This window comes from Macaca mulatta, chromosome 9 (genome assembly GCF_049350105.2).
Source record: "Macaca mulatta isolate MMU2019108-1 chromosome 9, T2T-MMU8v2.0, whole genome shotgun sequence".
Classification (NCBI taxonomy): Eukaryota; Metazoa; Chordata; class Mammalia; order Primates; family Cercopithecidae; genus Macaca; species Macaca mulatta.
Window position 1 is genome coordinate 3,654,088 of NC_133414.1, and position 72,089 is coordinate 3,726,176.

General features: G+C 44.4%; 1 long non-coding RNA gene across 1 annotated transcript; it reads right to left on the reverse strand.

Moving 5' to 3' along the window:
- Positions 1-45,837: 45,837 nt before the first annotated feature.
- LOC144331380 (uncharacterized) lies at positions 45,838-58,945 on the reverse strand. The gene is made up of 4 exons (XR_013398477.1): positions 58,887-58,945; positions 58,289-58,450; positions 49,839-49,914; positions 45,838-45,968 (listed from the first exon to the last, which is right to left on the reverse strand). It is a non-coding gene; the product is annotated as an uncharacterized LOC144331380 (long non-coding RNA).
- Between the last annotated feature and the right edge of the window lie 13,144 nt (positions 58,946-72,089).

The following is a 72,089-nucleotide window of genomic DNA, read 5'->3' on the forward strand; positions in this document are numbered from 1 at the left end:
CAGCCTGGGGGACAGAGCGAGACTCCATCTCAAAAAAAAAAAAAAAAATGCACATACTTAATATTCTGTCTCTAAATTTCATTTCACTCAGGGTATGTACGGATATCACAATTCAAGGAATGGCCTTCTCTCAAGTGTATTTGCCTGTGTCCACCTTGTTTATACTAACACATCTTCCCCAGTTTATGTTCCTGAGCTTCTCTGACGATACTGAAACAGGTGAGAGCATGGGCGCCTTCCTCAGTGGATGTTTCATCAGCATTACCTGGGAAACTGTTTACATCCATCTGGCTCCCATCTCCAACATCCAACAGGATGTTTCCCTGAGCCCCTCAACTAGAGAAGCCCGAAGCTCCTCATCACCTTCCCATTGACCCACCAATGCCCGGGCTTTGTCTTGATCATGGACTTTATCTTATTCTCAATCACTTTCACTTGAAAACGTCATGAGTTGAAGAAGCCTCTAGAAACTCACTCCCTTGTGCAGCCTCTGCCAAGAGCAGGCAGCAGAAGGGATGGTAGATCATTTCCCATACTAGGTTGGAGGCAGCATTCTCATTCATGTCCTCTCTCTCATCACTCACTGTAGGGGAAGTCATCCTCGGGGCAGCCCTATGGAGAGGCCACATGTGGAGGGAGGGAGGTCCCCTGCCCACATCCCACAAAGGAACTTGGAAGGGAATCCCCAGTCCCAGTCAAGCCTTCAGATGATGCAGCCCCGGCCAGCAGCTCGCCTCCAACCTCATGAATGATCCCGAGCCAAAACCACTGCTGACTGCCTTGCAGATCCCTGACCCTGAAGCTGTGTGAGGTTATGAATGTTTGCTGTGCTGGGCCACTAAATGCAGGGGTCATTGTAAAGCAGCAACCAACAGCTCACAGAGTGAGCAGGACGCAAGCCCTCAATGGTTTTTAGATGTCTCACGTGCTCTTGCTCTCCTCACACCACCACCTCCTGCTGGAGCTCGTTCACCACCTCAGCAGCTCTCCAGGGAGCCTCTGGATTCCACCTCCTTCCATTCAATCCTGGATCCCTGGGCCAGATGAAGATCCTTCACACAGACTTTCAAATTTTCTATCTTTCTCTCCAAAAACCTTACTTATTCCTTGCCAAATGAAATCTAAATCTATCTGCCCAGCTTTTTCACCAATTATTTTTCTGCTCTCCCTGCAAAACAAAGGCCTGGTTTTTCATTAATAACAATTACCCATCATAAGAAAAGTAATAACAACTAGTAACATTTGTCACTTACAAAACTGGTTTCGTATAGGCTAATTCTATTTGCTTTTTCCTTCAACTTGGGATCAAAGATGTTGTTTGCAATGTCAAGGCTTGTCAGGTAGAGGCCGCTGTGTTAGACAGAACCGTCTCCACTGGCAGGGACACAGCACATCTCCATCCGGCGTCAAGGGGAAGGCAGGAGCACATCTGAGTATCTGTGTCTCTGTTGCTGTCTCTCCATCTTTTGCCCCATTGCCCTAGATAGGTTTCTATGTGTGTTGCTGTATTTGTGTATCAGCATTTGTATTACTCTCTATCCATCTTTTTCCCCTTTTGCCCTATACATATTGCCAAATATATATGTCTAATTGCCAAATAGATATGCCCCAAAAGCTGGGAAAGAAGGTTGCAAGAAGCCCCAAGTCTACACTTTAGAGGCTTTGGTCAAACGGAGGTGAGTGCTGCTTCCTCCCAGCACCTAAGTAGGAAATTTCTGTTCAAATTCCAGTCACCATTGCTAATGGAGAATACCTGTGCCGAAGGCCATGGAAAGTCTGGACTGCCCAGCTGGGACTGTGAGCTCACCTCTGCACTAAGGAGTGGTCAATGACCACGAGGGAGAGACTGACCAGTACCAAAGAAGAAGAGAAGTTGCTCTTCAGGGTCAGGACGAGAGGCTGAGCAGGACTGACAGCTGAGAATGCCATCAGATGTGAGGGCAGGCATTCAACTCCAGGGAGGAGGCTCCTCTCTGGCAGGTGCAGTCCGCATGTTATCTCATCCATCCCCTTCCTGTGGACAGTTTGGTGTCCTCATTCCATGTGTCCCTCATGAGTGGAATTTCCTCACGTCATCTCCCTGGTTCTCGAGTCCCATCCTTCTTCCCAGCTGGCCTCCTTGGCCATCCGTTCTCCCCCTGCCTCAATGTTCCGTGATCGTGGGTTCCTTGTATTCTGCACTGCTACTGAGTTTTTTTTGTTAATACATAATTGGACACTGGGAACAGTGAAAGGCAGAACTACAGCTAATTTGTGCTGTTGCTGTTGTCGTCTTAACTCCATCTTCTGTCCTGTAGAGAGTAGAGTCTAAATCACTACGGCACATTGGCGGTGGTGTTGAGCTCCTGGATCTGATGAGGAAGAAGCTGAGACATGGAGGTTTGGGAGGAGCAGGTTGGTTGAGCTAGGCCAACAATGTTGTTTTCAGAGGCAGAGATAAAACTGTGCATCCATATTTACTAAAGCAAGTGCTAAGGCTGGGTGCTGTAGCTCATGCCTGTAATCCCAGCACTTTGAGAGGCTGAGGTGGGTGGATTACCTGAGGTTGGGAATTTGAGACCAGCCTGACCAACATGTAGAAACCCTGTCTCTACGAAAAATACAAAATTAGCCGGGAGTGGTGGTGCATGCCTGTAATCCCAGCTACTCAGGAGGCTAAGACAGGAGAATTGCTTGAACCCTGGTGGCGGAGGTTGCAGTGAGCCGATATCACGCCATTGCACTCCAGCTGGACAAGAGCAAAACTCCGTCTCAAAAAAAAAGTGCTGGAAAATTCCCTGGGTGCATGTGTGCTCCGCTCCTTTGCTCTTCTGAGCAAAGCAACCCACCAGAGGCTGCCCAGCACTGTTTCTGGTGACAGCATCTCCAGGGCCTCTGTGGGCCAGGACTTTGGTCAGATGACACAAATTAAATGAACATCTCCTATGCACCAGACTCTGGTTCACAGGCAGGACACAGAGCAGAGAGGGCAGGGCACCTGCCTTAGAGAGGGTCGCATTTCATGGGCTCACAGGAATATAGACCATAAGCCCTTTGACATGTTTTGGCTGTGTCCCCACCCAAATCTCATCTTCAATTGTAGTAATCACCATGTGTCATGGGAGGGACCTGATGGGAGGTACTTGAATCATGAGGGAGGATTTTCCTGTGCTGTTCTCGTGATAGTGAATAAGTCTCATGAGATCTGATGGTTTTATAAAGGGCAGTTCCCCTGCACACACTCTCTTGCCCGCCGCCATGTAAGATGTGCCTTTGCTCCTCCTTCACCTTCCACCATGATTGTGAGGCCTCCCCAGCCATGTGGAATGTGAGTCCGTTAAACCTCTTTTTCTTTATAAATTACCCAGTCTCAGGTATTTCTTCACAGTCATATGAAAATGGACTAAGACACACCTATGTCAATGATTAGGAGGACTGCAGGTGCTGAAAGGGGTAACATTTAAGAGTTAGCACTTACATTCTTTACCAAACATTTTTACTATTTAATTATGCTGCTTGTGGAATCGGTTGCTGTTATGTCACTGAGAAAAAGCATGATGGCCCTGCTTGATCCTCAGCTGCTAGTTCAGTGGGGCCTATGGGACCCAGAAAAGCACAGTCTCTTCTAGGGGGGTAGTAAATTGAGATGCCAGGGAACAAGGTTGGGAGATGAAATATCAGTAACAATAGTTTCCTAAATCTGTGACCAGTAAGAAGAATCCTTTGGTCTTAACATTACTAACCATGTTGTTTTCACTATTGGTACTGCCTAGATACATCAGTTAGCTTAAGCAAACAACCTCACAATCTCAGTGGCTCATCAGACACGTTCATTTCTTGCTCTTGGTCCTTGGTGCTGAGGACTGGCTTCAGCACTACTCCTCAGATTCTCTAATCAGGGTCTGGCTGAAGGACCAGCCCCTAGGTCAGCAGGACCACTCTCATGGCAGACAGAAGAATCAAGGCAAGGGCTTCAAACCTTCTGCTGGGAAGTGGCACAGGGCACGTCCACTAGGTTCTACTAGCCAAAGATGTCATGTGGCTGCAGGGATGAGAATCAATGGGTGGGAATGTAGATACACGTCAACGGGATGGGGACTAGGGATTCCCCTTGTGAGAAGCCATTGGAAGTCACATGGCACCCGGCAGGAATGTGTGATCCTCCAGAAGGAGGCCATCACCTAACTGGGAACAGGAGACGATTTGTCTCGTGAAGCTTATCGGCGTGCTTTCTGTCTAGAATCACAGATTACCACAGGAGAGATGCTGAGTCTACCAAATGGTTGAGACTGTGTCATTTATACATCTTAGCGTGCTCTGCAAAGGCATTCCAAACATCCATTAACTCGGGAGGAGTGAACTCTTTGTGTCCGTTTCTAAATCAGTGATACAGAAGTAGCCTCCACTATCGTCCTCAAAAACATTATTGCAAATTTTACCTCCCTTAAAACTGATCGCAAATGGTAAATATTTTAACAGCATGATCACCAAACAGAAAATGTTCCTTCCCAGAAAATGCATATTTTATTTTTGTTTTTCTTTTCATTTATCACAGTATCTTATAGACATAAAGATCAATGTACACATAATTCTTTTTTTCTGTATGAAATTTCTACTTGCTATTTTTACATTAAAAGAAAATATGTGACTCTTGTCTAAGGGTATCACACAGCTCTTGGTCAGCAGGATAAAACAGAAACAGCAAGCAGCCAAACAAGGGATATAGCCAAGCCCGCTGAATCCTCGGGCCTCTGCAATGTTTTGTATCATTAATTGGCACCGACCTTCCGAGCCGACTTCCTGCCCTGACCAGCTTTGGCCTCCGGGCCAGCACACCCCATGCGTGAGACATTAGCTGATGTCCAGGACAAGCCGGCTGGCCAAACTGCTAACAGCGCGTTCAGAGCTCCTGAGTGCCGAAGCCTTGTGCTCCATCCCAGGAACGCTTCCCAGACCAGGTCCATTGGCAAAGACCAGGTTTCCATGGAAATTCAGTGGACTCCTTCCAAACACGCGGGAGCCTGACGGTCAGTGCAGGCAGCGAAGCGTCAGCACACTGGGGAAAGGACAAGCTGATAAGAGACTCTGAGTTACATGGTTGAATAAGAAAATGAAGAACATAAATAAAAAGATAAAATAAAGGTAAATAAAAATAAAAAGATAAAAGAACATAAAGAATAATGAAATAAAGAAAATAAAAAAAAAACTCTGAGACTGCGGGAATGCACGTGAAATTTTTTTTTTTTTTTTTGCAGGAAAATTCTGGGGAAAGGATCCTAAAGTAAACAAAAAAGAAGACAATTATGAGTCACTTTTTTTTTTTTTTTTGACAGTCTCACTCTGTCGCCCAGGCTGGAGTGCAGTGGCGCGATCTCAACTCACTGCCAGCTCTGCCTCCCGGGTTCCCGCCATTCTCCTGCCTCAGCCTCCCGAGTAGCTGGGACTTCAGGCGCCGCCACCTCGCCCGGCTAGTTTTTTGTATTTTTAGTAAAGATGGGGGTTTCACCGTGTTAGCCAGGATGGTCTCAATCTCCTGACCTCGTGATCCACCCGCCTCGGCCTCCCAAAGTGCTGGGATTACCGGCGTGAGCCACCGTGCCTGGCCTACGCTGAGTGACATTTGTAAATTGACCACAGTAACAAAAGAAGATGGGGAGAAAAGCAAGCCCAAAATCAAGTGTGATCCAAGATACACGGGAATTCACCAGCGACAGGAGAGGGAATGCCACAGGACTTTGAAATACAAAACCAAAGAAAAAAACATTAGAAATGAAGAGAAGATTCTTCTCAAATCCATTCAGAGGAAATGAGATGGAAGAAAATGAATGAAAATCTTAAGCAAATTTCCAAAGTGTAACTGACAGAAAGAAACCCAGGTTTCAGATGCCATAGGAAGTTTTAGAGACAAAGAAAATAGATTAAACCCTTAAGAAAAGTTAAGTGTTCCTGAGACGGAAGGACCAGCCACCTGCTCCAAGCACTCTAGGAAGTTCCAGTCCCTGAAGTGTATCAGAGCAGGGCTTCCTCAGTTTAGGGAAAGAGGAAGCATGATCCCAACCAGGGCCACCATGCACTCATTTAAGAAAAGAGAAAAGACAGCTGGACAGCAGGATTTCCCCTGGACACTGTTAAATTTGGTTTATGGAATGCTCACAGGTGTTTTATTGAAGAGACTAATGGGGATAACAGAGAAGATGACATACTTTCCTGAAAAACTGCAGTGGAAGCAAAAAGAGATGAAAGGACATTAATCAGTTTTAGAGAAACGGGCCCCACACTGCCAGGACACAGAAGGGCAGCCCCGGTCCCCACAGGATCGTGACAGGCAACCACAGCTCCTGCGACTACAGGAATTCTACAAACAGATTTTCACACTTAGAAGAAAATGCCACCCAGGAGTACCCACCCCAATTAATTTTCTCAAAAGTGGTTTTGCAGAGGCTCAGAAGAAAAGTCAGGACACAGGGTGCCAGCCAGCCCCACCTTCCCAAAATCACCTGCCCCGGGGCCACCCACCTGCAATCACACTGTTAGAGATGGGTTTTTATTCTCAGCCGTTTCCAGAGCAAATATTCCTGGAGAAGCAGGCATTAGAGCAGGGTGCCTCTTTACAGAGGTCCTGGAGAGCGAGGCTTCAGCAAGTGACTGGCCAGGGACCCCGAGAACTTCACGGTTGCGGGGCTGGAGTGTAGAGGGGGCAGAACCCTAACGGCGGGTGAGTTGAAAATAGAAGAGTGTTCTTCACCTCAGAGTCTCCTGGAGCCTTTCCCTTCAGGAACTGAAGCGGTGAGAAGGGCTGTGCAGCCTAAGATGGGTGCTACCTGGGCTTCGAGAGCTGACGCATCTGTCCCCAGAGATGGGCAGCCCCCAGCCCAACCCACCCTGTAATAACTGAAGTCCTTTGTCCCCACTCAGCGCCAGTCCGGGGGTCTGGTGCACACTGTGTACTTGACCAACCTATGCCATACATGAAGTGATGATGTCACTTTCCTACTTCAACTGCCCCCCCCACCGAAGTATACCTTCTGGACATTGGAAAAAAGACACCCCTTAATGTAGCCTCAAGGCCTCTGCTCTCCATGAACCTCCTTAGGGCGACTGCAGCGTGGCGAGCAGGGAGCCGTGGGCATCTTGATAAAAGTGTAAAATGAAGCTCTGTCTGAAAGGCCCCCCATCTGTTAGATTTGGAAAACATCTAAAGGCCATTTGCTTTTCACAATGAGTAGACTTTTAGGAATGTATTCTAAGGAAAGGAAGAAGATATGGAGAACCAAATTCAACAAGAATATTCTTTGCAGCAATAGCAAGGGAACAAGGGAAGAGGAGAGAGAGAAGAGAGAGAGGAAAAGGGGAACAGAGAGACAGGGAGAAGAGACAGAGATAGACACAGAGAGACAAGAGAAAGAGAAACAGAGACAGAAAGAAGAGCGACAGAGACAGAGAGAGGCAGAGAGAGCACCTAGCTCGTTTTCAACTTGACCTCCTGGGAGAATCTAGCAGGATAGTAGAATCCTCAGCACACTCTTGTACTGGGGCAGCCAAGTTTCAAGGCAAAGTCCCCCAAACTAAAAGGTAACAAATACTAAGACTGGAAAAGCTGTGCATGTTCTTTTCCAGCTCCGTTTTGCAGCATCAGCAGAAAGGGGCGGGTTGCTACGTTCACTCAAAAAATCAACACTGCGGGAGGACCCAGCTGCAGAGATGGGGGTGAGAGGGCAGATGTTCTCTTGATTGCTGAGCTCACACCCCAGAGAGGGCCAGCGCCTAACGCCGCCTCCACAGGTTCCACGGAGGACACAGGAGAGTCTGCGGCCATGTGAAGAGCAGACCCACATTTCTATGGCTCCCTCCCGGGGGAGCTCAGAGCTGCATCTCATGAGTCCTGCTCACTCCCCTCTGTCCCGATGCCCTCGCCATCAGCATCCTGCCAATCTTCATGAAAGAGCCTGTTGCACCGCAGCCCAGCAGGGCCACAATATTCAAAATGAAAATTGTAATGATCACTCTTCTAATTGCAAAATCCCAAGAGTCAGAGAACTTCTCTCACTAAAGAAGAGGAGCGGGGTGGGGCGGGGGGCGCCGGACAGAGAGAAGCCGCCCTGGCTGTCACTCTGGGGTGCTAAAAACTGTGACACCACCTGGCACCAGCGATGAGGGACTCAAGCTCGACCCCAGAGGAGGCTTGTCCAGGAAGAATAACAAGGGGCCACCGTGGGTCTCCCTCAAGCTTCCAGCTGTCGGGAAACCTTGTCCAATCACCCACCTCGCCACACCACCTGCTCACCTGCATTCTGTAGAAGTAACGCATCATTCACGTCCCAGCAGGCCAAGTGGGCAGGAAAATGGGGCCAAAAAGTAGAAAACCATGACCGTAGAAGGCAACGGCACGTGACTGAGCTTTCTGGGTCGTGCATCCTTGTGGTGATAAAAACAGTCCTAACTGAGCTGAACACCAGAATGAAAACGAACCGTCCTCCGTGCTGAAGTCGGAAGAGGTGTGCTTGGCTATCCGCAGTGCCTGCCTGTTTGGGCGGCGATTACTGCAGGTCACACGTGCTGTACAGGAGGAGGGCAGTGAACTCTGGAGCCAGGCCGGCCCAGTGCAAGTCCCAGCTCCATGGCCAGCTCTGTGATCTGGGACAATTCACCTATGTCCTCTGCCTCTCGGTTTCCTCCTCTGTAAAATGGGGGTAATAGTTGCATCTATCTGAAAGAGCTATGTGAGAATTAAACGACCTTGTACATGTAAGGGGCTGAGAACAGTATCTGCTCTTGGTGAGCAGAAAGATGACCAGGAGGTGACCAGCAAAACACCCCGTTCAAAGCCTCAATACTGTTCCGTAGTGAGCAAAGACACAGCTCCCCTACGGACGAGGCCATTCATATTCGACACTGGCAGGCAGAACGCAGATTCCTTCGAATCAGAAATTTGAACTCTGGCCAACGTCTGCTGTACTGGTTGAATAAATCTTGGATTTGTTGTTAATGGTAAATTAGTCTACAAAAATAGAAACAGTCAGAAGGATTTTGAGAGGGTGTGGGCTCAGCTGCAACTTCTCCTCCCAAGGCCGTTGGTCAACATCTCCAGCCCTGTGGAAAGACAGAAGCAGTGAAGAAAATGTCAGACAAACATTTGGTGTGTTTGTACACTTCTCCCAGAAATCCTAAATGCTTTGCATGTTTCAGCTAATAATTCATTAAAATGGATTATGCTGAGCATTTTATAACCTACTTCACTGCTCTCCTGTCTAAATCCATCCCTTTGTGACACATTTTTTTATACTTGGCTCATTTTTTCAATTGTGTTTGGTGTCTTACTCCCATGTACAGAATAAACGTGCATGTTAATGTTGATTTGACTGGTACAGCTAATGCTAAATCTGTCTCTATTCCTTAAACGTTGACTTGTGATGGTGTCATTTAAGTCTCTTACTTCTTTTTCACCTCGAGTCAGCAAAATATTCAATGTTACTTTGATCAAAACTTGCTCACTAGTGTTATGGAGGATATAAAAGCAAATGGAATGTGTTTCCTGCCTTCAGGAGGATTGAAATCTCAAAGTCGGTATGACAGCATGGATGGGAGTCAGCTCAGTTTGCAGCTTTTAAAACATGTTGGAATCTTTCCTCTGCCACTTTTGATGGTGAGACCCTGAGCAAATCATTTCCACAAGCATCAGGCTCTCCATCTATGACATGGAAGTAAAATTAGCAGTCTTGACAAAATTGTGATGACTACAGACGTGTACCTAACCTCTTATTTACCTCCTCCTGATAGAAGATATTGTAACTCATCCCATTTGAGAGCTGGTGGTGATCACCCCATCCCGTGAGATTCAAGTATAATAATTATTTGGAATCCCCCATCTTCAGGTAAGGAAGACCCAGCAGTCCTCACAATGTCTTTTGGAAACTGGATTTTGTTTGACAGGTGAACTTACTCCAAGTTTCTTCTGTTTTCATGTATTTTCCTTCCTACGTGTCTCCTGGGGTTTTTTCCTTCTTCCCAGTCTACACTAACCTGATGATAACAGCCAGCTGTGTTTTCTAGAATTTCCCTAAATTGACTTATGCCAAATACTGAATACAGTAGATTGGGAGGGTTCATTAAATCATGATAGAGCATCCTAAAGAAGGAAAGTAGACACCCTTGTTCTTAAAGGGTCTTCAGCCATCCCACCCTGGAGAAGGTTGCTGATTGCCTCTTCTCCTCAGACAGTCTTGTTACTGTATCACTTTTATTTTTATTTTTTTTAGATGAAGTCTCGCTCTGTCACTCAGGCTGGAGTGCAGTGTCATGATCTTGGCTCACTGCAACCTCCACCTCCTGGGTTCAAGTGATTCTCCTATCTCAGCCTCCCAAGTAGCTGGGCTACAGGTGTGAGCCACCACACCCAGCTAATTTTTGTATTTTTGGTAAAGACAGAGTTTCACCATATTGGTCAGGCTGGTCTTGAACTCTTGACCTTGTTATCTGACCGCCTCAGCCTCCCCAAGTGCTGGGATTACAGGCGTGAGCCCCTGTGCCTGGCCTGCATCACTTTTTATGCTTCGCCTTCATCCTTACAGCTTCTCCTTCCTAGTGGCCTCAACTCCCAACCCCAGAGTAAGGGTCACAACTGTCCACCTTCATGTAACACAGCTTAGTTCCCCTTCTTCTCCTCCCCACCATGCCCTGTGGGCTGCTTTTCTACAACCAGAATGGAGACCCAGGGAGATCTGCTAAACTAAGACAGTTCTCACCCCTGGGAGAAAAATCTACTTTCCAGTTCTCAGTCCTGCTAAACTAATGTTAAGATAAAGAAGGACCATGATAAATCCTATTGGCTGAGAGAAGAACGCTCTCCAGGTTGCCATAGGACAAGAGAGGAGGTGACAGAATCTGCAGCCATTTGGTAGAATATGTGATGTGTGAGTCATTCTGAGGAATACGTTAAAATTCTGTAGTCAGATCTTGGAAAATGATACTTCCAGCAGAGGGAGTAATGTAACAAAAAACCCACTCAGAAAACAAATGAGTGTGTGTGGAGAAGAACAATAATGTGATGTGAATGAAGGGTTGGGTGTCATGAGTGAGAAATGGCTGACCGAAAGTAGGGAGATGCAGATAGGAGAATACCACGGGAAGACTGAACATCACATTAAGTGATTTAGGTGATTCTGCCTGCAGTGCAAATATTTTGGACTCTGAAGTGAAGTCATCAAAAGGTTTACGTCTGTAATGGAGGATTGGTCTAGATAGCCTCTCAGATCCCACTCGGCTTTGAGATCCTTGATTCCGGGTCACACCTGCGGGTCTGGAGGGCGTTTCTGCAGGGTCATGAAGGAAGGATTCCAGGAGGCTCGAACAGGAAGGACTTTCAGGTGACCACATGAAGAGATCGAGTGGGGTAAGAAGAGCCTGAACTAAAAGGAATGCAGTGTAAATATGAAGGAAAAAGAGGAAATGGGAAATTGATTAGAAACGATAAGTAGAGAAAAAGGGGAACGTGTGATTCCAAGGTTTAGAACAGTATTTGTAAGTTATAGTCCCACAACTTCTTGCATAAACAGGATCTAAGAGAGTCATTTTAAAAAGAAGAGCAAATTTCCAAGTTCCACTGAAAGACATCAGCATCTCTGTGGAGTGAATTGGGGAAAGAGAATGAAGAGGTCTGCTCAACTTTTAGACACACAAAATGTGAATTGAATTGCATGAGTGACACCAACAATGTGAAGATATTTAGCAGGAGAGCTCTTTTCTCTTTTTTTGGCCTATAGTATTTAATCCTTCTATCATCATTATTGTCCTTTCTCTAATTTAATGTCTTTGAACCTTTATTCAAAAATCCATTGCATATATGTAACATGCTTGTGAGATTATTACTAGACCCCCTAGGAGGTTTCATTAACCCAGTTTTCTCTTATTATACCAATACCACACTATCTTGATAGTTCAGGTAGGTCCTCCACTGTTTTTTTCCAAGTTATCTTAGCTCTTTTGGGTTCCTTAAATTTCCGGACACATTTTGGAATCCGCTTGTTCATTTCTACGGAAAAAATAAATAAATAAAGTAAAATAAAATCATGCTGGGATTTTGATTGGAATTGCATTAAACCTGTGATCCACAAGGGCAGAATTGACATCTTAACAATATTGAGCCTGCTGATCCATGAACACAGTATATCACTTCATTTATTTAGTTCTTTAATTTATCTCAGCATCACTGCCTGCTTTTCAGTGTATAGATCTTACACATCTTTTGTCAGATTTAGTCTTAAGTATTTCATTTGTTGATGTGCTATCAATAATATTGCTTTGTAAATTTCCATTTCCAATTTCTTGCCAGTGTATAAAGAGATAAATATTGCTTGTGTGTTGATTTTGTATCTGGCAAACTTTCCAAACTCACTTATTAGTAAGTAATTTATTATTATTAGTTTTAGTGGCTTTTTGTGATTTCAGGAGATTTTCCACATAGGTGATCACGTCACCTGCAGATACAGATAGTTTTAAATCTTATTTTCTAATAAGGGTGCATTTTATATATTTCAACTTATCTTCTTGCACTGGCTAGACTGCAAAACAACGCTGAAAAGCAGTGAGAGAAAAGTCATCAAGTGGGATGGTAAATACAGCCCTTGTTCTTCCATTTTGATTGGAAGCACCCAGTGTGATTATTTTCTCATTTGATTTTTGTGAGGACTTTTTGTTTCTTTTTTTTTTAATTTTTAAAAATACACTTTATCTTTTAGACAGAAAAATTGAGGGGAAGGTACAGAGAGTCCTTCCATATGCCTTCCCTTCCCCCACGTGCACAGCCTCCCCCACTAACGACACTCCTGCCAGAGGCAGCATTTGTAACAATTGAAGAACCTACGCTGACATATTGTCGCCCAGAGTCCACAGTTTACATGAGGGCTCCGTCTTGGTGCTGGTTCTATGGGTTTGAACAAATGTGTCATGACATGTATCCACCATGATAGCATCGTACAGAGCAGTTGCACTAAAATCCTAAAAATCTCCATGTTCCACCTCATCATCTCTCCCTCTTCCCAACACCTGGGAACCACGGATATTTTCACTCCATAGTCTGGCCTTTTTCGGAATGTCCTTTAGTTGGAAGCTTACAGTATTTAGTCTTTTCCGATGGGCCTCTTTTGTGTAGCCGTGTGTGTTTAAAGTTCCTTCGTGTCTTTTAATGGCTTGACAGCTCACTTCTTTTCAGTGCTAAACAATATTCCATTGTCTGGATATATCGCAGGTCATTTATCCACTCACCTACTGAAGAACATTTTGGTTTCTTGGTTGCCTCCAGGTTTGAGCAATTATGAATAAAGCTGCTATAAAATTAGCAATTATGAATAAAGCTTCTATAAACATCCATATGCAGGTTTTTCTGTGAACACAAGTTTTCAACTCCTTTGGATAAATACCGAAGACTGCAATAGCTGGATCACATGTTAAGAGGACATCTCGTGCCCATCAATGATACACTGGATAAACAAAATGTGGCATGTCTATACCACAGAATACTATGCAGCCATAAAAAAGAATGAGTTCCTGTCCTTTGCAGGGACATGGACGAAGCTGGAAGCCATCATTCTCAGCAAACTAAAAGAGGAACAGAAAACCAAACACCGAATGTTCTCACTCATCAGTGAGAGTTGAACAATGAGATCACATGGACACAGGGAAGGGAACGACACACATGGGGGCCTGTTGGGGGGTGGAGGCAAGAGGAGGGAGAGCATTAGGACAAATACTTCATGCATGCAGGGCTTAAAACCTAGATGATGGGTTGACAGGTGCAGCAAACCCCCATGGCACATGTATGCCTATGTAACAGACCTGCACATGTATCAAAGAACTTAAAGTAAAATTTAAAAATAAAAAATAAAGAGTATATTTAGTTTGGTAAGACAATGTGATAATTTTACAAACACAAAGTATGTCATACCCACTTCCCCACCTCCCTCAAGTGCTTTCAACAGCATCCTATTGCTGTTATTAAGAGAATAAAGCATCTACCACCATCTCCCAGCCCCTGCCTGCCTGCCTTCATTCTTGTCTTGTGCCACTTTCTCCCGTGTTTACTTCCTTGCACGTGCCTGTTTCCTGCTGCAAGAGGCATTCCGCACGCACCCCCATCTCTGTTTAGACCGTGGTGTCCCTACACTCCACCCCCCTCAACAAGCAACCTCTACTTCTCTCCAGACTGCAAGGGGATCATACCTTCCAGAATGCATCGGTTTTCTACCTCTCATCCCAAGATACGCCAGATTCTTTTACAGCATAAATTTAGAGAATCCCGCTTCCCTTTCTTTGGTGCGCTTTCCTCAATTCTTCATCAGAAACCCATTAGAGTGATTGTCATATTAGTGCCCATTCTCCCCATCAGGCCGCAGGTTCGTGAGAGCAGGGGCCACGGTCATGTTGGTGAACCACGGTATTCTCAGTGACTATCCATGTGCTTAGAAAGTATTTGCTGAATGAGCAAATGGGTCTGCAGTTCCAACCAAAGCAAAAGCTTGACTTTGGAAGAATGAAAGTAGATAACATCTCCAAAGCAGACCCCATAGCATGAGAAAAGAAGGGAAGAACGGAGGCAGAGCTGAAGGATGAATATCGGCAGAGGAGTAGCTGAGAGTTCCAGAAATGCTGGGTTTTCACGTGATTTTACTTACCTCATATCTGTGTTTCCGTCCCTGTGTAGCATGACTCTCATATCCCTCTCTATTTCTACATTTCTTCACTGACAAGGACAGAGGTGGTGCATTGGACACACTACTAACCAGCATACTCTCTCGGACTTGCAAGAAAATGTAGAGGAAAGAAAGCTAGAAATGGTATCTCAGAAGAAAAAAATATCAAAAATATGAGAATAAATGTGGGAAAAAATCAGTGTTTAAAGACAACTTCCCAACATATTTAGGTGTCTCTGTGACCTAAAATTTCATCAGGACTCCCCACACTTCTTTCTTTTTACATTGGTGTGTGTGTGTGTGTGTGTGTGTATGTGTGTGTGTGTGAATTCAACAGACATCTACCAAAAAAGAATGCTATTGCTAGAATAATGCTACTACAGGGGAGAAAAATGTAATTTTTTCTTACACCCATCTTAGCTCCATTGGCTGGGGTTCCTATAACAAAAGACAGGCGAACCCAAAAAAAGCAAACGGAGGTTTATTAGCATGTATATTTCATAGACACATGGGAGATACACAGGGAATGAGGGGATCTCAGAGAGACAGCTCAGGGCTTTCGTTTATATAAATCTTCGACAAGGATAATAAATGTTTAGAGAAGTGCCAAGACAAAGTAAAAGGACTTTGGGTCATTGGGGGCAGCAAATTGTGGGAAGGCCAATAAATGATAGATTTTTGTGTAAATTCCTCTGGTGCTGTTTCCCGAATGATAAGGGTCTGAAGTTGTCTGCAGAGATTGACCTGCGTCCTTTCTGGCAGAGAGGGGAGAAAGGGCACTGTTGTCTTTGTATGATACGATTATGTTGTGTGCTTTTCAGAAACTAGAGGGAAGGCCAGAGCGCTTCTTAATTGCCTTCAGCTCAAAATATTTTAGCATGGTGAGTTTTATTCTCTGCACTGTTCCTGCTGCAGATATCTCTAAAGGCATCAGACGCATCCACAGCACTACTTGTGGGGAAATATTGAGCAGAACTGGAATCAAATGTATAATTCAGCCCCACAGAGTCTCTGAGCCACAGGACAGAGAGAACTGCCCGGAGTCAAGGCAGACGCTGAGCAGCTAACATTCTAAGAGGCTCCTTCCAGTAGGTCGGCACATAAACTCAAGTTCTTTTCACAGATTTGTCTGTGTTTCTTTTGTGGAAAAAAAAAAATGACCCTGTAGCTAAAATGTGTACTTCACAGTGCAAGAAAAACAACATCTGGAGCCTTAGCCAGAAGCAGCACAGACCCAGGCAGCCTGGTGGTGTCTGGCGGGGACAGCCTACGAGATCCATCAGCAAGTGGCCCTGCGAGTCGCCACCAGCAACATATGTTTACATGCTAATGAATGTGAGGCTCATTTAGAACAAATTTGCATCCATCAAAGTCAAACAGCGAGCAGAGCAGTACATTTTCCTGTGTGTCAGTGGCCCCTGAGATATCGGGGAGAACTTGAATTGCCTGACCCCTTCAACTTCCAAGCCTCCCAGAGGGAAAATGTAGACCCCGGGAAAGGACTGTGCTGGAAACCATTTGTTCTTACAGATGTCCGGAGTAGTCTTGTGATTCCTTCTAAGGGAGGGTGGGGGAGACCTAGGGTAGGTGGAGGTGAGCCGTGCCGGCAGGATCTTCCTTCTAAGGGAGGACGAAGTGTGCTTTGCTAGGGGTGTGCAAAGACTCCCCTTTGAGGATGGGGGAGACCTAGGGTAGATGAAGGTGAACCATGCTGCCTTCTAAGACCTTCCTTCTAAGGGAGGGTGGGGGAGACCTAGGGTAGGTGGAGGTGAGCTGTGCGGGCAGGATCTTCCTTCTAAGGGAGGATGAAGTGTGCTTTGCTAGACTCTGCGCTTGAGTCTCAGCGTGGCCGACCCAGATGGGAGTGAGTCACTTCTATCCTATGATTTTGGGTGTCCTCATCTGTCATCGAAGGTTTGGTTAGATGAGCTTAAAGTCACTCCAGGTGCAAAGCTGTGTGACTTGTAGATACATGCCAGTGTGAATGGTTCCCTTCACTTTAACAAGTTGCACAGATAGCCAGGCTTCTCCTTATATCAGCCAGGAGGCCCCAGAAGACGTTGTCACAGGCAAAGAGGTGACTAAAAGGAGTCACTGACGGGATTCTTTGGAGATGGGTGGGCAGGGCCCAAGGGAAGTGAGCATAGCACTCCCCAGACCATGGGCAAGGGATGCCTGGGGAGGGGCTGCTAACGTGGACAGGCATGAGCAAGAGAGGAGTGAGGACAGCTCCTCTCCCTCCTCCACCTTCTACCTGCTGCCAGCAATGAATCCAACCAGCAGCCCTAGGCCAGGCCAGGCTCCCAGAGTCAGAGCCAGGAAGAAGCCAGGCACATGGAGAAGCCACTGGTCCCCATCAACACCAAGGGTGCAGTAAGAATTTTGATGGAAATATTTAAAAACTCATTCAACAACTTCCTATCTCCCCAACCAGCCTCTACATATGATTCCACCTTCTCCAACTCCTGAGCTGTCGTCAGGGGTGTCACAGGGGTGGGGCTGCCTGCTCTGCCCAGGGCCCGGGACCCTCCAACCTTCAGAGGTCTGGGGTCCCCTCTCCCCTCCCTGGCAGCAATTGTCTTCTTTGCTGTCAAATTATTATCACTTCCATCCTCCCACAACACATGAGAATTTAAGACAGGATTTTGGTGGGGATACAGCCAAACCATATCAAAGGGGGAACCCGGGGCTCCCTCCCGGGGCTCTGGCATGAGCTTGGGTGACACAGGGTATGAGACCCTATCTGCTTCAGGTTGAATTGCATCCCCCCAAGATTCTCAGGTTATAGTCCTAACCCAGGACCTCCAGAGTGTGTCTGTATGTGGAGATAGGGCTTTTAAAAAAGTGATTAAGGTAACGAAGTCATTAGGACTGATGTCCTTGTAAGAAGAAGAGATCAGGACACAGACACCCATAGAGGGACAACCACATGAGGACACAAGAGAAGATGCCATCTGAAAGCCAAGGAGAGAGGCCTTAGGAGGAGCCAGCCCTGAACACATCTTGGCCTTGGACCTCCAGATTCCAGGACTATGAGAAATACATCTCTGTTTTTTCACAAAACTGCCTGTGGCAGCCCAACCAGAGCCATGCGCCATCTTTGGTTCTCAGAAATTCCACTTGTTTTTATGCTCTGGATTTTAGGAGGCCCCTGGATGACCAGTATGTGGCTAAAGTTAGAGAAGGAGCTCCTGGTGTAAGAGAGCCCCACACATCTCTGAGCGGACACTGAGGGGGCATGAGAGGAAGGACTGTGAAGCCCCAAGGGACCCACCACTGTATTTTCATCTCATGAACAGTAGTTAGTTCGCTTTCAGCCTGTCCTCCCTGTTATTGTGTGGCGTTTCATCAGGGGGATTATATACCTAGGCACTGGTTATATTCTGTTTCCAAGTACAGTGTGTGACTTCCAAAACAGGCCAGCCACCCCCAGTTCCACCCCAACAGCAAACCTTTCCTTTCCTTCCAGTTGAGGTGCCTTCTTTTCTACTTTTAAAAATTTTCTATTGAGCTGGGTGCAATGGTTCATGCCTGTAGTCCCAGCACTTTGGGAGGCCAAGGCAGGAAGATCACCTGAGGCCAAGAGTTCAAGACACAGCCTAGCCAATATGGCAAAACTCCTTCTCTACAAAAAATACAAAAATTAGCTGGGTGTCGTGGCATGCACCTGTAATATCAGCTACTCGGGAGGCTGAGGCACCAGAATCAGTTGAACCCGAGAGGTGGAGGTTGTAGTAAGCAGAAATTGCACCACTGCACTCCAGCCTGGGTGACAGAACAAGACACCATCTCAAAATAAAAAGTATACTGATACATAATAATTGCACATATTTATGGGGTACGTGCCATATTTTGATACATGCCTACGATGCATAATAATCAAAGACGGTAATCAGAATATCCATCATCTTAAATATTTGTCATTTCTTTGTGTTGGGAACATTTTAAATCTTTTCTTCTAGCCATCTTGAAACATACAATAAATTATTGTTAACTATCATCACCCTATTGTACTATCAAATACTGGAAATTATTCCTTCTATCTAACTATTTTCATACCAATTGTATTTGGGCCGTTGTTGCATTGCTATAAAGAAATACCTGAGACTGAGTAATTTATAAAGAAAAGAGGTTTAATTGGCTCTTGGTTCTGCAGGTTGTCTAGGAGGCACGATGCTGGCATCTGCTCAGCTTCTGAGGAGACCTCAGGAAACTTACAATCATGGTGGAAGGTGAAGAGCGTGCAGGCACATCACATGGCAAAAGCAGGAGCAAGAAAGAGAGAGAAGGTGCCTGCCACTTTTAAATGACCGTATCTCAAAAGAACTCACTATTGCGAAAACAGCACCAAGGGGAGTGTGCCAAAACATTCACGGGAATTCGCCCCAGGGATCCCATCACTGCTCACCAGGCCCCACCTCCAACTCGGGTGATTACCATTCACCATGAGATTTGGGCAGGGACACACATCCAAACTATATTGCCAATAAACCAAGCTGTCTTTATCTCCTGACAACCATCATTCTACTCTCTACCTCCATGAGATCAACTCCTGTCCCTTCCGCACATCAGTGCGAAGAAGCCAAATTTTTCTTTCTGTGCCTGGCTTATTTCACTTAACATAATGCTCTCCAGTTCCATCCATGCCACTGCAAATGGCAGGATTTCATTCTTTTTATGGATGCATATTTTATTGGGTTTATAAACCCCATTTTTATCTATTCATTTTTTTATCCAGGTGCTCATTGATGGACACTTAGGTTGATTCCGTAACTTTGCTGTTCTAAATAATGCCGCACCCCGTCTTTATTGGGTTTGTTTATTGAGTACACATCTTTCCCACTAGAATCCAAGCAACATAAAAGCAGTGGCCATGTCCAAAGGTTCACCAATATGCAAAGGCCTCTAATTCAGTGCCTATCACACAGCAGATGTAATAATTATTTGTCCAACTTTGTAATGAATAAAATAAAGCTATATTTCTTAAAGTGACTGGTTTCATGTTCTGAATATCTAAGTTAAGCCTACTGACTTGTTAATGCTTCACCTAAAGAAAGACATAAAACACTTAATGGACAACAGATTTCCTAAGATTTCCTTTGATGTCACTACACACATTAGCACCTACCAGACACTCTTCAAATTCCCTGAAGATGAGCCCCGGTTCGGGCTTCCGTCTCAAAGACTGAACTGTGTCTGTCTTCTACTTCCTTCCTTGAATGGCTCAGAGCTCAGACTTCATTTTCACACTCACAATTAGGAAGATTCATATTCTAGGAGAAAGCTAAATTGTTCATTTGTGTTCACTCAGCACTTGGGACTCATAACCTCACCGAGAGAAAGTAAAACTACATTTTGTCGTTTTCACATGAGCCCCCAGTCGCTGCCTATAGAATTATCTTAAACCTTTGGGACCCAAGCCTCAGCATCTTATTTAAAAACACAGAATTTTGAGAAAATCATCTTTCCCAACTAGACGTATAAAAATACGGTGGCATTTTAAGATTGAAAACTTGGTGAAAAAAATAGAGAAAAAGTATGTATATATTTGAGTTTTCATTTCGTGCTAGAACTCAAATCTATTTTAATTAAATACAGTATAACTCACTGAGTCAAACTGAAACACACACAGGACAGGGGCTCTCTGTTTCCACCCACAATTGCTTCCATGCATCTAATGACTGGGTTACTCATAAACTTCCGTGAACCATTTGCTTTTCTAATATCCACTTTGAAGACTTTGAAGTGCTACCTATGCCCAAGTTCAATAAAGTAAAAATTCACAACATTATTAGTATTTTCTTTCCAAATTATATACAATTCTGAAGGAAGTTTTACTAAAAACCTCTCATGTTTACCCATATTGGTTTCTTTTAAAGGTGGATTTTGCACCTTTAATTCTCCTTTCAAGCCGTGAAACTCAACACGGCCTTGCCTAGGATTCCTAACTTGTCTAGCCAGTAGGCAGAGAGCTTTACTCTGATGAAAATAAATTCCTTTTTCATACTGTTAAGCAATTGAGTTTGCTGCTTTCTCTGAAGTAACAAGAGTAGAACTCCAATCTCTAAAATTAAGTATATTGGGCCGCATTTAAAAAAAAAAAAAAAGAAAGAAAGAAAAAAAAGAGGCTGGGCGAGGTGGCTCACGCCTGTAATCCCAGCACTTCGGGAGGCTGAGGCAGGCGGATCCTGAGGTCAGGAGATCGAGATTATTCTGGCTAACATGGTGAAACCCTGTCTCTACCAAAAAATATTTAAAAAATTAGCCAGGCGTGGCGGCGGGCACCTGTAGTCCCAGCTACTCGGGAGGCTGAGGCAGGAGAATGGCATGAACCCGGGAGGTGGAGCTTGCAGTGAGCTGAGATGGTGCCACTGCACTCCAGCCTGGGTGACAGAGTGAGACTCTGTCTCAGAAAAAAAAGAAAAAGAAAGAAAGAAAGAAGGAAAGAGAAAGCAAGGAAGGAAGGAAGGAAGGAAGGAAGGAGGGAGGGAGGGAGGGAGGGAGGGAGGGAGGAAAGAAAGAAAGAAAGAAAGAAAGAAAGGAGAGAGAGAGGAGGGAAGGAGGGAGGGAGGGAGGGAAACAAGGAAAGAAAACTCTCAAAAGTCCTGAAGCACAGCTGCTGATTTTATAGCAAATGCAGTTGCACATGTTCAGCCTCTGCAATGAGAATCTTGCTCTCCTGCTGGAATCTATAAATGATTGTTTGTCCTGCATATTGTTAATGGCAAGTTATAAAGTCATTTGTGCAGCACCAGGGACAGAACTTTCTCCTCTGAGGTGGGCACAGCTCATCAACCTGGGACTTGGCCCCATGGGGGGCGATGCTGGGCAGTCCTGTCTAATGGGGTGGGGAGGACAGAGGCGAAAGGGGGTCCGAGCTGGCAGCCCCACTGGGAATGAGCTGACCGTTCGGGCCAGGTGCCCATCCAGATGTATCCCATAGGCGTGGGTTAAAATGGGCTGGAACTCTTAAATCAAATCAGGGAAGGAGGCAGATGGGTCATTCCCCACCGATACCAGGACACGGAGGAATTCGAATTCCATGACAACACATGCGTGCACTCACACATACCTTGCGAGATTGCCCATAATGACACCTTGGAAGGGCATTGGCCCGACTGTGATTACAGCCGAGCCAGTGAGGCTGAAGTGTGCAGCAATCACTGCCAGGCAGCCGGCGTGTCATTTTGCATCCACTGGCGTGATGAATCTTTTACATAATGTGAATCACTGTCTAATTGTGACTCTGATTGTACCTACTGCCGTCAGCACACTCAAAGCTCCCCGAGTCGCTCGAGAAGCAAACAAGTGAGAAGCAAATGACACATAAACAGCTTTTGTTCATCATGAGAGTAAAAGGAAACTGCCCCACGTGTGATCAAAGCGGCCACGTAGATAAAGGAGGAGAGAGCCCCGACGGCTTGGCAGGTGTGGATTCCCAGACAGGGAGCAAAGCCACCAGGAAGCCACCTCATCTGTCCGTGCGCCTGGAGCCTTTCCAGGCACTCCCACCTGCTACAGGATGCAGTGTCAGGAGAAGACCCAGGGACCAGCGCCCAGCAGAGCGAGGGTTCACGTCACAGCCCAGTCACTTCCTGTCCTTGCAGACCTGAGCAGATTCTCTCATCTCACTTTTTGTCAAGATCAAACGAGACTCTGTAAGGTATCTAGAAAAAAAAAAAACAAAAAACACCAGCAGAGATGCTCAGCAAACACATGATTCTTTTTCTCTTTAAATATGAAACACAAACACGCCAGCAGGATGACCAAGTGGCTCCCCAGTTCACCTTTCCTTTGATGGAGTCCCCATCTCCTTGGCCCTCCTCCTCCCCAACTCCTGTATGATTTACTCATCCCTTCAGCATTTTCATCTCCACCAAGGTCAGCCTTGCCAGGGGCAGGGGAGGTGGTGCCTCTGGGCTCTGATCTGAGGCAGGACAGGCTTGTGAGCCACAGAACCTCACCCTAACGTTGGTCCATGGCAGCAGTTCTGGGACTGCAGCATTTCTCCAGGTCCCTCATTACTTTCAGGAGACCCCTAAAAGGAAAGCAAGCCTCCTGGGAGGAGAATCGATTCAGCAGATTACCTGCCTGTCCCTCTTATCACCTGGGCTGTCTGGCAGGAGGCTGGATCCTGGGCTTGGGGGAAGGTTAGCAGTCCCCACAGTGGTTCAGGTGGTGTCCTGCTCTTCAGGCAGGCTCTGTAGTGAGTGATGGGAGCCACTGGCTGGCTGGACAGGGGCACCATGTTTGCCCGTGTGATGGACATGGACATGTGCCTCCCAGGCCCCTTTCAGGAAGGACTGGGTTCAGCTGCAGAGTGAGGTTGGCGGGAGCCTCCAGCGATGAGCTCCCTCAGGATGGGGGTGTCTAGGGAGCCCACACAAGGTGATGAGCATCCCAGCCACACAGAGGAAGTTCTGGAACGCAGCATCCCCCAGGCCTCCCCAGAGGTGAGCTAAGCCTTGACGAGGCCTCATCAGCCTTCTTCGCCCTGCCCTCCCCACCGGCCTCCCATGTGCGTTGGTCCCAGACGCAGCGTCTGCTTCAGAAGAACCCCACCTGCGACAGCCAGTCGCCTATGTGACTTTGCAGTTCTGACTCCTTCCACACAGAAGGCTGCTGGGGACACAGATCAATTAGACCGTCTCCCTCATAATCACGAGCCAAAGGCAGGTTGATGAAAATGTGACTCTAAGTTTGCTTCTAATAGAGAAAATGTGCCACTATCCTGACAGCTGATATTACACTCGACACGACTCAAGGTCTGCGGTCTGTCAGAATGAGCAGCAGAGGCTGGAAAATACAGATGCTTTCATTATGACTGAGCCACTGCTGGGTTTCGAGGAAGCATTTAGAACCATCCTCTGATCATGGCTACAGACAGAGTCTAGTAATCCAAGCTTAAAAAGAAAACAAGATGTGAACATAATACCTGCAATTTTCTAGTAAAGGAGTCAGTCTCATCTGCAGATCACGTGTGTGTGCGGGTGTGAACCCTCACTGGAAACCCACACCGGGTTCACCAAGAGCTTCAGAAGGGGACACCACATGTGTGGACAGCTTCCCCTGCTCTTGCCCACCCCGGGGTAACTTGGAACTGATATTTAACCCTAACTCTAACCCTGATTTAAACAGCAAGGATGCCTTGCTGTTAGAATTTTTATTAGTAATATTTATAACATTAATATATTTACCTTTACTGAGACATGCATTTTTCCATAAATTTTATGTACTTTGAAAAAGATTCTTTTAAAAATTGAATCTAGCTATGTCTTTAGGCTTAATTATTAGGGAAACAGAGCTGAAATATGATGACTTGGTTGCATCTAAATGAAACTAGCGAAGTTCTTTCTCTTTCTTATCTCTGGCTAAGAAGCATTTGACAACTCTGTTGGGTTTAATTCCTTAATACTAGAGAATGGAGTCAGCAGAAGATTTACATTTTTAAGCCTGCCAGCATGCTGAGGGATTTTTAAAAATCTAAAATCCTCAGTGAAAAGAACAATCTTCATTCTGTCCCAGAAAGAAGATTTTTGGATTTTGCCATTTCCCCTTTCAGGTTCTCATGAGCGTTGTATTTTGCACAGAAAGTAAGAGAAAGGTGGGAGGATACAGCAGCCTGAGCGAGAGGGGCTCCTCGACGCATTCCCATAGGGAGGGGCTCCTCGAGGCATCCCAGCAGGAAGAGGGGGTCTTCGAGGCATCCCAGCAGGAAGAGGGGGTCTTCGAGGCATCCCAGCAGGAAGAGGGGCTCCTTGAGGCATCCCAGCAGGAAGAGGGGCTCCTTGAGGCATCACAGCAGAAAGAGGGGCTCCTCGAGGCATCCCAGCAGGAAGAGGGGCTCCTCGAGGCATCCCGCAGGAAGAGGGGATCTTTGATTCATCCTGGCAAAGAGAGGGGGTCCTGGATGCATCCCGGAAGGGAGAGGGGGTCTACAATGCACCCCGGCAGGGATAGGGGTTCCTCAGCGCATCCCCACAAGGAGAGGGAGTCCTTGACGCATCCCAGCAGGCAGAGCCTGGTGATAGAACCTCAGTCCTCATCAGCACCCATCCCCGCCTCTTCAACTAGGCTGCTGTGCTTAATTTCCATGCTCTCCCCAGTCTTTCTCTACAACCAGAACAAAACCAGATACAAATTAATAACTCACAGCCAAAGATGTATTCAAGCCACTTCACATTTCCCTCTTCTGTCATTGTCATGGCCAACTATGGCAGGTATGCTGCGGAACTGCTGGTGGTGATTCATAGTTGTGATGGAATTTCTCCTGGTAAGTAATGTTTTCTATGTGCTCACCATGCACCTGTCCCCACGCAAGTTGTAAATACTCAGTGTCCTTCTGCCTTACCTGCTATTTTGATTAGTAATGGAACAGATGAGGTGTGAAGAAGGTAAGCAGCTTCACCAAGGCCATGCCTTTAGCAGGTAGTAAAATCATCACTCAAACTGAAGCCTGACTTGAGTCAAGACTCCGTAGCGATGCCTTGGCTCCTCCTAGGATCACTGACATTGATGCTAGAGCCTGGTATAAATATCTACTTAACTCTCTGGGAGTGAATCAGGTGGAGGTTTGTAGATCTTGAGATCAAGAATACATCATCTGTTTATATTTTCATAGAAACACACTAAAAAGCAGACTGGTATACTGGGATCTGTATCCTATTAGGAGTCTGCATATCAACTACATTACCATGTGTATTAGTGAGCTCAGGCTGCTATGACAAAATACCATGAACTGGGTAGTTTCAACAACAGACATGTATTTGTCATCATTCCAGAGACTAGAAGTCCAAGATCAAGGTACCAGCAGGTGTCCAGACTTGCAAACAACCCCTTCTCCCTGTGTCCTCACATGGCAGAAAGAAAGCAACTAGAGCTTAGCCCTCCCACGTGTCTTATAATAAGGACACCAGCCCTATCTGATTAGGGTCCCATCCTCATGACCTCATATAACCCGAATTACTTCTATAAAGACCCCATCTCCAAATACAGCCACATTAGATGTTAAGGCCCTGACATACAAATGTTGGGGTGACACAAACATTCAGTTAATAAAATTCCACCTAAACATTTACAACCTCCAAAACCTCATGACCTCCTAGCATGCAAAGTACATTCATTCCAGCCCAACATCCCCAAATGTCTTCACCCAATCCAGCATCAGTGCTGAAGCTTAAAGTCTAGAGTCTCATCTCAATGTCATCTGAACCTGATATAGGTGAGGCTCAAGGCACAATTCATCCTAAGCTAAAATTGTCCTACAGCTGTGAACCAGTGAAACTGTATAAATAGGCCCTTCCAAAGTACAATAGTAGGGATACACATTCTCATTCCGAAAGAGAGAAATAGGAAAGAAGAAAGGGGCAGCAGGTTCCAGACAAGCCCAGAATCTAGTAAGGCAAATTGTATTAGACCTTAAGGCTTGAGAAATATTTTATTTGGCTAATGCTCCTCCTTCCAGCCCATGGGGGATGGCAGCATCACCCCAGGGCTCTACTGGGTGACCCCACCCCCCATGTTCTGAGCCATGGAGTTCTGGCCCATTAAAACAGAAACCAAAGAGGCAGACCTGATAATCTCTGAATTACCATCAAGGGTCATGCTTCCATTTTTCTGAAAGATAAAACATACACGCAGCAGAATAGCTCCGTGATCACCTCCTGTGGAATCCCAGCAGTCTGATGCCTTCCTTTATTTTGTCCCCACCATGTCCCCTCTGGTTCAAGCTGACAGGATCTCTGGGAGTCATCCAGTCTCTATTCCTGGATCCTGCTGAGGTGGGTGATTAAAGCCATGTTTCCCACCCACACTCATCTCTTTATCAAATGGATGTTCAGACAAACCCCGTGCGTTCTCTTCAAAATCAGCTTTTCCATAACATTCTATGACACCTGCATTCTCTAAGATACTAGAAGGTTTCTCTCCAGTTCTCCCCTTTCCTCTCTGAGCCTTCACCAGAGTCACCTTTAACAACCATATTTCTACCAACAAGCCCTTCACAGCCATCTAGGCTTTTTACCTATTACCCAGGTTCAAAGCCATTTCCACATTTTTAGGTATTTGTTGCAGCAGCACCCCTGCCCCCCAGCACCAAAATCTCTTAGTCTGCTCAAGCTTCCATAGAAAATACCACAAAGTGGTGTTTTATTAATACAACAGACATTGATTTTTCAGTCCTAGGGGTTGGAAGTTCAAGGTCAGGTGCTGGCACAGTGTTCAGTGAGGACTCTCTTCCTGTTTTGCAGACGGCTGTCTTCTCACTGTATCCTTACGTGGGGCAGAGAGAACCAGAGAGCTCTCTCTGGTGTGTTCTTAAAAAGGCATGAATGCCATTAGATTAGGATCCCAATCTATGACCTCATTAACCTTAATTACTCTTCCACTCCAAATACAGCCACATGGTGAGGGGAGGGGAGGGTTTCAATGCATGTCTTGTGGGTGACATATACACTCAGTCATAACCACACGTTAGCTGTGTGATCTCAGGCACATTATTTAATACCTCTGAGGATTTGTCAAAAGTGCCACTACATCCTTTGTCTGCCCCATAGGCTTCCTGTGAGGATCAATCAAATGGAATATATATGAAGACGCTTTGCAAACTATTAGACACCATACCAACATCAGCTAAATGAGAAAAGAAGAAAAATGTCACATAGCTCTACAGTGTAAAAAACTCTCTCGACCAGAATCATTTATTAGTTGTGATTTTTCTGCACTTCTCCTTTAGGAGAAAAAAGCAAATGGCTATAAAAGAGGAATCATATTTTTTAAAAATCTAGAGTAACAGCATGAATCCTTCTTGGTCAATTTCCTACATTTCTACCAGACAATGAGAAATGAGGTCAGACTCTCATTAAAATTTTAACAATAACAACAAAGTTCAGCAGGTTCACAGTGAACTGAATCATTTTTTAGAAAGTTTCACAACTTAAGTTGAAATAAAAAGGAGCTTCTGTCTAATGAGGAAATACAGCTTATCCCTAAATCTCATGCCTTAAACATTCTGATGAGATTCGGTTATAACTAGCATATTTGTATTGCAGTGTTAGGTATATTTCCTGCTAAAGGAAAACAATCACTAGAAAGCACTATTTAAGACAGTTTGTATTAGTGTGTTCTTATGCTACTAATAAAGAAATACCCAAGACTGGGTAATTTCTTTAAAAAAGAGGTTTGATTGACTCACAATTCTGCAGGGCTGGAGAGGCCTCAGGAAACTTACAATCATGGTAGAAGGAGAAGCAAACACGTCCTTCTTCACATGGCAGCAGGAAAGAAAAGAATGAGTGCCCAGCAAAGGGGGAAGCCCCTTATAAAACCGTCAGATCTTGTGAGAACTAATTCACATCACGAGAACAGGATGGAGGAAACTGCCCTCGTGATTCAATTATCTCCACCTGGTCCTTCCCATGACACATAGAGATTATGAGAACTACAATTCAAGATGAGATTTGGGTGGGGACACAACAAAACCATATCACAGTCTATGTGAATAAACAAGACCTCCCATTTTTGACAGTGACTGTTTTGCAGACTTTTCCCTATTCCGCTAAAGATTCTTTCCATCATCACCTTTATCTGTGCATTTAAAATCTATCAGGCAGTTGGGCATGGTGGCTCACGCCTTGTAATCCCAGCACTTTGGGAGACCAAGGAGGTGCAGATTTCTTGAGCTCAGTAGTTGAAGATCAGCCTGGGCAACATGGTACAACCCTGTTGATATGGTTTGGCTCTGTGCCCCCATCCAAATCTCACCTTGAATTGCAATAATCCCTACATGTCAAGGTCATTCTAGGTGGAGGTAATTTAATCATAAGGGTACTTTCCCCCATGCTGTACTCATAATGAGTGAGTCTCATGAGATGTGATGGTTTTATAAGCATCTGGCATTTCCCCTGCTTGCACTCATTCTTTCTCCTGCTGCCTTGTGAAGAGGTGCCTTTCACCATAATTGTAAGTTTCCTGAGGCCTCCCCAACCATACGGAATTTTGAATCAATTAAATATTTTATTTATAAATTACCCAGTGTCAGGTATTTTCTTCATAGCAGTGGGAGAACAGACTGATACACACATCTTTACAAAAAATACAAAAATTAGTTGGGCATGGTGGCATGCACCTGCAGTCTCAGCTACTCAGGGGAATGAGGTGGGAAGATCCCTTGAGCCCAGGCGGTTGATGCTGCAGTGAGCCGTGATGGAGCCACTGCACTCCATCCTAGGTGAGTGAGTGAGACCCTGACTCTAAATAAATAAATATTTTTTAAAATAAAATAAAATCTATCTGGCCTGTCTTCTTACTCACGGGAGTCCATGTTTTTCTCTACAGAAAATGGTTGGCAGATTATAGGTGAAAAAGAAAATAATTATCCTAAACTAGATTCCAAAAACTTGGAATAAGAACATCTTTCAATAAACACAATAGAGAAGAAAAAATGGCATAAACTTATGCCGAAATCTCATGCTGTGTGTTCTGTGTGTGTTCCTAATTTGGGGTAAATTGCCTATGCAATATCTGCATCTTTCCAGACAAACTTAGAGAAACTGCATCTTTCTTGTTGTTATTGTTTTTACTAACAACAGAATATTGGTTTTCTTAAGAGAATATTACGGAACTAAGATCCTGAAAACAGTTGTGGTTGTTGCTCATCTTCTTATTTTTCTAACTTAACATCATTCACAGACTGGGCAGGTCACTCATGCCTGTAATCTCAGCACTTTGGGAGGCCAAGATAGGAGAATCACTTGAGCTCAGCAGTTTGAGAACAGTCTGGGCAACAAAGTGAGACCTCATCTCTACAAAAAGTAAAAAGGTGAGCTTGGTGTGGTGGCACATATCTGTGGTCCCAGCTATTTGGGAGGCTGAGACAGGAGGATCATTCGAGCCCAAGAGGTCGAGGCTGCAGTGAGCCATGACCGCATCCCTGAACTCCAACCTGGGTGACAGAGCAAGACCCTGTTAATATTTAACATTATCCACCAGAAAGCTAAATAACACAAGGCTCTCAGCTCAAGGTAAGTGAGAGACAACTGCACAAAGGGAAATAGGAAAGACAGTCCCCCAGATGCAAGTGCATCTTCCATGGGGCAAAAGCCAAATTATTCCCTAGTGAATCCACAATCTAGAATGCCTCATGTCAGGTGTGCAGGGGGAAGAAGAAATTCAAGGGATCATGAAATGTCTTCCATTCTCTACTGGGTTTGACAATTTCTATCTCTCAGCTACTAGGCAAGCTTCTACCTTGCCTTGTTCGACACAGTTTAAAATAAATCTGTTAACCTTAAAAAACCAAGAAAGGCCCAGGGCAGGTTACTGACCCTGACTTGATCTCTTGCATTTGCCCATCAGGAAGTTTCCACATCCTTGGAAGAAGAGATGAGCCCTGCACCCCCTCACTGCCTAAGGAGACAGCCTCTTGCAAATGCTGCTTCTAATGTACTTCTGAGCACACAGGCTTCGTCTGCTCCTCTAGACAATGTTAAGACTGAGAAGTGTTTGTGGAAAGAAGTGGACTGCCTGCAATGTGACCAGTGGGGCTTTGGGCCCGTGTTTTAACATCATGCTAAAGAAAAGGAACTGTAAAACAGGGAGGAAGAAGCCTGACCCCGTGTGAACCTCATTCCAGCTGGACAATCTCCTAATTCCTCAAATACTCAACATTCCCCAATATTTGAAACATTTCAAACTAGGTATCTTAACCGGTCAAGCCAAAACTGTTCTTCCCAGAGGTCAGCGTCCCTGTGGGGTTTAGGCAGAGACTTTCTGTGACGTCTTCACATTGCAATTTCAAAAGCCTCAGCTTCCGGGAAGGAGGAGCTGGAGACACAGTTGTGCCAAAAAATGTGCCCGCACAGGGGCGGCCTGGTGATAGACAAGCAGAATGGCCCCCGCATCCGTCCGGCACAGCAGACCTCCACCCGCCCCGCACGGCAGACCTCCACCCGCCCCGCACGGCAGACCTCCACAGGGGTCGGGTTCAGGGTGAGGAAAGTTGTTCCAGGGTCTCAGCCACCAAGATGAATCCTGTTTCATGCAATATTTTTTAAAAATCAAAACGAGTGCAAGAAAAGTCCACAATAAACAAAATATCAAAATTTGCCGTAAAGACAGGATTGGATGGGGTTGTGTTCAGTCAGTTCAGCGCCTGAGGCAGGAGAGATGTGTCCCCCAGCCTCATACGCATGTTTTTATGAATTTCTTTAATAGTTTACTTTTATCCAGGACGTTAAACTAGTTGAAAATAAGGAAAACAGGGCCGGGTGCAGTGACGCACACCTGTAATCTCAGTACTTTGGGAGGCCAACGTGGGAGGATCACCTGAGGTCAGGAGTTCGAGACCAGCCTGGCCAACATGGAGAAACCCCATCTCTACTAAAAATACAAAATTAGCCCGGCGTGGTGGCGCATGCCTGTAATTCCAGCTATTCAGGAGGCTGAGGTAGGAGAATCACTTGAACCCGGGAGTCAGAGGTTGCAGTGATCCAAGATCAGGCCATTGCACTCCAGCCTGGGCAACAAGAGAGAAACTCTGTCTCAAAAAAAAAAAGAAAGAAAATGTGGAAAACAATTTAAAAGTGGATGTGTTAAAACTCACAGCATTATTTTAAGTATTGTATTTATACCAAAAACAAAATTTATTATAATTTTAGTTTCCCGGCCACAGTGGCTTGTCTATAATCCCAGCACTTTGGGAGACTAAGGTGGGCAGATCACTTGAGGTCAGGCGTTCAAGACCAGCCTGGCCAACATAGTGAAACCCTATCTCTACTAGAAATACAAAAATTAGCTGGGCATGTTAGCACACACCTGTTATGCCAGCTACTTGGGAGGCTGAGGCAGGAGAATCCCTTGAACCCAGGAGGTAGAGGTTGCAGTGAGCCAAGATAGTACCACTGCACTCCAGCCTGGGCAACAGAGTGACTCTCCATCTCAAAATAAATAAATAAATAAATAAATAAATAAATAAATAAAAATAAATTTCACTTCCCAGAATTTGATAGAAGCAAATTCATCAATAGTATTTTCTAAATCTACTTCTTGGGTTACCTCGTTTTCTATGACATAATTGCCATATTTGTCCATTTCTCCAGACCAGGTAACAATCTTAAATTTTTTAAATTAACTTCAGTTTACTGAAACTCTTTTTACATGATACTACTGTGACTTATATTGTTAAAAATTCCGATGACCTCTTCCAAACTAAGATAAAATTTTACTAAGCAAAACTCACAAATGACTTTTAGAAGACATCCATGGTGTATATGTTCCACATTTTCTTTATCCAGTCTACCATTGATGGGCATTTGGGTTTGTTCCAAGTCTTTGCTATAGTAAATAGTGCTGCAGTAAACATACATGTGCATGTGTCTTTATAGTACACCATGGAATACTATGCAGCCATAAAAAAGAATGAATTAATGTCCTTTGCAAGAACATGGATGAAGCTAGAAGCCATCATTCTCAGCAAACTAACACAGGAACAGAAAATCAAACACCGCATGTTCTCACTTATAAGTGGGAGTTGAACAATGAGAACACATGGACACAGGGAGGGGAACATCACACACTGGGGCCTGTTGGGGGATGGGGGACAAGGGGAGGGAGAACATTAGGACAACTACCTAATGCATGCATGACTTGAAACCTAGATGACAGGTTGATAGGTGCAGCAAACCACCATGCCACATGTATACCTATATAACAAACCTGCACGTTCTGCACATGTATCGCAGGACTTAAAGAAAAATAAATAATAATAATAAAAACATACCACCGACACATAATAGAATTTTTAAAAAAGATACCAACGTGATGCTGATTTTATATTACAAACTGTTGACGTAACAGGCTTCTCAAAACCACCTATTTAAGAGGAAGTCTGACCAGAACTTAAATCATCAGAATGTTTTAGCGTCGAGTCAGTGGCTGCTTTTTGAAAATCAAATGTATTCATGCAGAATATCTTCAGTAAAAATTCAAAATCTGAAGACAGTTTTTTAATTTTGCATTTCTCCACTTCAAATGTTAAACTAAGGCATCTATAATGTAAATTTCTATTTAATTTCCCTTTTCCCAGAATAATTGATACTCTTGTGTGGTGATTCATACATTTCTATTTTTTTTTTTACCTTTCCTTTTCATTCATTTTCAAATTCAGGAAGAATATTCCTACCTTTTGCTAACATTTTAAATCTATCTCACATACTCCTTCTCTCATTTGATTTCATTTACAACACTCAGTTGAAAATGAAGGAAAGATGGAAAGACGTTTTAAAAAGATTACTGATGGTTTTGCATCATTTAAAGTCAATAGGTAAAATTATAATAAATTCTGATTTAAGTATAGGTAAAATATTTCCATTTAAAATAAGGTTATGAGCTTTAATACTCCTACTTTTTAATTTTCAACATTTGTTTATCTGCTTTAATATTCTAGAAAATGAATGAGCCACAGAAAGCTGAGAGATGAAGCACACAGGGGCACACATTCTCCCTGCTGCTGCCTCAGGTACAGGACGGCTCCGCATGATGCCATCACCATCCTCGGGGACATGAGCGCCCAAGTCCCAGGTGACAACTGGACTTTTCAGTGCACAAACCAATGCCCCTGTTTTCTCTACAACCCACACCAAGGAGCTGAGCTGTCAGGGTCTGCTCGTGCTGTTCACACCTCCTTTCTGTCTCCCTCTCTTCCTCTCTCTCTGAGCCTCTCTTTTTCCCCTATCATCCTTCAAATCTCAAAGCAGTAATAGGAAATAAGTGAGGAGGAAGTGGAGGCAGAAACCACCTCATTTCCTTTGAGTTCCATCTTAGACTCTAAGAAAAGCAGAGATTGGAGGGCCAGCCTCTCGGCCTCATGTCTCATGCGCCACCTTCCTGCTCTGTGGACCTGGTGAGCTGCTTCGCCTGTGTTCCCAGGTTCCCACATCATTAAAACAACACAATCCCTGCCTCCCAGGGTCACTAGGAGGGTTTAGTAAACACAGATGCATGCACACTTAAAACAGTCTTCAATCTCATACAGGTCGCTGTAAATGCCATTAATTCATTCCTTTGTATGGCGATGTAGTATTCCATCATGGAAATATACCACAGCTTCTTTATCCATTCGTTGACTGGTGGGCATTTGGGTTGATTTGACATTTTTGCGATTGTGAATTGTGCTGCTATAAGCATGTACAGGTATCCTTTTTGTATAATGACTTCTTTTCCTCTGGATAGATACCCAGTAGTGGGATTACTGGATCAAATTGTCATTCTACTTTTAGTTCTTTAAGGAATCTTCAGACTGTCTTTCATAGTGGCTGTCCTAGTTTACATTCCCACCAGCAGTGTAGAAGTGGGAACCCAGTTTTTGTAGCAAGCAGTAAGCAAGCCTGCTGCTGTCTGTGGGGAAGACAGAGTGATGATCTCATCCCTCAAGATGACAAGCTACATAAACAGTATGAGAAATGGGCTGGATAGCCGAGAGCTTGGGGCCTCAGTGTCTTGGCACAGCCAGCAAGACACATGGGAGCTCTGGAGGCCTGCAGAGGATGGCCTCCTGCAAGGGTCACTACCTACCATGGCCTACCCTCTGGTTCCTAATGTCCCTGTTCACCACGGGTTCCCACATAATGCAAGACCCTCTTGCCAGTGACCGAAGCTTATCGTAATTCTCCCTACAGTGTTGGATGCTTGGTGCACTATCCCTCCCAGGCAGAAATAGGGCTTTCAAACCTGAAGAATGAATCTCTAATGGTGTAATTTTATACTCTATGACCCAGGAGTAAAAGAGAGTGTTTCCTGGAACATTTCTTGAGTCTAATGCTTTATAAATTAATGAAAGAAAAAGATGCTGACTGATCTGGAACACGTTGGCTAAGGGCTAGGAAGGGCATTAGTTCAAGCTGCTGTGTTTGTCTCCACAGGGCTGGTGTAATGAACTGAGGGGCTTAAAATAATAGAAATTTATACTCCATAGTCTTAGAGGCCAGAGTCTGAGGTCAAGGCATCCTCAGGATCTGTTCCTTCTGGAGGCTGTGGGGAGAATCCTGGCCTTGGCTTGCAGACCCATCACCCCAATCTCTGTCTCCATCCCAATGTAGCCTTCTCCCCTCTGTTTCTCTCTGTCTTCTCCTTTTCTGTCTCTTTTAAGGAAGCCCAACATTAGATTTAGGACCCATCCTAATCCAGGATGAACTCATTTTGAGTGATCCTTATGCCTTAGTTACATCTGTGCAGGCCCTTCTCCCAAAAGAGGGCACCTTCTGAGTTTTCAGATGGACATATCTTTTGGGGACAGAGTTCCTCCCACACGTCCGGTAGCCTGAGTGATGCACGTCCATCCTTGTTTGAACCCAATGGAAGCAGCCCGGACCTTCCATCTCCACCAGTGGACCAAGAAGTCTTCTACATCCACCACCCCTCACCAGACGGAGGCAGGGTCTCAGCCACGGGCAGGGCTCCCCTGATGGCTGGGGTCAGTATGAGAGTCCAGCATGGGGAAGACCCTCTGATTCCAAACCAACAGTCCAGGGACCAACCCAGTTCCCTCCGTCCACTTTTTCATGGGAAAGGCAGTCATCCTCAGGCCTCTGGACGGGCAGGCTCCTCACTCCTGAGACACAGTGTAGTGTATGACATGAGCTAATGCCCCCTTTTAGGCATTACTATAGGGTCACTATGTGAAAGCTTTGTAAGGTGATCACCTAAGCGGGCATTCAGTTCTTTTCAGGGCATAAAGTTACCTCTTTGAGGCCATGGCTTACAGACAGTCATGAGTAGCAGTTCTCTCCAAACTTTTGCAAGGTAACTATCCACCCTCCATCTCCCAGGCTTGCTGCTTAGAGCACACCTCACCACACACCTGGCCGCACACCTGGTCACACACCTGGCCGCACACCTGGTGGGATGGAGACAGGACAGTGGCCACAGCTACTGTCATTACTTAGTGGGTTTAGGGTTTCTTCCTCCTGGGCTCTGATTCTTGACCATCAGTTATAGCAAGTCAAATGTTCACACACGTCACAAGATGCTGTGCCTTTGTCATCCAAAATTAGACAGCAGTGAGGCCGCTGCTGAGGGACTAAGGGCTTCTGTCAGCAGCTGGCAATGGCCTGGATGCATGCAGCTCCCCCGGCATCCCCACCTCAGAGCCTGAGCGGCCCTTCTCAGTTCCTTTGCAGCAGCACGGTTTTGTCAACCCCAATTCTCTCTCTGGATAATAATGGCCTGGTTCTAAATCACAGGCTTCTGCTGTGGAAGGGCGTATTCCACTTAGTCAGTGGTTATGCCCGTAGTGACATTGGCATAGGGTCATAGGCACAGGCAAGGGAGAGAGGATGGCCTTGCATGAGAGAATAGCTAAGCAGAAAGCCACAGAGCAGGAAAGTGAGGCGTGGGAGGCCTTGGGAAGACCCGTGTTGGAACCAGTTTTCAGTTAGAATCAAAATCCTGAATACAGAGTGTTAGTATGAACAGCCTCCTGCCCAGGTGGGAACTGTAGACCAAAATTAAAATTCTAAGCCTCCCAATTGACTGAATGAACTCCCATCTCAGGGACTCCAAAGTAAACTTGAAAAACTCGTTCAGGCCCTGATGGGAAGAGAGGGTGGGACAGGCCTTGTTACACCCCTTCCTTTTGGAGTTCAGATATAATAAATAGTACTGACATTAAAATGGAGACCCTAAGACTGACGGAACAGACTCTTTGTAGCTATAAGATACCAACATGACAGGTAGCCGGCCCTGAAGGAAATAAAAGTATTTTACCCTAAAATATATTTCCTTGACATATTTTGAAATGACCCTACAAGGTCATCTCTTGTGGAGGAAATTTACATCTTGCAGAGAACTCCCTTCCCTTTCCAGGTCTTTTCCTGATCCAAAAGAGATTAACCAAGAATCCGGTGCCTTTTAAGTTCTGATGAAAGGCATTTAAATCTATTGTCTCTGAAGCCTGCTATCTGGAGCCTTCATCTGCATGACAAGAACCTTGGCTTCCACACCTCGCTCCTTACCTTAAAACTCAAGCTGCCTTCAACTCTTAAGGCAGAGCTTAACTCTTTCAACCAACTGCCACTCAGGAAATTGGAATTCACCTATGACCAGGAAGCCCCCTCCTGCTTCAAGACGTCCTGCCTTTCAGGGGCCGAATCAACGTGTACCTTCTATGTATTGATGTATACCTTTGCCTGTAACTTCCGTCTCCCAAAAATGTATAACCTGTAACCGAGCCACCTTGCCCACATGTTCTCAGGACCTCCTGAGGCTGTGTAACTGGCCATGGTCCTGAAACTTGCCAAAACAAACCTCTAAATTGATTGAGATCTGTCTCAGACACTTTTTGGTTTATAGAAGTAAACAGAGATGTTCACTCTAGGCAAAATCAGTATGCTACCTTAAAAGGTGGCATTGCTTCCATCTGGGAATTTAGCAGAATGCATGTGTAATTAAAGAAAATCCACCAAGTATAGAATTTAAGCTGGTTTGACAACTCCACAAATTCTTAAGGACAAATTGCCTGGGAAGTGGCTGAGATGTGATTTCATCTTGATGTCCAAATGCAGTCCGCACTTGCTCTGATCCATCCTGGTAAAAGAAAAACTTCAGCCAAATTAAATTTAAAGGAGTTTAATTGAGCAATGAACAATTCATGAATTGGGCAGCCCCCAGAATCACAGCAGATTCAGAGGGACTCCTGGGATGCTTCACGGTCTGAACAAATTTGCAGACAAAAAAAGTAAAGTGATGTACAGGAATCAGCAGTGAGGTACAGAACAGCTGTATTTTGGTTACAGGTTGGTGCTTGCCTTATTTGAACACAGTTTGAACACTGAGCAGTCTCTGCTCACACAGTTATGGAGGCTGATAAATCCAAAACCTGCAGGGCAGCCAGTAGGCTGGAGACCCAGGGAAGAACTGGGGCTGCAGAGGACGTCTGAGGGCTGCCTGCTGCCAGATTCCTTCTCTGAGGGGAGGCCAGTCTTCTGCTCTATTCAGGCCTTCAGCTGATTGGATGAGCCCGTCCACATTAGGGAGGACAATCTACATTCCTTGAAGTTCACCAATTTAAATGTTAATCTCATCCCAAAACACCTTATAGAAACATCCAGAACAGCACCTGATCAAACATCTAAACCCCCTGGTCCAGCCAAATTGACACATAAAATTCACCATCAGGAGACATTCGTCAAGTCAACGGCAGGGAGAAAAAGGCAGAACTGAGGGGAGATACAGAAAGCTGGGGGCCATCTAGAACCCTTCCCTATGCGTGGACCTTATTTAGATTCTAACTCAAATCAACTGCAAAAAAATGTTGCTGAGACAACTGGGGAAACTGTATTGTAGATTGGACATTAGATAATACTGAAAAGCACTACCTTAATTGTGTTACATTTGGTAATGCCATTGTAAGAGAATATCCGTATTGTTTAACAATGTATGGTGAAGTGTGTAGGGATAAAATGAAGTTTAATGAGGATTGCATTAAAATAATTTCATAAGAAAAAAAAAAGAGGCAGGGCACAGTGGCTCATGCGTGTAATCCTAGTCCTTTGGGAGGCCAAGGTGGGAAGGTCACTTGAGGTCAAGAGTTTGAGACCAACCTGGCCAACATGGTGAAGCTCTGTCTCTACTGAAAAAAAAAAAAATTAGCTGGATGTGGTGGCACATGCCTATAGTCTCAGCTAGTTAGGAGGCTGAGGAAGGAGAATCACTTGAACTCGGGAGGCTGAGGCTGCAGTGAACTGAGATCATGCCACTGCACTCCAGACTGGGTCACAGAATAAGACAAGACAAAGAAGGGAAGGGAAGGGAAGGGGAGGGAAGGGAAGGGGAGGGGAGGGGAGGGGAGGGAAGGGGAGGGGAGGGGAGGGGAGGGGAGGGGAGGGGGGGGAGGGGAGGGGAGGGGAGGGGAGGGGAGAGAAGAGAAGGGAAGGGAAGGGAAGGGAAGGGGGACAATGTAGCAGAGTCTTGATGTTTGCTGAAATTCGGTGATGAGCATATGAGAATGTGTTATACTCTTCTTTCTGCCTCAGATTACTCATAGCAGTGTTATTTGGGCATTGTGCAGACACTGCATATATTGTGGCTACAAAATACTATACTGAGAATAAATATATTTGAAAAACAATCATTATTCTTAAGAGATCTTCATGGATCCTCCCAATGTTCTTTATTTCTTCTCAAATTCATGACTGCAAATAGCAAAGCTGCCTTCTGTCTTTACCACATCAAAGCAATCGGATTTGGAATTATGTTAATACAGTTTACCCAAGTTCTAGGGAGAAAATTTGCAAACTCCCACCGTGAGAGTATTTCTAAATATTAGTAAAACATTAGGTGGCAGCGGAATGCATTCCAAGGGTTTTGAAAGTGTGTTCATGGTAGGCTTGTGCATAACGGGCTAGTTTGGTTGAAAGATGTTCCACGGCTATTTTTATCTTAATTTATATTTTATTCAGAACTCACAGAAAGATGGCAATAGCATGTAAATCCCGGAATGCTTCATACTTTCCCTATGAAAATAATGCACCATTATTTTTGCAATCTTAAAAGGAAAGCAACACTTCCACGATTTTACAAGGAGCCCTGAACATAGCAAATGTTTACTGGAGGCACATGCATGTCATTCTTTTTAATGTTTCTAAACAGCATATATGCAAATGAGGTTTGAAATGAGAGGTGTGCATATTCTCCACAAATCCCTCATTTATTTATGTATGTTTTTAAATATTTTCTAATGACTTTAAAAGAATTAGAAATTGATTTTCTTTATTTAAAATTGAGTCTTTTTTCAATAATATATTTTTACTTGAGAACTCAGTCAGTTTTCTCTTTTAATAAAAATTGAAATTGCTGAACAGGTTGTTTATTTTACCTTATTGAAATGAAGATGGCCCATGTTTTCTGCAAATAATAATTAAAGGAATAAAAACTCCATAATGGAGGTCAGGCATGGTGGCTCACACCTGCAATCCCAGCATTTTGGGAGGCCGAGACGGGCAGATCACAAGGTCAGGAGATCGAGACCGTCCTGGTTAACATGGTGAAACCCAGTCTCTACTAAAAATACAAAAAAGTGGCCGGGTGAGGTGGCGGGCACCTGTAGTCCCAGCTACTCGGGTGGCTGAGGCAGGAGAATGGCATGAACCCGGGAGGCGGAGCTTGCAGTGAGCCAAGATCATGCCACTGCACTCCAGCCCGGGCCACAGAGCAAGACTCCGTCTCAAAAAAAAAAAAACAGGAAAAGAAAGACAGAAATGAGGATTGCCCATGTTTTCTGCAAATAATAATTAAAGAAATAAATACTCCATAATGGAGGCCGCACATGGTGGCTCACACCTGTAATCCCAGTACTTTGGGAGGCCAAGGAGGGCGGATCACTTGAGCTCAGGAGTTTGAGACCCAGCCTGGGCAAGATGGTGAAACCCTGTCTCTACAAAAAAATACAAAAATTAGCCGGGCGTGGAGGCTCACAGTTGTAGTTCCAGCTACTCAGGAGACTGAGGTGGGAGGATTGCTTGAGCCTGGGAGGTCGAAGCTGCAGTGAGCCATGACTGATTGTACCACTGCACTCAAACCTGGGCAAGAGAGAGAGATTCTGTCTCAAAAACAAAAACCAAACAAACTTCTCAGTGGGGAAAAAAGCATGTGTGTGTGTGTGTGTGTGTGTGTGTCTGTGTGTGTGTATCCCTGTGTTCTCCCAAGAGCCGAATTCCACAAGTTAAGTGGTTCCTAGATGTCGTTTCTATGGCTAAATATCTGGGCTCTATCTGAATTTGGAAGAAAAATGAAAACTCTAATCCACACCTGTCCAAGTACTCACAGGAAAACCCCGGGGTAACTGAATGTTTGAGAGGGAAACACCCTGGAAATAAAGACCGTTCACCCATCTTCCACGAAGGCCAGTCTCTCATCGGCAGGCACATCTGAGCCTGCGGCACCTTGCTTTGTTTGCAAAGTCATAGACACAAACACATATACTGTAAACTGGTGGCAATAAAGATCTGAGTAGAGTTTCCAAAGCTTCTTGCAAATCCATGCAAGCAATCATCAAAATGTGGTTTGCTCCACAAACCAAGAACAGGAGACTCAACACGTCACCTAGGGGCTTCTAGACGCCTGAGGAGAGAACTACCTTTGCTCTTTTAGGGTTTATTTGCTAACAGGAAATTAATATCAACCCACTGAAAAGTGGGTCCTGAAGTAAAACTTCTAGGAAATTCCTAACTATTGGAAGTGGTTGGAAGTCCACCCTTCCAGCAAGGGAAGCACGCACCCAAATCAAGTAGATTTCTAAATTCATAAAGTCTTTTGAAGAACGTTAATAACCAAAGTTAGAAAATGAAACTGAAAACTTTGAAAACTTCTTCCTTTGGTGAACCTATTCTTCTTGGGTTATGAATATTTGAATCTTTGATTGTTTTTTCATCAGGCCAATTCTCATAACAGGCAAAATATATCTAACCTCCAACTTCAAATGTGATTGAATTACCAAATAATATTTATACGTAATTTGTAGCCTCTGGTAGTGAACAAAACACATTTCAATTGCTTTCCTTAAACCTATGCAGGGACAGAGTAATGCAACATGCTTTACCATGATGGGTGTACTTACAACATAAATAACAGACACTAGAGCTCTTTTCACGGTGTAAGAATCAGGTGTCTGTGAGACATGCATGCAGCCAGCAAACATGAAACAACGCTTCACATCACTAATCATCAAAGAAATGCAAATCAAACCGCAATGAGATACCATCTCACACCGCCCATAATGGCTATTATTGAAAACTCAAAAAACAATAGATGGTGGTGAGGCTGTGGAGAAAAGGAAATACTTCCATACTGCTAGTGGGAATATAAATTAGTTCAGCCACTGTGGAAGCAGTTTGAAAATTTCTCAAAGAAGTAAAAAGAGCTACCCTTCGACCCAGCAATCCAATCCAAAGGAAAATAAATCGTTCTGCAAAAAAGATATGGGTTCATCACAGCACTATTCACAATAGCAAAGCCATGGAACCAACCCAGGGGCCCATCAACAAGGGAACTGGATAAAACAGCATGGTATGTATGCACCAGGAAATACTACACAGCCATAAAAGATGGTAAAATCATGTTCTTTGCAGCAACACGGGTACGTGTCATTTCTATGGCCAAACATCTGAGCTCTGTTGACACCATCATCCTAAGTCAATTAACATAGGAACAGAAAACCAAATATCACATATTTTCACTTATAAGTAGGAGCTAAACATTGGATAAATATGGACATAAAGAGGGAGCAATGAACAGTGAGGACTACTAGAGGGACGAGAGCGGCAGAGGCTGAAAAACTATGAATCGGCTGCTATGCTCACTACCTGGGTGATGGGATCATTTGTATCTCACACCTAAGTGCCATGCAATATATCTGTGTAACAATTCTGCAGATGTACCCCCTGAATCCAGCATAAAAATTAAGAAAAAAGAAAGAATCAGATGTCTATGAGAGGAGGTTGGTCACCCCAAAAGATTCAGTGTTGTGAGCAGCGTTAAACTCAACAGCAAGATGGAAAGTAACACGGCTGTTGAAACAAATCCATGGTGGTACTGATGGCTTTTCCAAACACGTGAGTGTCATGCAATGAGCTATCCCTTCAAAGCTACCGCAACACCATACACAGGTCCTTCACACTGGCAGGCAATGCTAAGATGAACCATGAATCACTGGACAAGCTAAATGGATTGCATCTCATCATTATCTAACCAGCAATGAAGCCTTCCTCTAACCAACCTGGGTGAATTACATAAGGAATTGTTAACTATTATGGCAGTACACAGTAGACATGAAAGCCATCGGAACACACACTGGTTGGGGGTCATTGCGGACACAACCGAGAGCTCGCTGTTCTCCCATGGAGCTCTGGTTCTTTCTAGAGTAAGAGTCAGTCCACACGGAACATGTGCATGTCAGAGCCGTGGGCAGAAATGGGATGTGGATGATGAATCATGACGGTGCCTCGGCTCCTGTTCCATAAATTTCTAGTAAATAAAAATAAAATTTAAAGTCTTACTCACACTTTTATGTACTCTTAAGAGCTTTCTTTTTTATGGTTTTGCTTTGGGCAGTATGTGTGTGAGAGAGAGAAAAAAAAAAGAGAGGCGAGAGAGAGAAATGTAGGAAAGACAAAAACGAATAGCTCTTGGGAAGATCAAGGCCTTCTTACTAGCTTGCGTTTGGCAGGCACCCGCTCATCACTCATCTAAAACACCTTATAATAGTCTGATTGAATGGGAGGGTGATTTTTATGATGTGAGTTAAATGGAAATTAGGGTGACTTTTGAAACTCTAACATATGGCCCTACTGATTGCTTTTCCCAACAAATTTTTCATGTGGTCATAATCTAAATTTAAATAAGAGTCTACAGGGGAAAATGCTAGGGTATTCATAGCCTACGCCCTCAAGCCTCCTAAGAAGACAATAAAAATCGAATTTCCTAAAGTCAAAGGAAAATTTGAGGCAAGTAGAAAATTAATGGACATGAAAAAACACCTCGAGGAAAAATCCCCGGCAAGTGTCTTTCTTAACAATGGTTTTAAACCGGAATTAAAAAAGAGAGCAGAGATTTTTGATAAGGCTGGAGCCAGGTATACTGTGTGATTTCCTTGAAGAAGGTTTGTGAGGCAGTGAGTACAAATAGTGACATAAAAAGGGCTTTAACTGAGAGCACAGTACCTTCCAGAACATTCCTACTGATAAAATGCACATGGAAAAACGTCACTGAATTATCTTTGTGATCTTTGTTAGTTTAGACACATCTTTCTTTAATTATAAATGAAACACAGGCTCACTATAGAAAATTTCGAAAATGCATAAAAGTATAAAACAGAAGATAATAATCATTCTAAATCTCCAAGCCCAGAGATAATAACTGTAAATGGCTACCACCATTTTGGTATTTCCTAGTACTTTTTAAAATAAAGAAAAAATTCATATTCTAACAGATTTGAATACATTTAATACTCTCCTTTTGACTAAATCTTATATGCTCCACATTCTCTGGTGCCATTAAAGATTCTTTGTAAAGATCTTTTTAGAATCTTAAAAATGTATGAGTATCTCCAGTGCTTTCCATCTATACTGGAACCATGTTTTAGTGATCGCATTTCTAATTCATCTTCTCCTCCACGAAAATACTTAGGTCAAATTCTACACACTGTATTAATGAAATATCAGAACACATATTGATTATTGATTAAAAATGTATACACCATTTCTTCATATCAGAGGCAATTAAGAAGCTGTTGATTAGATGCCAAAATATTGGAACTTAAGATAATTTACAGTGGCTCTTGAGGAAAACAGAGCCAGATACCAGAAATTAAATCTTCACTAAATATTGGGGAATATCTGATCACTTTCCCTTAGCACATTTGCAGGGATTTTAGCAAGTCACCCATGACACTTGTCTTTGCATCTGCAAAAAGGAATAGGCCGTCTGTGGAAAAGGCAAGAAACATCACAACGTGTGGAGTGTGGGGTGATCAAAGCTGCCCTGCAGTGAGAACCAGGCTCCCGAGGGGGCCTCTGGTGTGGGAGGCACCAGGCACGGGGTTGCCCCTCCGCCACCCCATGGATCCTGCAGTTGCTCCTCACCTGTAAAGGAGTCTCCTGCGGCCATTCAGGGCTGCCGTGAAGCTAAGGAGATGATGCTCCCGATGGCTCTGTGCAGTGCTGGGCACAGAAGAGGTGCTTAGTCAGTCACTGCTGCAGCTGCTGTGGCTATTCACAGAGTACTCCAACCTAGACCACACCACCATGTCCTACAGTTACCATCACAACAGAGTTAGCAGTATTATGGTTGTTATTAACAATATAGTCATTATAAGAATATAGTTATTAAAGGTGATTGTTAACATAGCTATAATTGTTAATTATTAATTATTAATTAACCATAGGTTAATAATTGATGATTATATTATATAGCTATTAATATGTTATGTTACATATTGCTGGTATGAGCAATATTTTTAATATTTAAAAATGATAACATATGATATCAAATTGTTAATGGTATTGTACAGAAAATAAAATGACACATGCTAAAGGCTTGATTATATAACCGTTTATTTCCTTACATGTGTTTGTGTGTCTGTGCATATGTATATATGCGTGATATATGTGTATGTATAGAAGATTGTGTGTGTGTGTGTGTATGTGTATAGAAATAGATCCCTTAGGAGAAAACTAGTTTTGAAAGAGCATGGGAATATTTTTTTTGAGATAGAGCCTCACTCTATCATCCAGACTCAAGAGCAGTGGCACAATTACAGCTTACTGCAGCCTCAACTTCAGCGATCCTCCTACCTCAGCCTCTCGAGTAGCTGGGACCACAGGCACATGCCGCCATGCCCTGCTAATATTTTTTTATTTTTTTATTTTTATTTTTTAGAGATGAGATGTCCCTGCATTGCCCAGGCTGATCTCAAACTCCTGGGCTCAAGTGATCTTCCCACCTCTGCCTCCTCCCAAAGTGCTGGGATTACAGGCATGAGCTGCCATGCCCGGCTCGGGAGTATTTTCCTAACTCAAGAAATGATGACGTGGACGTTGTAATTGTGAGTTTCATTTTAATATTGACTGTAAGTTGACGTAAAGTCAATGTCAGGACATCAAATGCAGGAAATATCTCACAGAGAGATTATTTCAACCCGAAATGATCTGAGAATCAAAGATTCTAAGTGATGCTTTAAAGAAAAGTACAGATTAGGCAGGAGGAGAATACTTGGAAGGGAATCAGAGGAAATTAATTTCACTGGTAGAAAACAAGCAAGCTCCGAATGGAGATATGAGGCCACCCTCAGGAATGACCTGGGCACCTGCACAGTGCAAACTGGGCCTGGAATCCCAGCCTCCCCTGACGGTTTCCACTATCGTTGTGTTTATTCTGAACTGCTCCCTCTTCCCCCTGAAAGGAAGGTCACAATGTCTTCCCCCAAGTACCCTCACGAAACCATATTCAATAAGAAGCCACATTCCATAAGATACAAAGTCACCGTGATACCCAGTACTGTGCTGTGATTCAATACAAGTTGGTGATTATTTGAGATCGATTTTACACATTGGAGGAATTTAAGGGAGTAAATAAAGTCAAAGTGAGACATTTAAACAGTGATTTTATTAGAAAAAGATCTGGAAATGAGGAGATGGCTAAGACTTTGATACTGTGGCAACTGGAACTTGGAATCCCACACCTCGCCAGGATCCCGCTGGTCCTTGGGACGACAGAAGCAATCTCAGTCCATTGCTTTCAAGTGAATTTTTAAAACTCCTGTAAAAGAAAAATAAAACACCACTTTCACGAGTGCCTCAGAATAAATCTAAATGCTTTGCTAATTGCCTGTCACCACTACAAATGGTATTTGCTTTTCAGGGAGCTTTTTATAAAGGCCTGGAAATAAATCAGAACTTTTAATTCCTTTGAAGACAAGCTGAGAAAGAAATAAAAAAAAGGTGGGGGAAAAACTTCACAGACAACAGAATCATCTTGAGCATCATCTGAAAGGTGTTCTTGTGTAATATAAAGAAAGCCTAATCAGGTTGGCTCGAAACAGTTGCCTGTACGGTAAATGCTCACTGCTTACGTATTGTTTTTCTCAAAACATAAAGCTTTGATGATGAAAGCAGATCCTTGGACCTCCAATTCCTGCAAGATTACAAGGTCAGGCCCTTCCACCTCCCCAATGGGACTGGGAGGCCATCGGAGATGAGTTCACACAGCCGGCTGCTTTAGTGACTCTAAATGCCATGTGTGGCTTGGCGACATTTGCTTTTATTTCTAGAGAGTAGCATTTAATATGATATCAAATTACCCCACTCAAGGTACTGTACTCTTGGAAATTGCTTCTTAAATTCCACCAACCACCTAACAGAAATCGCCTGCCACAACAGAAAAACCTTTATCAGAATATATCTGCTATGTGGTGCACGGTGAGCATCTTCAAGGCATCACTGTGTTCAAATAAAACGTTTGAACATTCCAATGCACAGCTTTAATTCATCTGCTGATAGTAATTATCAGAACAAAGTCACCGAGACCAAATTACCTTCAGGTTTCAGTAAGAATAATGTCCAACTGAGAGGTAAAAATTAGGATTAAAAAAAAAACTCATAGCAAATTATTGAGAGATGAATCAGCCTAGCACAGAGGGTCTGCAGGGTGGTGAAACTACCCTGTGTGTGCTGCAGTGGCGGAGGTGAGACATCTGTCCCGTTCCCAGAATGCCCAGCACCGGAGTCAGCCCTGGTGTGAACTGTGAACTCTGGGTGCTAACGATGTGTCCACGTAGGTTCATCGATTGGGACACACGGGCCCTCTGGTGGCGTGTGTGTGAGTCGGGGGCAGGACCATAACTCTGTATTTTCTGACCAATTCTGCTGTGAAGCTAAGACTGGCTTAAAAAATAATGTCTATTTAAAAATCGATAGCAAATTGTTCATCGATGCCATTAAATTTCACTCCAAATTGAACGGGAGGGTTATTCTTCAAGTGTGGCTGTGACTTGTCTGAGCCTGGCTGCCTGAAACTCCATAATCTCTAAAGTCGAGACAGAGAGCTTGAGAAGATGAGCAGCCTGAGGCAGGGGCCGGGGGTTCTGGGTTACCCCCGAGATCTGCACACCCAACCGGGCCGGAGCAGCCATCAGCGCTCTGGTCTCTCCCTCCTCTAAAGGTGTCCCCGGGGCTACGTGGACACACCCATCACAGTCCTCCCCGGACCCTCCCCACCCCTTCCCAGGAAAGTCACCCAGAATTAAATCTTGGGGTGGCAGGAGGAGCCCCCTGGGGTAACAAGCCACAGTGCCGGACGCAAAGTCACCACCAGGAAACCTGCAAGCCAGCAAACACACTGCTGTCTGCGCTGGCCTGGGAAATGTGAGTGTTTTTAAAACATGCTGAAGAAGTCATACATTTGTAGGAACCAGGGAGAGAAATGTCCTGGGCTTACTGATCTATCCAGACTCTTCAGCTCCTTCCCTTCCTTTCATTCCTTGATTAGCAAAGCTGAAGTTTTCCCTGACAAAGTGTTACGGAAACATGGCCAGGGCTAAGATCGCAATTACTTGTAAAGCAACGTCAATAATAAAAGAGAAATGATATTGCACACTGCTGTGCCATTTTCAAACTGGTGTTCTCCAATACGACTGCATCAAATCCTCATGACCGTGTGAGCCCTTAAGTACTATTATTACTCCTGTTGTATATTTGAGGGTTGAGGCTCAGAAAAAACCTAGTAAAGTGGTCAAGGTCAACGTAGGTGGCCTCAGATTCCAATTCCAGGGTCTTCCCGTTACAGCACCCACTGACCTGGAGCCGCTTTCTTTCAATCTACAGAGAAGCAGCAGGCCTTGGAAATCCAGTTGTTTGAAAATAGTAATTACTTTGTTTTATTAGGTCCAAAATGTGCCCAGTAATTGAAGCGTTCTTAAGCGGGCAGGATCACTCAGTCATTTTGGTCATCTTCATAGTCAGTTTGGATACAATCAGGACAGAACGGCCAGCACTCTGTAGACCCCCAAGATTAACTGGCCACATTACAGTCAATGTCATATGAGCCCAGGCTGAGAATGTATTTGGAGGTTGTGCAGACGCCCAAGACAAAAGTAATTATTTTATTATTTATTATGAAGATATTGGAGTTATGTTTAAGAAAAAAAAGTAGGAATAAAGAGGAAGCCGTGAATTTGTTTAAACAAAATTGAGGATTCACTGTCTGCATAGAAATAAAAGTCTTCCAAGCAAGATGATTTATAAATAACAGACGAGTAACTACCATGTATTATAAATGATGCCTTTCCTGCCCTGTGTATTGTAAAATGCTTTCTAGAATCTTACAAAAGCCAGCATGGCAAGAATGTAATGAAGAAGAGAATTGCAAGATTAGAATCACGTGGAAATGTGGGGCCTCGGGTAGCCACAGAAGGCGGCTGAACTCCCAGGCTCACGGCGGTGGGTGATCTCTAATAAACTGAAAGAGCAGAGCAACAAAGCTCATTAAAATACAAGAAGAAGAAAAAACTTGGGATAATATCATCCATCTCCACTGATTTCATCACCCCGAGAATGAGGGGTAAAGCTTTCTAACATGAGAATGAATTTTTATAAACCACAGACATTTTCTGACATTTTAAGAGAAGAATATGGTGTGGCACTCCCCAGCCTGTGATGCGATGTGTTTATTTAAGGAGTACATGCAGAAATGTTTCAGGGAAATGGGCCTCAATGAGTTCACGTGGGAGCAGAGAGCCCTGAATACCAGGAAGCCTCCGTGATCCCTAAGCAGAGCACTCGCTCCTACACTGACCAGAACCATGCCACGAAATCAGGCCCCGGGAACCCTCGCAGGTAGAATCCAGCACCTTCCTTCGTCCCAGTTTGATGGGCTTGTTGATAATTCATATTCACATTCAGCCTTTCCAAGAAAGTAAAGAAGAAGAAAAAAAAAAGGGCTTTAATTGCCACTTTTCCAAAAAGGCAAATTATTCAGAGGTCATCAAACCTACAGGAGGAGCAAATGAGAAGGGACGGGTAGGGCCTGCTGGGTGGACCCCTTTTAAACACCTCTCGCCGGGCACAGTGTCTCATGCCTGTAATCCCAGCACTTTGGGGGGCTGAGGCGGGTAGTTCTCTTCAGGTTGGGAGTTCAAGACCAGTCTGACCAACATGGAGAAACCCTGTCTCTACTAAAAATACAAAATTAGCTGGGTGTAGTGGTGCATGCCAGTAATCCCAGCTACTTGGGAGGCTGAGGCAGGAGAATCACTTGAACCCAGGAGGCAGAGGTTGCGGTGAGCCAAGATGGTGCCATTGCACTCCAGCCTGGGCAACAAGTGCAAAATTCCATCTCGAATAATAATTAATAAATAACTACCTCTCAAGTGAATGCATCCTCAACCCGTTTTTCTCCATCAATCTGTTCGACTTTTTAAAATATTAAGATTGGCCAGGTGCTGTGGCTCACACCTGTAATTCCAAAACTTTGGGAGGCTGAGGCAGAAGGATGGCTTGAGCTTTGGAGTTCAAGACTAGCCTGGGCAACATGGTGAAAACCCATCTCTACAAAAAAATGCAAAACTTAGCGGGGTGAGGTATCTCATGCCTGTGGTCTCAGCTACTTGGGAGGCTGAGGTAGGAGGATCACCTGAGCCCAGGAGGTTGAGGCTTCAGTGAGCCGTGATCATGCCACTGCACTCCAGCCCAGGTGATACAGCGAGACCCTGTAACCAAAAAATAAAATAAAATAAAATATTAGGCTATAAGAAGTAATAGTTTGAATTTTCTGATGTACAAAATTAGTTAGGAGAACACTGCAATGGAAATACAATGCAAGCCACAGATACCATTTTAAATTTTCTAAAGCATATTAAGTAGAAACAGATAGAAGCAATTTTAATAATACATTTTTAAGGTCGGGCACAGTGGCTCACGCCTGTAATCCCAGCATTTTGCAAGGCTGAGGTGGGCAGATCACGAGGTCAGGAGATCAAGATCATCCTGGCCAACATGGTGAAACTCCGTCTCTACTAAAAATACAAAAATTAGCCAGGTGTGGTAGCACGTGCCTGTAGTCCCAGCTACTCAGGAAGCTGAGGAAGGAGAATCGCTTGAACCAGGGAGTCAGAGGTTGCAGTGAGCTGAGATTGTGACACAGCACTCCAGCCTGTCAACAGAGTGGACTTAGTCTCAAAATAATAATAATAATAATAATAATATATTTTAAACCCAATATGTGAAATATTATTTTAATATATACCTGACACAAAAATATCGAGATATTTCTGTTCATTCTGTCATACAAAGTCTTCAAATGTGGTGAGCATTTCCCACCAAGAGTTTGGTTCAGTTTGGACAGGCCACTCTGCAGGCGCTCAGCGGCCACATGTGGCCGGAGGCCGCCCTACTGGGCAGTGCAGAATTAGAATATCTTGTCTTTCCTTGGGTCAGAAATTTGAAACTCTAAATCAAGGAATATTACAAAATATATTCTACACTATAACATTCTTTTGTTGGCAATTAAGACGGTGAAAATACAATTTTGTGGGATGGAGATATTTTAAGTTGAATACAAGAATATTTGAAAAGATATTTCTTATTCCTTAATGTATGGATTAGGTGATTCTCCTACATGTCAAACAAGAATTATAGTTCTCAACATTTAGCAGTTTATATGGTCTAGGAGGAAGATTTTAAGGATTACCAGTTATGATATTATTATTATCATTATTATTGTGCAACATAGTGCGATAATTCCAACCTGTTTTTAACAAGAAATAGAGATTTTAAAATAACTAGAATTTAAAACAATAATAAGTAATAAACACTGAGTACTCTCTGTATGCCAGATGCCATGATCATAGGATCCTCAAAACCCCATAAAGTAACCACTGTTATTAATTCTATTTTAAAGTTTTAAAAAAGTGCTGGAGCCTGGGCTTGATGGTTCATGCCTATCATACCCATGCTTTGGGAGGCTGGGATGGGAGGGTCCCTTGAGGCCAGGAGTTCGAGACCAGCCTAGGCAACATATGAAGACCCTGTCTCCACAAAAAAACAATTTTTAAAATTATCTACAGATAGTAATGTTCGCCTATAGTCCCAGCTACTCAGGAGGTTGAGATAGGAGGATTGCTTGAGCCCAGGAGGTCAAGGTTGCAGTGATCCGTGATTGTGCACTCCAGCCTGGGAAACAGAGTGAGACCCTGTCTTTAAAAAAAAAAAAAAAACAGAAAAAAGGTGCAGGAGCCCACAATCTTCCTCCCTGTCGACTCAGGCGCCTCTTTGCCTGGCCCACCAAGGGTCAGGGTGCAGTTACCGCACTGCAGCCAGGGAGGACCATGAAGAGCTCACACTTTGGTCACAGTCTCAGCAGGTTCCTTAGAAGGATGCTCTTCAGGCCTGCTTCTGCTCTCCAGCAACTTCAGAGGGAAACGTCTTCCAGGTGGAATAAAGAACACAAGAAAAACGGAGAGGAAACATAACCCCAGAAATTAATTAATATCCACTAACTTAACAAAGGTTTTGAATGGTGTTTAAGGACCAAAACCAGGTGCCGTGATTTCAGACTGTGATTTGTGTCCATTGTAGTGAGAACGCATCTCATGGCCTCTTTGTTCTCTAAATGCGTAAAATATGAATGTTCATTTGAGCTCTTGAGAAGATTGCTTTTATGAGAAAACAGAAAGATAAAGTAAAGGAAGGAAGTGAGGAAGGAGAGAGGGAAAGAAAAAAGGGAGAGAAAATCAGGGAAAACACAAACAACAACAACAAAAATGGACATCATCGCAGAGGAACATTTGAGTTTCTCCCTTTCTCTCCTCTTGGACTGGAGGAGCCCCTAAGTCAGTCAAATGCCTCCCTCTAGTGTCTGAAATGCTGAATACAGATTTCATTCTCTGAAAAACAATGAATAAATCCTTGTAAATTCAGTCTTACTGTACCCACAGAATCCAACCTACCTTTTAAACTATAATCAAGAAAAAAGTCACAAAAGTAAAATAATTATCCAGTCTGGATTTTCTCCTTACAAATTATGGATTATTCTGTTGTTTTTTGGGTTTTTTTTTTTTTTTTTTTGGAAAAGTCATTGAAATCCCAGTGCTCTAGGAAAACTAGGAAAGAAAACTGAATTTTCACAAATCTGATCAATACAGCTTGCATTTAATACAATGATGCATTTCTATAACATTTCTGAGAAATTTTTAAATGAAAAATCTTGGCTCTGTTCTTTATCTGGTAGGTTGGTTGGTATACTTTGGTTTGTTTTTTTTACAATTTTAGCTAGAATTCTCACTTCTCACTTTGAGCCACGATTGGTATATCTTGATTGTTACTGTCTCTGGAATAATGAAAAGTAAAAGTTTAGGGCCGGGCGTGGTGGCTCACTCCTGTAATCTCAGCACTTTGGGAGGCCAAGGTGGGTGGGTCAGTTGAGGCCCAGGAGTTTGAGACCAGCCTGACCAACATGGAGAAACCCCGTCTCTACTAAAAACACAAAAATTAGCCGGGTGTGGTGGCGCACCCCTGTGGTCCCAGCTACTCCGAAGGTTAAGACACGAGAATTGCTTGAACCTGGGAGGTGGAGGTTGCAGTGAACCAAGATCGTACCACTGCCCTCCAGGCTGGCCAACAGAGCGAGACTCTACCTCAAAAAAGGAAAAAGAAACAAAAAGGTAAGCATTCGATCTGAAAGCAGCAAAGCAGAGTAAATATTAAACCACTTCAGACATTTCTGCATTTCAGTATAGAAGTTGATCTACATTCCAGAACAATACATATTAAATAAGCCATCACAATCAGTACCTTTGCAATAAATATTGCATATTTATCACAACTATTTCTCCAAAGAGGGGAAAATAAACCTGTTAGCGCTGGTAAATGTTACTGTCCGAGAAACGAGACTCAAGCCCTCAGCAAGGCAGGGCAGCTGCCCAGGGGAACAGGAGTTGGGGACGGGCTGGACATTTCCAAGCATCTAGCAGTTCCTGGCCAGCTTCCTTCTTAAATGGAGACTCTCTGAGCAGTAGTTTAGCCCCACACACTGCAGGACTCCTTTAACAGGCTATGGCAGAAACAGAAGACAAGTGTTCCGAAAATAACAACATGCTTCAGACATTTTGCTCTTGGACCAAACTGAGGCAGCTATTTCTCTCGTCCCAATAACGAGATGCAGATGAACTGGGGAGGAAGAGAGATTTTATTTTCTGCAAATGGTTCCCGGGAGAAGGCCTGGAAATTATCGCCAGACCAACTCAAAATTACAAAGTGTTCCAGAGCTGATCTACCTTCTAAGCTTTCATCTAAACCCATGAGTGATTAACTTTTTTTATTCTATAACTAATATCTGAGTCCTGAAGACCTTCCTCTGCAGCTCAGTAAATTTACTTCCCTAAACGGGTCCAGGTGCTGGGGTGCTTACCCTTATCTTCTCTCCTGCTACATCATGGAGTTTTGGAAAGTTCCTTCAGATCCTAATAAAACTTGCTTGTGGAGGCCTGGGGAGTTTCTTCAGACCCTAATAAAACTTGTTTAATCCTAAATGGGCCCTGTAAGATTCCTTCATTACTTTGTCCTGCTTTAAGGCCTAGGAAAGGCCTACTGAAACTGTTGTTACGAAGGCCTGCCTTAGTGAGACGTGGCCTGCCACAGCTTCACATGATTCTTTTTTAGCATGGAAAATTCTGGAAACTGTTCTGACATCCTCGGGTTTGTGGAAAGTCCAGCACAGAGCAAGGCAACTTGCAAAGTATCGGGGCTTGTCTTTTATCTTCAAAGGGAACGCTGAAACAATAATACTACATCTGAGTTCCTCCTGTGGACTAGGGGCTGTTTTAACTTCATCACATGTGTTTGTTAGTTCGATGTTCACAGCAAAGGACGTTGTTGGCATGATCAGGTTCCCTTTGTCACAGAGAGGAAACTGAGGCACAGACAGGGAAATCAGTTTGCCCAGATTCGCACAGCCAGTGAGTAACCAAGGGAGCATTCCGAGGAGAAAGAAAAACACACTTGAATGAAAGCAGTTGCCTGAGGGGAATCTTGGTCTACTTTTTTTTTTTTTTTTTTTTTTTTGAGATGGAGTCTTACTCTGTCTCCCAGGCTGGAGTATAATGGCGTGATCTCGGCTCACTGCAACCTCCGCCTCCCAGGTTCAAGCAATTCTCCTGCCTCAGCCTCCTGAGTAGCTGGGATCATAGGCACATGCCATCGTGCCTGGCTATTTTTGTATTTTTATTAGACATGGGGTTTCACCATGTTGGTCAGGCTAGTCTCAAACTCCTGACCTTGTGATCTACCCGTCTCAGCCTCCCAAAGTGCTGGGATTAGAGGCGTGAGCCACCGTGTCTGGCCTGGTCTACTTTTAATACTGTTTTATTATTCTTATTTAAAGGAGTATTTTTCCTCCTCCGCCAATACACCGACTTATGTGAATAGTTAGCTCTTCTGAACCATGCAACCCCGCTGTTTAAATGACTCACGGCTTTGTCTCTCCCAGATCCTACAGTAAAATCTATCTGGTGGAACAGACCTCTCTCCTTACATGAGTGTGGAGAACAGAATCAGTTGAAAGAAAACAAAACAATAAAGCTTTCACATATTTAAAAGATCTGGCCCAATAGTTTGCTAACCTAAAGAAAACGATTCAGAGGCTGGGCATGGGGGCTCATGCCTGTTATCCCAGCACTTAGGAGGCTGAGGTAGGAGGACTGCTTGAGCCCAGGATTTCAACACCAGCCTGGGCCACATAGCGAGACCTCATCTCTACGAAAACTAAAATATTAGCCAGGCATGATAGCACACGCCTGTTGCCCCAGCTACTCAGGAGGCAAAACGGGGAGATTTGTTTGAGCCTGGGTGGTCAAAGCTTGTGGTGAGTTGTGGTCGCACCACTCTCTGGGTGACAAAGCAAGACCTGGTCTCCAAAAAAAAAAAAAAAGAAAGAAAGAAAGAAAATGGCTCAGATAGTGGCATTTGATCAAACTAAGAAACATAATTGAATCATGCCCAGTATCCAGTGTCCACTGCTAGGTCCTCTACTGTGGGACCTCAGCACTTCAATGTTCCTTTTAGGAAGAATCGGTTCTTTCTTTTTTCTTCCAATGCTCTCATGCAAAAAGAGTTGTGTGGGTAGGAGGTCAGTTAAATTTAAAAGTTGGTGAAGAAGAGCTTCCAGCTTCCTACCTGGGATGTAAGGGGCTTGGAGGTGGCCACTCCCTCCTAACGGGTAAAAAGCTGAGCCCTGACGTAAAGTCTGAACGCTGAGTGACAAGGGTGTGTCGGTGACATAAGTGCTTGGATAGTAACAAGTGAACCACTCTAGTGGGGGTGTCGGTAGTGGGGGAGGCTATGTGTAGGGGCGGGGGAGTTTTTTGGAAAATCTGTATCTTCTACTGAATTGTGCTACAAACCCACAACTGCTTTAAAAAAAAAAAAGTATATTTTTAAAAATGGGTTAAGCAGAGAAAACAATGACAACAAATGCTGCTTGTTACCCTAAACGACACAAATGTGAGTTGTTCTTTGATGCTTTTGCAGATGCAGGGCCTCTGCTCAGCCCCCAGCCCCCAGAGAGCTACTCCCAGTGCCTCATTCCTCAAAATACACCCACCAAGCATGAAAGAATCCAACTGTTTCTTAAGACAGATCAAGAACTAACCTTTAAAGATATCTAAGAATCTATCTCGATTTTTTAACGTTTCTCAACGATTCTTAGTTTTCTTGCACGTGTCTGATTCAACAGCATTTTTAGTTTGTATTTAATCTTTCCAGAACGTTCAGTTAACTATACGGCAATAACACATCTCATCCATCCTTTTGGATCTTGTATTTCATGGGCTTACCAAACATTTCGTTAAATTATGAAATTACACTAACAAACACAGAAGGCACAGATATGGGAACAAGCTACCTTTCAGAAACCCTTAACACAGCTGGTCAAGGCAGACATGGACAGCAGTTGCCCGCCAGCACCAGGCACCATGTACCCTGGATGCTGGTCTGAGACATTGGTGAGCTTTGATCAATGCCCCACATTGGCTCAACAGTGTCTGCAGGGAGAACATCCACTTGGCCTGTTGATGCAGCCTCTTCCCTCCCCTCCTAGCCATAGAAAGGATCCTTTTTTTTTTTTCTTTTTTTCAAACGGAGTCTGGCTCTGTCACCCAGGCTGGGGTGCAGAGGCACAATTTCACTCACTGCAACCTCAGCCTCCAGGGTTCAAGTGATTCTCCTGCCTCAGCCTCCCAAGCAGCTGAGATTACAAGTACACACCACCACACCCAACTAATTTTTGTATTTTTAGTAGAGATGGGGTTACACCATGTTGACCAGGCTGGTCTCAAACTCCTGACCTCAGGTCATCCACCTTCCTCGGCCTCCCAAAGTGCTGGGATTAAAGAGGTGAGGCACCGCGCCCGGCCAGAAAGAATCCTTTAGGGCACAGTGGAAACTCGGACATTATTGGCGGCTTTGCTGCAGGATTTTCCATGACCTTACAAGGTAAGTGCCCCGGAAGTAGTTGTTGAATAAATAACGTTCATAGCGCTGAGCATTCTGATTGTTTAATGAACTAAACATCTGCTGGGGTTTCTTTGAGGTTAGAAAGAGGCTTAGTGTTTGAAGACAGGATGGATTGTTATTAAATAAATTAACAACCGATGCATCTCATGTCCACTGAATTTGTCAGAGAGTCAGGGGATTCACAAAACATTAAAGTTGAACCTCCACACTGGAAAATGTTAGCAATATTTATTCTGAATTTCAGTCAGCAGAAACGACATGAAATAACTGGCTTTTGCCGGTTACCCGATAGCCCCTAGGTAGATGAGGACAGGAGTTGTTGGTTCCATGAAGTCATGAGTGAAGTTAAAGCAATGCATTTGCTTAAAATATGTAAGCCACGTCTACATGGGGTATACACTCTCTCTCTCTCTCTCTATATATATATATACACACACACACACATAGGGATTATATATATAACATATATATGGGATGTAGTTATTTATTTTTTGACTGAATTTGCCTGAATTTATATTTTTATGTGATATAGATATAGATATACAGGTATAAATATGGTTTGGATAATAGAAACCACTTACAGATATTGGCAAAATCAGTTAAAAAATAAATCAAAGACTCAGAGAGACATTTAATGAACTTTAAGTTTTACTGGATCATTGTATAAATAATAACCCTCATTGCATTTAAAATCAGTTTGGGAATAAGGATCGGCAATTTAATCTCAGCCCTTTATTATTTATTGCTGGGTGATTTCACAGCTTCTCCCAATGTCAGAACGCAAGCCCAGATGACGCCTGTGTGATGGGGCTTCCGTAGAAACAAAGGGATTAATTTTAATTGATTGCCTTTTAATTGGAAAGTCGTGCGAGGCATGACGTCCTGTCCGTGGGCATCTGTGCAGCCCCAGCCTGGCAGGGAGTGGGTCGCAGCTGGTCTTCCACTGGCCAGCAGCGTGCAAAGCCCCTGGAGCCCAGGAGGTCTGTCTCCTCAGTGCCCCAACCTCATGCAAGCTGGAATTCCCTTGGAGTTTTAGGTCTGGGGTCCCAGCGCTGGTGAAGGCCCAGTGTGCGCACTCCCTGGAGCCTCCACTGCAGGGCTTCCATCGAGCAGCACATGGTCAACAAAGACTCTGGGTTTCCAGAGCAGGTGCTCAGAGCAAACCTAGGATGCCACTCGTTGCTCAGGCCCAGGCTAAGGTGGATTCAGGAGAGGCATGGTTTGAATTTTTTAGTCAGAAAGAAACCATGTGAAATCAGCCTGTTTCTCAACATGAATGTTCAAGGTGACCCTGGCTCAAAAAATTGCAAACCGCGGCCCCTAAAAGGCCAGAGAGCGCCCTTCAGTCAGGCTTCCCCAACTCCACGTGTAACTCGATCCAAACTCTGCAGCATCTGCAGGTCAGACATGGCCCCACGCAATCCAGGACCCTCACAGCTCCCCTGTGTCCGCTGGAATGACCCCCCTCAGTCCATCAGCTTGGACGACAATGCAATAATGAAAACAATGATAAGGGTACCAATGAAGATGCCGCCCTCAGTTGAGTTCCTTTCATGTGCACTTTACACACATTACCTCTGTTACTCCTCCCAAGGGCTCTGGGAAGTAGGAATTCTTTCTTCCAATGTGTGGGTGAGAAGAACGTTGAGGCACAGGGCATTTTAGTGACTTGCACTTAAACACCAAACTAGTCTAGATGCAACTGATCAAAGCTCAGCCAGGGTGTTCCCCGGCTACCTGGAAGATGTGAGTGGAGAGAAAAGAAGGGGAGGGGTCTTTAGTGAAACATCATGCCTCTCCCAGCCTCGCCAAGTCCATCCACGCACCTGCCGAGTGTCCTCACGTTGTCCTGAGCACAGGGCTCTCAGCCCGTCTTCCCTACTCCAGTCCTGCGCCCACCAGGTACCAAGTGCTCACCATGCCCCAGGCTTCCTAACAGCTTACATAAAATAGCTCATGTTAGTCCTTCTGTCATCACAGTGAGTTAAGCACTGGGATCCCCCCCTTTACCGATGAGAAATCAAGACTAGAAAAGTCTGTTGCTAAGAGGAAGTCTGAGTCTTCCACCCTGGGGTGACTGGCATGTGATGAAAAGCGTGGACTATCGTAATAAATGAATAAAACCTTGTCTCTACCATCTACTGAAGGTGTAACCTGGGACAAATCACCTCACCTTTCCATGCCTCAGCTTCCTGATGTGTAAACCGGAAAAGAAGAACCCGACCTCGCCAGCTTGGGAGGAGTCAATGAGTCACCCCCGGAAGGGCTGAGATCAGGGCGGCCACTCAGCAAGCTGCCATGGAAACATTAGCCGGGACCTCTATAAGGCATCCTCTTGGGGTCTGCCCTTTTGGAACCCTATTTCTTCACAGATCATCCAGGCAGGGTCCAAAGCCGGCCCACCTGCAGGCACAGGGCGAGGGTGGGGCACTCCCCTGCACCCCTTCCTTTTCCCCATGGCCTCTCCCAGCCCTTCCGGGAATATGACTCCTGCAGACACCCAGGGCTAGAAAACCCAGCTGCTCTCACGTCCACGTTTGCCATTTCTTCCACTTTTTCTGTTTTTCCTGATTCCACATCTCAAATTTGGCCTGTCTTGTGCTCACCTCTCTGTAAAAATGAGTGGTATCACGATAATAAAAAGTTTAACCAACAGTGGTCCTAAAAAACAAAATCACATCATAATGAAACCCTCATGCTATCATTTACTATTGCTAGGATCTTGCCTTGTACCTGAAGTCAGAAAACAAAGGGATATGATCACAGGTTTGTATAGGAAGCTTTGCCAAGGTGAAACAAATATTGACCCAGAACAGATTAATGTGTCTGAAAGTGTTTAGTGTTCTTTTAAAGGGAATTGAAATGCGGAAGAGTAATAGAGGAGGAGGAAGGTCATTAGACCACAAAACACAGCCAGGAACACCCCAGGTCACCACCTGCTCCTCCTCCTCCTTCCCGTTCCACGCGGGCGTTGCCTATCTGGCTTGTTTTGGGGGAATGTAAACAACCGTTCTTGGAAGCCTGGTGTCCTCACGGCTTCATGGCCCTGACGCTGCTTTTCCTCCTGTTTTCTCGCTCGCCTGGGACTTCATTTGCTTGAGTTGTACAGTATTCTGTGTCCCCTCCTGTGAAGCTCATCTGCACTTTCAAGGGTAAATCCCTTTGCACCAGAAAGACAGATGGTTCCTTAAATGAGAGTTGAGTTTTTCTATTTACTGGAAGATTCTGAACACAGTAAACTCTTCCCTTTCTCTAATTCTGTAGCCCACCAGGACCACCCCCTCCCCCCACCAAAAAAAAGTCCTCTGCAATCCGCATAATTCTATTATTCGTTCCCCACACTCTGGGCATTTTCCTTCTCCTTTCTGTTCCCAGATTATGGCTGGAAGGTGACTGGACGGAGGGCAAATGCTTCCCAAAGGTGGTGTGGCTCCTGCTCTCCAATGAAGCAGGATGAAGACAGGACCAGGGGCGGGAGGGGCTGAGAGAGAAGGGAGGTTTGCTTTCCCTCCCTCCCTCCCTCCTTCCCTCCCTCTTTTCCTTCCTTTCTTCCGCTCTTCTTTTTCTCTCTCTTTTTTTCTTCCTTCCCTCCCTCCCTCCTTCCTCTCTCCCTCCCTCCTTCCTTCCTCCTTCCTTCTCTCCCTCCCTTCCTTCCTTCCCTTCTTCTTTCATCTCTCCTTCCCTCCTTCCTTTCTCTCTCTTCCTATCATTCTCCCTCATCTCTTCCTTCCTTCTTTCCTCCTCCTTCCTTCCTTCCTTCCATGCCTCCATTCCTTCTTTCCTCTCTCTCTTCCTCTTCTTCTCTCTCTCCTTCTCTCTCTTCCTCTCTCTCTGCTCTTGTGTCTCTCTCTCTGTCTGTCTCTCTCTCTTTCTCTCTCTTCCTTTCCTCCTGTCTTTCTCTTTCTCTCTTCCTCCCTCTCTCTGTTCTTCCTCTCTGTTTCTCTTTCTCTCTCTGTTCCTCTCTCTCCATCTGTCTTTCTCTCTGTCTCTCTCTCCATCTCTCTCTCTGTCTCTTTCTCTCTCTCTTCCCTCCCCTCCTCCACCCAACCCTTCTTTCTGATTTTGTGTGCTAAGGTATGGGTGCCTGCGCCAAACTGCAGGACCAACTGTCCCTGATGCGGGGACACGGGCCTGTGCTAGGACCTTGCCTGCTCCTGGCTCACAGATGCCACAGGCCAGGCCGAGGGTCAGCAGGCCCAGCAGAACTTCCCTCCCTGTGGCCCCCACACCTCCCTCTTTTTCATTTGACCGCAGGCCGTCTAGTCCACGTGTCCTGGGCCCCCACGACCCTGCCGAGCTCTGCAGGGTGCAGCTTCAATCTGCATCTTCTGGCCTTGGAGGCTGGGCCACGCTGTGACTCCGTCTGGTGACAGGGGAGTCAGCAGGGCCAGAGGCAGCATCCCTGGAAATGTTCCTTTTCCCTTCACCTGGGAAAAGCCTTTGAAAGAGGCTCTGTGACTCCCCGGCCCGGGTAGCGTTCGATGGCTATCTTTACCTCATTAGCATTTCACTCTTAATGGGTTTTCCTTGCTTATTTGACACCAATCTTCCAGCCTGACAGCCATTCCCTTGGAGGGAATTTAGTCAAAAACCTGACTGCTGGCCATCTAATCAAACCTTCAGTCAGTCGGGGCTTTCTCTACGTGTGCAAGTCTCTAATTCTGTCCTCCTTTTCCCTGCCACTCCCAGTCCACATGGAATGACAGAGCAGTGCCCCAGCCATGCTCCCGGCACAGTGCTCCGTCCGCAAGGCCTTCCCAGTACCGCAGTAGGTGCCAGCCTGTCAAACTGCAGAGCCCCGCAGGCAGCCGCCATCAAGACAACAGTTGTAAAATGTTTGGTTGACGGTTTTTCATCCTCCAAAATTATCTTCTACAAACATTCTGTTTTAAAACCAAGCCAAAGAGCACATTGCTTGAGGGAAGAAGAAGCGGAAGGAGAGCTCCAGTGAGGGGTAGGAGGCTGGGGACCCAGCGTCAGCCTCTCCGCAGGGCACTCCAGGGGCCCCTGGACAGGGCAGCTGGTTCTCCCCAGAGCAAGTTATGGAGGTGGGGAGATATGGACAGAAAAAGATGGAGAGGCACAACTAGAAGGGAGAGACTGAGAGATTGACAGAGACAGAAACACTGAGAGAGGGACAGAGACAGAAAGAGAGAGACAGAGACATTCTGAGAGACAAAGCCATCCTGAGAGAGAGACAGACACAAAAAGAGAGGGAGAGAGAGAGCAGCAGACAGCCAGGAAGAGCCACAACGGACCACAGCTCTGGCACCACCTCTCCGGAAACACAGTCCCATACTCTATTGGCTGCACAGACCAACCTCACTGGTGACGTGGGAAACTAAACGAGAGTGTGAATGTCAAGAGAAGACATCACTGGGGCCATCACAAAGGCTCCTGACCTTGCCCTCCAGCCAGGACGTTCCTCTCTGATCACAGTCTCTAGTGCCTGCTGGATTTTGTCACCCTCCAGGTCCCTTGGAAGGTGACCCTGGGTCCTCCTCACACTTCCTCACTGTCTCTGCCCGATAGAATGTAAGTACCCAAGGGAGGTGCTGGTTCCCCTCGCTCACCATTCCGTGGGTAATATGCAAGGACTGCCTTTGAAAAGCCTTGGGTTTCTTCAAGCTTTCAACTGGAAGGTTGTACTGAGCAACTGCCAGATCCTGTACCCCCGTTTTCTGCAGAGGCAGCAGCAGGAGCTCACTCAGTGTTTGTGGGGCACAAGTGGAGGTGGGGAAACTGAGGCAGGGCACAGTCAAGGATGGTGACCAACACACTACCCAGAATACACAGAGCTGGACTCACTGCTCCCTGCACTAAAGGAGATGGCTCTCTTAGAGGCCATAGCATCCCTGAAGAGAGTAAGGTATTGATCTCTGATAGGGATTGGGGCACCTGGAGCTCAAGGCTGGGGACTCTTAGAGGCAGGAGAATTGTTACATCATCTGCTGAGGCTGTGTGCAGGCACAGCACTGTGATTGGCTCTCAGGAGCACAGTTGCAGAAGTGCTTAGCCCTGATTGGCTGATGTCCAGAGCGAGGGCTGACACTGATTGGCTGGCTTGCAGATGCGTGCTCACAGCCACCATTCTCATTGGCTAGTGGACTGGGTTTAAAACTCGCGCTGCAGCTGTTTCTTATCAAGGTATTGAACATCATCAGTCTTTTCCTACTTTATGGGAGCTTTTTAGATTTTACAACATATCATCAGAAACCGTGTTAAAAATTCCAAAACTGGAAGAGAAGAAAGTAGGCTGGTGCTGAGAAGGCGAGCAGGTGTTTCTGGATCAATCCTCCTCTCCCTGCATTCAGGGGACCCTGAGTGGGAGGAGAAAGAGGGGCTCATGCACTGTGTGTCGGATACCCAAACACAAACTTTAGCTAATCTAGCAAATATACTGCAAAGAATGGAGTGCCCTAGACAGATACTTTTTGAGATATATCTCAAAGCTGTGACTTTTCTATAATTGGAGGTTGACAAATTACTAAAGGCCGTCTATTTGTGAACATGCCTAGGTGTTCTGTTAAAGATCCATCGATGTTTGGATGCATAATAAAATATACACATAATTTATAAATGTTTGCATGCTTTTTGAAAAAGTTATTCTTTCCTTCATTTCAGCAAAATAGCCAATTATCTCATTATAACCAACTTTTAATATAATTCATGTTCTATTCGCCAATAGTCATGTAAAAGATTAAAGATAAAATGACTTCATATGCAGAGTATGCAAAGTTGATTTTATTCTTACCAAAATGAAAATTCAAGCGTAAATATATGAAAAGAGTTGAAATTATTTTTAAATGTGCTTTTCAAAATGTTACTTTTCTTTTAAACATTTAAAATTATTACAATTAAAAAGAAAATATGCACTCTAATCAATGAATATAGAATTTAAAAACAAAATTAGGCAATGCTAATTTTTAAATTTTTTTTCATTTAAAAAAATCTTAGTAAATAATTTCATAAAAGTAAAACTATTCTAGTGTTCAGGTTCACCTCGTTGCCAGTGTAGAGAATCCTATGTCTCACCTACATCATGTTTAGACCTACATACTTATAAACTTAGCAATAGTATGGATTGTTTGCAGTTGCACTGTGAGGACAGTCACCATGTGCAAAGGCAACAGGAAGAGGAGCAAGAAAATGCACACTGTATCCTGCTGGGAAATGACATTTTTCATCACAAGAATCCTTTGTATTCAGCTACATGTGACGAAGGACTTGACAAGTTAATTGCTTTGCCATTTCTCTTACCTGAGCATTTCTCCAGTTCTACACTCTCCACACTGCAACATTATCTAGCACTGCTATAGACAGAAGCACAACCCACTAAGCTTCCTGGCATTTGGGCACAGTTGCCTTTCATTTCAAAGGCTTAAGTGGAGGTGTGACACACAGTCAATTCTTGCTATCCATGGTAGTCGTGTTTTATAAAGTCACTGCAAACACAGAATTAGCAAACATGGAACCCCTGCTCCTAGGGGAAATCCAGGGCTAGGTTCCTGTGAGACTCAGGTCACAACTTTTTCATCAAGCAATCAGTACTGCACTTTGTTTTATGTGTTTTTCTGTTTAAAGACACCTTATTTAGCATATATTCACATTGAACTTACAGCCAACAGCACTGTAATATAGCTCACGCCTGAACAAAGCCTCCCGAACCTATGTCCCTTCTCCATAAGGCACATCCCAGCCTCTGTGCTTGGGAGCACTGGACAGTGCTTCAGCATTATGTCCGGTGGCCACAGTGAAAACAGCAAAATCACCAAAAAAAAGCATAAGGATGCAAAACAAACAAACAAACAAAACACAGGCCAGGAGTGGTGGATCATGCCTGTAATCCCAGCACTTTGGGAGGCCGAGGCAGGTGGATCACTTGAGGTCAGGAGTTCGAGACCAGTCTGGACAATATGATGCAAGCCTATCTCTATTAAAAATACAAAAACTAGCCAGGCGAGTTGGTGCATGCCTGTAATCCCAGCTACTCTGGAGGCTGAGGCAGGAGAATTACTGCAACCCAGCAGGTGGAAGCTGCAGTAAGCTGAGATTGCACCACTGCACTCCAGCCTGGGTGAGAGAGCAAGACTCTGTGTCAGAAAGGAAGAAAGGAAGGAAGGAAGGAAGGAAGGAAGGAAGGAAGGAAGGAAGGAAGGAAGGAAGGAAGGAAGGAAGGAAAGAAAGAAAGAGGAAAGAAAGAAAGAGAAAGAAAGAAAGAAAGAAAGAAGGAAGGAAGGAAGGAAAGAAAGAAAGAAAGAAAGAAAGAAAGAAAGAAAGAAAGAAAGAAAGAAAGGAAAGAAAGGAAGGAAGGAAGGAAGAAGGGAGGGAGGGAGGGAGGGAGGGAGGGAGGGAAGGAAGGAAGGAAGGAAGGAAGGAAGGAAGGAAGAAAAAAAGAAAGAAAGGAAAGAAAGAAAGAAAGAAAGAAAGAAAGAAAGAAAGAAAGAAAGAAAGAAAGGAAGAAAGCCATCCCACATGGCACTAAGTAGATGATGTAAAGGAGACTTGTTCATACTACGAGAGCTGAAACAAGAACACAGAACGTCATGCGTATCGATCGGGTGACACAAATGTTTGCTGATCTGTGGATGTTTGAGAACAACTGCCAAAGTACTGTAAGTATTGATTTGAAGATTGCAAATTAACTTTAGTGAATATGCAAATTTGCAAATACAGAATTCACAAATGATGAGGGTCGACTGTATTTTCCTTAGACGTGAGCAGCGTTGGCCAGGAGGGCAAATATTTATGGTTGCAGTGGTAATGCTCAGACTGGAGCAAGGCAGCAATTCTGAGTGAGATGTGTCCTGGACTGAATGTGTGTGCACACATGTTTTGCGTGCATGTGTGGCACTGTGGCAGGCGAGGCCTCCGTAACAACTGTTTCAGTATGGACTGGGTGGTGAAGTTAAAGATCAAAAGCCAGTGCCTTTATACAAAGGCTGGAATGTAAAAGCCCACCAAGAGTTTTGCCTAGGCCTCTTAAAGAGGCTTAAAGCATGACAAAATAACCAGCGAATTTTTAACAGGGCCATTTAGGATTAAACAAGTTTTATTGTGGGTCTGAAGATACTCCCCAGGCCTTCACAAACAAGCTTATTGGGGGTCTGAAGAAACTCCCCAAACCTCCGTAATTTATCAGGAGACAAGATAAGGGTAATTACCTCATCACCTAGACCCATTTAGATTAAGTAAATGTACTGAGGTTCCAGAGAAGGTCTTCAGGATTCAGACCTTAGTTACAGATTAGAAGAAGTTAATCACATATGTCGTTAGATGAATGCACACTTACATGTAGACATAGAGCTTAGAAGGTAAATAAGCTCTGGAAAACGTTGTAATTTTGAGTTGGTCTGGCGATAATTTCCAGGCCTTCTCCTTGTAACCAGTTGCAGAAAATAAAGTCTCTCTTCCTCCCCAGTTCATCTGCATCTCGTTACTGGGCTGTGAGAAATACTCTGACCCTCAGCTTGATCCGGGAACAGCACGAGTGTCATACTTGGGCTTTGTAAGACTCAGTGCTTAAGACGGGAACCCCTCTTGCCTCAGTTAAGAATGGGATCATTCAATGTTCCAAATTTCAAATTTCAGCCAAAAAAAGGGGGATCTTTCCCAGTTTTTGGCCACTAGGGACAGCATTCTAAACATAAATGGCTGTGGGGAATCCTAGGCAGTTCTCTAAAGTGAAGCAAGAGGCCAGGTAACCAAGCAGGAAGTATGTTATTTAATCTCTTAAATGTTAGTAATGTTTCCCCAAATCTACTGAGAAAATGCAATAAAACTGGAAAGGTAACAGCAGAAGATGTGTGCTGGAAAGGGTCAGAGGTGCTCAAAAGCAGAGACAAGGGTTAAAGGTCCGCAAAGTATAAGAACCAGAGAAATGCCTCCAACTGCAATGGTTGTGGTATGCTACTGTTAATATTTAATCTATGTGACATTTTCCTTCCTTAAAAAATGCAAAACACCTCCGATCCATGGTCCCAAATGATTTAATATTGAGTCTACTTTTATGTAACATGCTCATAAATCTCTCCTAATCACACCTGAGGCTAACACATGAGACCTTCCGGATGCCTGTCAGCACTTACCTTACAAAAGGGTTGCTCCACGTGGCTTTTGAAAGAGCAAGCACTAACAAGTGTTATCCTTAGTTCAAAGATATCTATTAGTCTGCGAAAGACTAGTTGATTCTAATTCAAACATCTATCTCATGCTCCGTGCTCAGTTCCAGCCCGTTTCCAGAAAGGCAGCTTTGGGAGATCTCAGTGCCGTGGGTCTGCAGCCTCCCTTCTTTGTCTTTTGTAAATGAAACCCTCTTGCCCTGAGCTGCCCATCCCAGCACCCCCAACCACCCATCCAGAGAACACAGCTCTGGCTGATCGTCGCGCCAGGTGACTTGCTCAGGGAGGCGCAATGAAGCAAGCAGGACCAGTGGAAATCAACTGGAATAACTGAGGCTAAAATGCCAAGAATAACAGTCTCTCTCTTGGATTGCAATATTTAAGGATAGGCACGGCCGGGCGCGGTGGCTCACGCCTGTAATCCCAGCACTTTGGGAGGCCGAGACGGGCGGATCACGAGGTCAGGAGATCGAGACCATCCTGGCTAACACTGTGAAACCCTGTCTCTACTAAAAAATACAAAAAAACTAGCCGGGCGAGGTGGCGGCGCCTGTAGTCCCAGCTACTCGGGAGGCTGAAGCAGGAGAATGGCGGGAACCCGGGAGGCGGAGCTTGCAGTGAGCTGAGATCCGGCCACTGCACTCCAGCCTGGGCGACAGAGCGAGACTCCGCCTCAAAAAAAAAAAAAAAAGGATAGGCACTTGGTACGCCCTCCCCGGCGTTTCCTTCTGCCACCAGAAGGAAGCTCATGCGAGAAGGAAGCCGCAGAGTGAAGCGGACCTCCAGCCTGGATTAGGGGACAGAGCTGGAGCCACACGCGCAGCCTGGCTGAGCCATGCACCCCCCAGGACCATCATGGACTGCCCAGCCAAGTGAGCCAAAAAACAAATCACAACCACAGACCTCTCACTGACCTAGATGACACTGAGTTTCTCTGATCTTTTAATACAGAGAGGCCTTGCTAAGTGCCAAAGCTTTTTCATCCTTCCTGACTCCCTTTCTTGGTGCATTGCTGAGAGGCTGTGTTATGTTTTACACAATCAAAAAATCAAGTATAGATAAAATTAAGTTAATACAGAACAAAATTTCTTATCATGATGCTTTAAAATAAAATACACTTAAACGAACATGATTTCAACCTATCTTAAGCAGAGCAGCTACCTAAAATATTTTAAATACTTTTCCATGTGTAATTCGTTTGCTTACTCTAAAAACTAAGTACACAAGCCTAAGGAACAGATGATGTGCAATGCTTTATTTCAAAAACTACACAATTTCAAGTCATTAAGAAAATGCCTCAGTATGTCATCAACACCTGTTTTTTCCTAAATAGGGCTTCATTTCTTTAAAATTACACTAACAAATTCACTAGCCATAAATACAGAGAAGAAATGTCGTGAATAAAAAGGGTAGGTTTTTTGTTAAAATTAACACACATAGAACATATTCATCACAAGACAAACACAATGTATACAGAATAATAATACCAAACATGAAAGAGTGGATTCTCAGTATGTTTTCAATCAGCACACTCAGATGCACGTTAGCCAAAACAAATCTCTGTCCAGAAGAAAATTCCTTCTTTACTTTCCTGTAGTCTAAAAAAATGTGGTTGGATATCCCTTTCCACTGCTTCAGTGATTTCCCAGAAGAAATCAGAAGCAATCTAAGGAGGGTAATCTCATTCTAGAAATTGCATTTAGGAAACCACTAAGGTTTATTTTGGATCACCACCTCTTCTACCTGAGAGAGCAAGCGGTTCCTGTATCTAGCAGGCTGGCTGGTGATTTCTGAGATATATGAGGCCTCTGTTTCAAAAGCATGCCTTGTGGCATCATAAAGGATTATTTTGTGTCTCATACAGGCTCACTTTAGAAAATGGAAGGGACCTTTCGTAAATTTCCCGTTTGCATGGGGGGGCTCTTCAAGATTCTTTAGCTTGCAAATGGTGAGACACATCGTATTGCTATGATTCTAGGAGCACAGAACATATCTTTTACTGAACTAAAACAAGTTTTCTGTTCTTGAAGTGTGTTGTCAATCATCTGAAGCTCTTTAGAGTCTATTCCGATGGACTTGGTATTTTATCATTTGCCAAACATATGCTCCTTTTTACATTGTGAATTTTATTTTTTGAATCTCTTGAGTGGTTTCACCCTGTCTCTATGCTCCCGTAAAGTAGAAATATGGCATGGAATATTCTTCCACAAGCTCAAACTTTGCATGCTTATATGTTAAATGTGGTCTTATTTTTTGATTTGATACAGAGATATAAGCATTTATTTCGATACAGAGATATTCAGAGATACAAGCATTTAGGATGGTGCATATATCTCACTTCATGATGATTTATCCTGTAAATTCAGGGGTTTATTTATTCATTTATTTTGAGATAGAGTCTCGCTCTGTCACCCAGACTGGAGTGCAGTGGTGTGTTCTCGGCTCACTCCAACCTCCTCCTCCCAGGTTCAAGTGATTCTCCTGTCTCAGCCTCCCGAGTAGCTGGGATTACAGGCATGTGTCACCATGCCTGGCTAATTTTTTGTATTTTTAGTGGAGACAGGGTTTCACTGTGTTGGTCAGGCTGGTCTTGAGCTGCTGACCTGAGTTGATCCACCTGCTTCAGCCTCCCAAAGTGCTGAGATTACAGGCATGAGCCACCATACCCACCCAGTTCAGTTATTTAAGAGGGCTAAATTAAGTGTTATACAAAGAAATTAAAAGATAAACAAAGTTAATGCTAGGAAGACCACAGTACTGAACCAAAACGAAAGCCTTTTATTAGACTCCCCCAGTCCAACACACCACATTATCTGGCATCTCAGACCACCAATGATAAAAACACAAACACATTCAGTCCCAAGCTCTTTCATTTTGCACTAGATTATTTTCTGGAAGTTTCCTCAGTGGTCAATTTGTCTATCATTCTAAAGTGATTACATGCCGGGTGTAGTGGCTCACACCTGTAATTCCAGCACTTTGGGAGGCCAAGTTGGGCGGATCACCTGAGGTCAGGAGTTTGAGACCAGCCTGGCTAACATGGTGAAACCCCGTCTCTACTAAAAATACAAAAATTAGCCAGGTGCAGTGGTGGATGCCTGTAATCCCAGCTACTTGGGAGGCTGAGGCAGGAAAATCGCTTGAACTCGGGAGGCAGAGGTTACAGTAAGATGAGATTGTCCTACTGCACCCCCGCCTGGGCGACAGAGCAAGACTCTGTCTCAAAAACAAAAAATAAAAAATAAAAACATAAAGTGATGGCACTGGTGTGTTGCCCCTTAAGAGGACTGTGAGGCAGCCCAATGTTTAATCTGCCATTCATTTTATTTCTGCTATTTTATTTTATCAGACTTTTTTTCCCCAAAAGACTGGAGTCACCTGTTTTGAAACTCTGTTGAGTGCAGCAACATCTCCCTACCTCAGCCCTTCCTCAAGTGCCTGGGAAAACCCCACAATGGCTATTGGACCTACGACCAGCATACTGGTTGCTGATCTATTAATCCCCAAGAAGTAAACCTCATGAAGAGAACTGAGAGGACAAAGTAAGAAACAACTGGAGGGAAAACGTTTGGAGCAGGTAGAGTCAGGAGGAAAGGGATTTTTGATCTTTTTCGGATGCCTCCTCGGAATGCTGCTCTCCAATCTTTGTAAAACCCCTCAGCTACTTCAGTTGCTTTTGCTCAAAACAAAATTTACATTTTCCACCGCCTTTTTGTTTTCGGAAAGATGTTCACTGGTAGTGTCTAGTTGATAACCCAGAGGAGGTAGCAGCGGTGCAGGCGTGGAGAACCAGACCTGGAACCCGCCTGCTGGGTGGGACAGTGCCGTGCATCCATGGCCCCGGGCTTCGGGAAGCCATTTCCCCTCTGCGTTCTGCTCTCTCCATCTGTATGATAGAGGCAATAGCTTCTCTCTTGTATGGTTGTTGTGAGGAATATATGCTGTACACACAAGCAGTGGATGGCTATCATTACACTTTACAGACAGTTCCATTAACTGTAGATCATCTCTGGTCTTAGTTCAAGTTGTCACTATGTAGCACAGATAATGCACTCAATAAAAGTTAAAGTGCATTCACATGCATGCACACATACACGCACACACATGCGGCATCGACTAGGGTAAAACAGCCTAACCACATTAATAAAACAAATAGATGGGTTAAACCCAGTAGACTGAAAATGTTTGGGGAATAGAATTTTTATAGGGCCAAAAAGTGTCACTCAAATGTTATAAACACCGTGTATAACACTTGTACATGTTAATGACAAAAAGCAGAACTTCTATAGCAGAGACATCTGGGATGAGGGGTCCCTGTGTCAACCACGTGATCACCAATAATAAAACACAGTGGGATTCCACACCTCCTGATGTGAGGCAGGGGGAAACACACATGACTTTATCATGTGCTGAGGAATCACACAAAAGCATTCAGTGTTAATTTAATGGCAACAAGGACAATCAGGCTAATTCAAAACATGAGCCATTCTACAAACGAGGCTGACCTGGACTCTTCAATTCTATTAATGCCATGAACATCAAATAAAACAGTGTGGAGCTTCTCTACATTAAAGAGGCAAACAGACAGAAAGACAAAATGCAGAATGCAATGAGTGATCACTGATGTGATCTGCGAACCCAGAAAATCTGAGACAAAGTTTCAGTTCATTTGGAAAGTTTATTTTGCCAAGGTTGAGGGCACACCTGTGGCACAGCCTCAGGAAGTCCTGAAGACATGTGCCCAAGGTGGTCAGGCACAGGTTGGTTTTAAATATTTTGGGGCGACATGAGACATCCATCAATATGTGTAAGAAGTACATTGGTTCCGTCAGGAAAGACAGGTCAACTTGAAGCAAAGGCAGAAAGACAGGAAGTGGGGAGGGAGTTTCCAGGTCACAGGTAGGTGAGAGTCACATTTTTTTGAGTTTCTGATGAGCTTCTCCAAAGGAGGCAATTAGATATGCATCTATCTCAGTGAGCAGAGGGATAATTTTGAACAGAATGGGAGGCAGGTTTGCCCTAAGCAGTTTCAACTCGAGTTTCATTAGTGATTTTGGAGACCCAAGATATTTTCCTTTCACAGATTCTAGATTTTAAAAAATAGCTACAAAAATACTCTGGAACATCTTGGGAAAATTAAACATGAACGGTGTGTGACATAATATGACTGTATGATTGTTAAACTCTTTTCAGGGGATTATAGTATTGTTGACAAAAAGAGTCAAACTCTAAAATATTTGAAGAAATTTATTCTG